At 43.8% G+C, this 66,440-nt stretch overlaps 4 protein-coding genes across 4 annotated transcripts; all 4 read left to right on the top strand.

Annotated features, from left to right (window-relative positions):
* The first annotated feature begins 8,983 nt into the window (after positions 1-8,983).
* Positions 8,984-11,649, top strand: LOC311008729 (uncharacterized protein). Its single transcript, XM_084002572.1, has 6 exons — positions 8,984-9,179; positions 9,304-9,495; positions 9,615-9,710; positions 10,023-10,155; positions 10,256-10,426; positions 10,531-11,649. The coding sequence occupies exons 1-6, from the start codon at positions 8,988-8,990 to the stop codon at positions 10,572-10,574; spliced, it is 828 nt and encodes a 275-aa protein (XP_083858698.1). The 5' UTR covers positions 8,984-8,987; the 3' UTR covers positions 10,575-11,649.
* Positions 11,650-13,262: 1,613 nt separating this feature from the next.
* Positions 13,263-32,356, top strand: LOC311008706 (uncharacterized protein). The gene is made up of 11 exons (XM_084002531.1): positions 13,263-13,305; positions 13,917-13,952; positions 27,682-27,973; positions 28,149-28,294; positions 28,735-29,029; positions 29,244-29,395; positions 29,476-29,776; positions 30,261-30,391; positions 30,658-30,907; positions 31,768-31,946; positions 32,028-32,356. The coding sequence occupies exons 1-11, from the start codon at positions 13,272-13,274 to the stop codon at positions 32,084-32,086; spliced, it is 1,875 nt and encodes a 624-aa protein (XP_083858657.1). The 5' UTR covers positions 13,263-13,271; the 3' UTR covers positions 32,087-32,356.
* On the top strand, positions 18,916-25,132 carry LOC311008708 (uncharacterized protein). Its single transcript, XM_084002534.1, has 10 exons — positions 18,916-19,436; positions 19,559-19,747; positions 19,867-19,962; positions 20,395-20,527; positions 22,900-23,090; positions 23,216-23,407; positions 23,527-23,622; positions 23,935-24,067; positions 24,160-24,330; positions 24,435-25,132. Exons 1-10 carry the CDS (start codon positions 18,933-18,935, stop codon positions 24,476-24,478), a joined length of 1,749 nt encoding a protein of 582 aa, XP_083858660.1. The 5' UTR covers positions 18,916-18,932; the 3' UTR covers positions 24,479-25,132.
* A 2,291-nt stretch (positions 32,357-34,647) lies between the features above and the next one.
* Positions 34,648-63,815, top strand: arhgef40 (Rho guanine nucleotide exchange factor (GEF) 40). The gene is made up of 26 exons (XM_084002502.1): positions 34,648-34,788; positions 41,052-41,141; positions 41,973-42,080; positions 44,679-44,964; positions 45,070-46,222; positions 46,421-46,653; positions 46,739-46,927; positions 47,274-47,388; positions 47,868-48,048; positions 48,459-48,575; positions 49,070-49,168; positions 49,239-49,390; positions 50,164-50,302; positions 50,746-50,865; positions 51,241-51,432; positions 51,513-52,028; positions 52,108-52,478; positions 52,806-53,055; positions 53,686-53,775; positions 54,582-54,788; positions 58,044-58,223; positions 58,310-58,490; positions 59,036-59,146; positions 60,678-60,787; positions 62,841-62,884; positions 62,968-63,815. The coding sequence occupies exons 1-25, from the start codon at positions 34,786-34,788 to the stop codon at positions 62,865-62,867; spliced, it is 5,220 nt and encodes a 1,739-aa protein (XP_083858628.1). The 5' UTR covers positions 34,648-34,785; the 3' UTR covers positions 62,868-62,884; positions 62,968-63,815.
* Positions 63,816-66,440: the final 2,625 nt, after the last annotated feature.

Here is a 66,440-nt window from a genome sequence, read left to right as displayed (position 1 = left end):
CTCTGGTGGGGGGGCAGGCAGGGTGGCCAATCATATTCCAGGGGTAGCCGGTGCCACCCCCAGCCACCCCGGTGGCCACGCCACTGCTGGACAGTCACCTGTTTTCCACCAGCCCTCTTGTCTCCATGAACACCTGGCCTTAAATAGGCCCTGCACTGATTACCCTAATTGGTAGAAACCAAGCTGCCCGTTTGACAGGGGTGCTTCAGCACAACTACACGAGGCAGTGAAATTACCCCTCTGTATATTTATATATATTAATCTGTAAAGACTTGTAATCAGTCTAAAACTCATGGACAAATCAGATTTGATTTAATGCTAATCAATGACAGAGTCAAATCAACCCCAGCAGCCTAAACAATATTTACTTTTACTTTATTTCAAACGTTCGGATCCCTATAAAAATAACAATACATGCGAAATGAAAACAAAGTGTAGCGTGGTTATTTGCTACATATGAAATAGCAAATGGAATGAAAAATACAGCAACATAAGCATAAACACAGAGTCTTTTAATGAAGGTAGCGCATTGCTGCCGTGACGGGCTGCTCGTCCCGTCACAGACTCCATGTTCCAAATGCATTTCCTAACAAAAGTCAAACTGGTTCCTATTCAATTGCATCACTGTCCTAGGGTTCATAGTCAGTAAATACTTGCAGGGCAGAACAGCATTTGCAAATTGCAATTCTCTGGACATTACTCGACGATATCCATACAAAACAAATAGTTACTACTATATTAACACTCTTTCAGTGTTTCCCCTACCATTGTACAGGCCTGGCGGGCCGCCAGGCCAAGGAGACCTGCCGCCAGGCCAAAAAAAAAATCAATACGCCAAAAATAAGCCACCTATCAATTCATTCATAAATCAATAATCATTTACATTAGGAGCGCCTCCGCGCAGCACAGTAGACTTGCTCCGCAAGACGCGCGGCCGCAACAATCCTCGCCGCGCGCTCCCGCTACGTTCTTCTTCGCGTACTTTATGCGCTTGATGTTGTTCTGATGCCGCGCTGCCTCGTTAAACCACCACGATGCCGCTTTCTACTTTGAAAACACGGAAAGTTGACACTGTATTTTGATAAGCTGTTGCACTCTTCAGACTCGTGGTGTGAGCGGAACCGGACCGGTACCGGAACCGGACCGGTGCATTTATAAGAAAAATGCCGCTGTGTCTCCGTCCAAAATCCGCTCTCCTCGCGCTGCCTGCTCGCACAGATCCGCTCGTGCGCACATTCGCTGATGCAGGTCGAGCGTTGTCGAGAAATATATGCAGAGACGGCGCTCCTTAAAAACAACATCAAGCCATAGGCAGCCTAATAAAATAAGGATTGTTTTTTGATAAGCTGTGGAACTCTGAGTTAACCTATTTCTACCTGAATTTCTATGAACTATTAGGCCGTGAGTAAACCTATAACTTATATTTTACTTGATAAAATAAGACAATATATGCACTCATATGTCGTTATAATGTTTTATAACGTATAAAAGTATCTGTAGCTATTAATGTGATGCTCCTCATTTTCCAGCCATATTTTTCCAGCCCCTAATTTTGGATCATTTCCATCAACCGGCACCTTAATAAGTCACTCTCTCCTTTAATCCTTGAAAACCTTGAATACTCTCTGGTTGAACAAAAATGTTGAATGCAAATATAATAATTGCAGAATTGCAGACTGCTTGCTGTGCCACCTGACTAAATCCAACTGCACCAATACACCATCCCACGCGTCTTGTCTGTTTAGGGTTTTTTCGGTGGGTACCACCGGGCCTGAAAAAAATTCTAGGGGAAACACTGCTCTTTATTTCAAATTTGGCTCTTTTTTAAATGATGGGAGGGTAATAATTAAACAGTATCTTGTAACATATCAATGTTCAGAAGGCAACACTCAAGAAATATGTTGGGACCTAACCGTTAGGACTACACAATGTGGCCTACAAAGCCTACACAATGCGGCCAGACAATGGGACAAAGGAGATAAAAAAACTACAACCACCATTTTAGTGTCACCTCCACCTGGTCGCGAGATCTGACGTCACACAACTGGTGCCCTATTGGCTGACAACTGCATGGGACTCCAGGGGGTCCCCCGGACCAGCCGTGAGCTATAAATCCCGCGGCCACCAGAAAAACTTTCTCTCTCCAAAGTAACTTGCGTTACACCAGGAGGTGAAGATTACGTCTGCAGCGTTTCCCTTTGTCCTAGGCCGCAGTCTTTCCCCCAAACTCGCTGGACGAGCAACAGACTGTTTTACCCCTCTTTTTCTCTACTCGTTTTATTTTTCTTTTGTTTATCATTTTGGATCCCGAGGAGAACACCGCAACAGCGCGACTCTCCCGTTCCCCGCGGTAAGAAGAAAAACTTTCTTCGTCCCAGCTGCCAGCAGAACGGATAACTCGACCCGTCTTTGTCTGAAATCAGCTGACTAAATCGCCGAGCCCCGCGATTCATCGTTCCCTGCAGAAGGAAGAATTACTAACGGTTTTCTTCAACCAAGTGGATCCGGCGCTGAACGAGCGCCCATGAACTACCGTCCGTTGCCGGCGTCAAGGAACGCCATCCCCGCACGGGACGAAACCCTCACATCGACGCATCTCACATCGACAAAAGTAAGAGGCTATTTGTCTGGGCAGAAGCAGAGATTCGATAGTGTAGGACATGCTTGTAATTCTTGTTAATGTGTTTTAAGTTCTGATCGCGGATCGCCGAGTCCGTTTGTTCATGTGCTGCTGTATGTGAATGCTGATCGTGTACACGTAGCTGAGTTGACTTCTGTAACAGTGTTTTCAACTAACCTCCGCCATATTCGCGAGCTCAGAAAGCCTCTACTATCAGTTAAAAGACCGGTCTCTGGAATAAACGCCAGTTCATTCACGCGCGCCCGGGTGATAGCGGAACGTTTTCTGTGCCTCAGAATATCGCTCGCGCATTCTCTCTCTCGTTGTTTGTGACCCGCTAACACACACACACACATACACGCCGCACACACGTGTCCTAGGCCAGCTGTTCCCGGCGGTCGCTAGGGACATAGCTACATCTGGTGGCTACATACGGCTATCTCTCTCTCTCTCTCTCTCTCGCTACTCCATCGGACGTCAGTGGCTCCGCCCCTGAACGCTGTGAGGAATAGCTCCATCTGGTGGCCGCACATAGCCATCTCTCCCTCTCTCTCTCTCGCTCTCTCTCTCTCTCGACACGCACGCACACACACACTCCACGTGTGTCTCTCCCTTTGTTTAAGCTTAGTTTTGTGTGTTAGGTAGTTAGGTAATAAGGCTTTGTTAATTGCAGTGTTATTGATTGTGATCATTATTACTGATTTTAATAAATCTTATTATATTATAACTAGCGGTCTCTTGTGCTTGTTGTGTATATGTCACTGGATAACAGCAGGTTGTGAAGGCTAGTGCTTGAATTTCACGCCTTTTTAATTGTTCGATTGGTTTTATGCTTCCATGCCAATGATCACGATGATTGGCATGTGAGTATAAAACCTTTATATTGAGACTGAATACAGTTGTAGGTTATCTTTTCCCTGATCCCAGGGTGGTGCCCCGTTTATTCATGATTATATCATGATAATATATTAAATATAATTATTAATACCGATAATCATATTGATATTGATAGTTAACTGTTGATAACCAAATCTGCTCCTGCTACAACCCCAACAAATATAATATAAATATAATTTTGTTAGAATTATGCAAATATCAGGAAAAGTAAGTATTATAGGCTGAGGCTATATATGGTTTAAATAAGGTATTGTCAGGCAGTAAAAAAAACGATATAAATATATATTTATATTAAAATGGGACAAAAAAGGTTATGAACAGAGAGGAGAGAGTTGTTTGCACTGAGCAGATTTCTATCTCGCTTTGCCGTCCTTCATGCAAACATCACTGTCTGCAAATTTACATGTTCTCGTGGAGCAGAACAAAATCCTTCAGCAGGCTGCAGTGCGATTGTTAACGATCAGAGGAAAAACTCAAAAGAAGCTGAAGTAAGTCTCCATACTGGTTTGATTGTTGTAACCTTGATTCTGGGATTCCCTCCAAAGACATGAATGTGAGTCAGTGCATCCGGATCCTCAATGGTAAGTCACAGCATCTTATACATACATTTGCATTATTATTATTTGCATTTCTTGATCAATTTATAATGATAGTTTGCTTTTTGCAGATTAATTAAAGCCTTTTACATTATTATTACCAATAGGGGGCAAGCAAAAATCCCAAAACATCTAAACAAGGTGACAGATCCAGAGCCACCTCCAAATTCCCAGCTCTTAAAATTGCAGCAGATGCGAAGTGCATAGCCATTTACATGTATGTAAAGATATTCAGGGTTTTATTCTAAAAAGAGGCTAAAAAGCTCAGCAGAGCTGCAAGGCAATAATTGGAATTTGCGTTAACTATATATATATATTTAGCACCATTTTGAATTCCAGCAGGTTTTAGGGCAAACCAGCTGATTTTAGACCCAACTCAGCCATGTTTCCCTTTGTTATAATTTACTTACGCCTCATTTACATATCAGTATTTCACCGACATGCCAGCAGTGATGTTGGGCCTCACCAAAGACAAAATTAAGATGCCTCTTCTGTCATTTAAATTGTGTTTGAACTGATTAGTTCAAGATATAACTAGCATGTACTGTATGTGAAAAAATGCACACATCTAACCTTGTTGTCATATCACTTAAAAGGCATTTCTCTCCTGCTGACATCTGGAGCACTGGCAGGTAAACTTGTTTTATAGAGAAGGAATTGCGTTATGAAACTCAGTCTTGTGATTTGTCTCAGCACATAGCCATGCGGTGAATCAAGCGCAAGTTTGATGAAGCGCAGAAATCGACGGGTAAAACCAAAAGGCGTGGTGTGTTGTAACTGCTACGTCATTGGAAAGTGTGTGTAGCTTCTAAAAATATACTTTCTTTGCCCACTATACTTTGTCACTTCACCGGAAAGATGATTTGATGATTTCAAACAATGACAAAGGCATTTCTTTTAATATGCTTTTAATTTTACTTCTAAAGCCATTCAATGTAGAGGTGAGGCGAGGTAGAGATCTAAGGTATCAACAGGCCAACGAAACCATAGGCCTACATATTTCCCTCTGTAATGTAGTGGATTAGAAAGTCGCATTTAAGTTGTACTTGAGTACAGCATTTGAGTAATTAGACTTAGTTTCTTTCCGTGGGACCAATGCGTTACCAAAAAACGCATTAACGGCCTTGCGCCCTCTTATTTAGCTGACCTGCCAACCAAACAGGTTTGACACTTCAAGGATATGACCGCGGCTTGCGTGGCACAACGTGACTCACAGTCCATACCATTGTCTGTTCCTTTATCTTGTTTGTGCTTAATTATCTGTGAAGCATTCACAATCTTGAATGTAATTTCACTATAATCATAAACAAAACAATGTTAAATCGTCAACCAATGATAAGTATTTTGACAATATTGTTGCCCTCAGTTACAAAGTTGGCAAGGCTCGTCACTTCAGGGAGAACAGCTGGTCTATAGATGTTTCTAACATCCGGGCAAACCCCCTTCACTTGAATTAGCACTTCACAGAAACGTGGTTAAGGTCTTCAGTAGGGATGGGACAACATAGGATTTTATTGCAGATTTAAAAAAAAACAACAACAAAAACACTCACAATGAATTGTGGTGAATTTTCATTATCGGGATTATTGTAAAAGAAAAAATAGAAAAATAGAGCCTGATTTAAAAAAGGGGGATAAAAAATATTTATATTTCCTGATTTATTAAAATCTTATCAAAGAAGGACGTCCACATTAATAAAGTATGTTAGCAAGTCAAGGTATACGGTATGTATACAAATGCTGCTTTTGCTTTTTAATGATTCGAACAGTGAATATAGAGGCCTTGCAGGAACAGTGTTTTCATGCAGTTCATCTTTACGCTGTCTGTAAACTTTAGCTTCTATCTAAAATAAATTGTTTTAGTATGATATCAGTTTGATATCCTGGATATATCCTTCAAATGCATTAGATGCGTCTGCTAGCATAATGTTTATTCAAGGAATGTATCTAGTGACAGTGTGGGCTCCATGGCAGATCAGGCAGCTTTACGGAGAAGAGATAAGATAAGATTTCTTTTAATTAAAGTTAGAAATCACAGTATTCCCACATCTGGATTACAGCCTAAACTCACTGAAATTTCTGAAGACATATTAAGTATGTCTCAAGCTTAAAATGTAACATTTCATATTACACATTATTTACAAATATTTTATCACCACAATTAAGATGTTGTTTTCCATGACCCAAATTGTGCTATTTAATAATGGACCCAGCCATGAAGCTACGGTAAACAGCTAAAATAGCGTTTGTTTCCCTGTCGTCATCATGTCAGTCATGTAGGTTAAGAGCATTGTGAGTCCTCAAGGAAGTAATGCGTTTAGAAGCTGAACCCGAGCAGAGACAAAGAGGGTTAAATATGCAATGACATGGCAAAATCCATGTGTGGTTTCCAACACACACACCCTTAAACCCATATTCCCAGCCCCACCCTCTAGAAGCATCATCCATGATGTCAGAAGTTCTGACTCTTCCCAACCCCTTCATATAAATAGTGACAATGTTTGAATAGGTGTCACAACTCTACCTGGGAACCTGCAAAGAACAAACGGACATCAAGCAGTCCACCTGAAAGCCGCATCTGACACTAAAACTACACCAGCTCTTCATTTCAACAAACTGCACAGCTTTTTGCTTCTGAATCCAACTCCAAGCATCTTTGGAACAGGTGACAATCATCCACAGGTAGGCTTAAACACCATTTTTGATATCTTTTGGTATTGATATCTATGACTTGTGGAGGAATACACGGTGTTTCATGAATAGCTTTCACTTCAAATTTAGGTTTCATTTGCAAATTCAGTTATTTAAATTATCGGAAATAATTATTAACTAATTACCTTCACCTATGATATATTAATAGTTCCAAATTGGATAAAATTGGATTTTGTTTTTCATTATTAAGGGTGCCATCATTAACGATCTTCTTTAGTAACATCTATGAGACTAACTTTTCGAAATTTCTGAGGTTGGCGGACCAGCACCCCTTTTTTTGGTAACGCATTGGTCCCACGGAAAGAAACTAAGTCTAATTACTCAAATGCTGTACTCAAGTACAACTTAAATGCGACTTTCTAATCCACTACATTACAGAGGGAAATATGTACTATTGGAGCCAGCTACAACATTTAAATGCACCAGACGTGTTACTTTTGATTTACTTCTTTATTTATTTATTTATGGATCAAAAACACATAAAACGGAAATCCAAAAGGATAACATGCAAAAGTATAACACTTATTTCCAGCATGGTCCTTGATTTCCAGCATGGTCCTTGATTTCCAGCATGGTCTGCATCAATAATAATTTAATATTACAATATATAATAATATAACAACTAAAGAACACATTTGCATAGTTTGCTGCATACTTTTAAACAATATAAATATACTTCTAGATTATATAGACGTACACTTTTACAAGAATAATATTCTGAACTTTAACTTGTAACAGTGTTTTTTTTAATTGTGCTACCTTCATCCACCTGTGGTATTAATCAATGACACTTGCTCCTCGTCCTCCTCGCTCGCCTTATAATCAGCATAACCAAGTGCAAACATGTGATATGAGCCCACAGAGTGAAAGAGCATTTCTGCTTTGCGTACAAAAATGAGAGCCCTCGAGCGCAGGGCTGTGAAGAGCGTGAGCTCAACCCTCCCTGTACGCGTTCTACTCTGTCAACACTCGCTGGCTTGTCTGGTTGACTTGGAGGCGGGGATGGAATAAACAGTGGCTGATGTCTTCGCTCCATAATGATTATCGTGCACTCGCAATGAATCTTATGACCACGTGAAATAGGCCATCTTCACAGCAGCCATGTTGACATATAATTGCATGATAAAGACAGACAGATGAAATAAATGATGGTGCTGTTCTATTTAGTGCAATTCCATTGAGCACAATGCCAGGGCCCCGGCTCACCTAAATGGAACAGGGCCATAATTATTGGTATGAATTACACTTGTGTTTACCCTGCATTGACATGTCAAAATGGCAGATCATAACTCGCACCATCGCAACAAGTCTCAAGTCCTGTCCAAAGAGCATCAAAATACCACTGTATGTTTGTAAAAGTATTGCAAATTACTTATTACTTAATCACTTATATATTGTGTTTGTTGGGTGTTTAACCGTTATTGATCTGTCTGAACTCACCCGATACAATCCCTGACTGACACAACTACCCGAATGATGAAATTTCCATTTACATTATTTAACGGAATAATCTTACCCACTCCAGGCATGGACAATAAACTGGTCCTCACCGTCCTATTTGTGACGCTGTCCTGGATATCTGTGGGCACCTACGCCCAGACAAACACCACCAACACAACAACAACAACAACAGGAAGCAACATGACAACTACAATGTCCACACCAGGAAACATGACAACTACAATGTCCTCACCAGGAAACATGACAACTACAATGTCCACACCTGGAAACATGACAACTACAATGTCCACAACTGGAAACATGACAACTACAATGTCCACACCAGGAAACATGACAACTACAATTTCCACACCTGGAAACATGACAACTACAATGTCCACACCAGGAAACATGACAACTACAATGTCCACACCTGGAAACATGACAACTACAATGTCCACACCTGGAAACATGACAACTACAATGTCCACACCAGGAAACATGACAACTACAATGTCCACACCTGGAAACATGACAACTACAATGTCCACACCTGGAAACATGACAACTACAATGTCCACACCAGGAAACATGACAACTACAATGTCCACACCTGGAAACATGACAACTACAATGTCCACACCTGGAAACATGACAACTACAATGTCCACACCAGGAAACATGACAACTACAATGTCCACACCTGGAAACATGACAACTACAATGTCCACACCAGGAAACATGACAACTACAATGTCCACACCTGGAAACATGACAACTACAATGTCCACACCAGGAAACATGACAACTACAATGTCCACACCTGGAAACATGACAACTACAACTCCAACAACAACAACCACGACAACTACAGCTCCCCCACTGATTGCTAACACCACAGTGGAAGCCCTTCAGGTGAGTGATGCCAAAAACTAGCGCATAGTGAAATAGAATAGAACAAAATCCACATGTATTGATGGTGAACAATATCAGAGGGCACAATTCCTACCTGCTTAAAAGTTTCCAATCTCCCTTGCAGACAACCGTTTCTAGGACACAATGTGGGACCCAAAAGCTCTGTGGAGCCGAGCCCGCTGGCTGTGACCCCGCATCCCCAGGCTCATGTTTCTTTATTTCTACCGAGCAAATAAACGGCAACAACTTCATGTTTGAGCTCTCAGGAGATTCAGACGGCTACATTGCTGCCACCGTGTCAACTGACATCACACTGGTATGTCAAGTTCTGTCACTCACAAAGTACCATTAAGACTTACCCAGGGCCATTCACATAGTGTGTTTGAAGTTGTCTGTGTAAACAGGGTATTAACCATTTCTGGTTTTGCACCACAGGGAGGTAATGACCCAACCTACGTCTGTGCAAATGACAATGGTGTGGTCCGATTCTTTAGCACTCGCCTCAACAACGGCGTGCTGACTGTGACTGAGGTGAGTTCAACTCAGGGTTATGGTGGTACTTAAAAAAAGAATAAAAACTCAATGAGTATCAAATAGTCTTAGATAGCTGGCTGTTGTGTATGATGCAGCTGCTACTAACACTGTACTACACAAATGTGTGTAAAGAATATTGATATGAACAGCACTAGACAAAGCTGTGGTCTGATTATGAAGCTAATTTGCATGTCTATAGTTTACTTATGTTTTAAATTGTGTTTGTTCTACATGTCAAATAGTATTTTCATATAAATAGACTACTGAAATAAATACCATCTTCATGGTCATGTGGGTTTTGCTCTGCAGCTGAACGTGAACTCTGTGAGGGGCCGTGTTATTGGAAGGAGAATCCAGTGTACATTTGCCGCCACTGTACCAGACCCAAGTACCCGGGCATCAGCTGCCTCGCTCTCAATCACCACTGGAACTTTCAACAGTAGTAAGTCAACAGATTGGACACACAAACACAAACACACAGTCAATCTTCCGATGTGCTTAAGAATATCAATTAACGTTATGTCTTCTGCTTGCACTCTCAGCTTCTGGCTCTCTGGGAAGCCCCACCGCCCAATTACAGGGCAGTGTTGTAGACCTTGGAAATACTAACGCCACCATCGCCAACCAGATTTCCACCACCACCACCACCCCCACCACCACTGTCCCTTCTACCACTGACCACGCCATTAGACTACAGCAATCTCTGACACAAGGTAAGCCAGGGTTTTTATCCTAAGAGAGCAACGTTTTCCAAAAAGTGTGTTGGAACAATACTTAATAAATCTTTTTTTTTTTGTTCTCCTATCGTCCCCTATAGCTCTGCTGATCACTGTCGTTCTGCTGGGTCTGTCTATTCTGTGAGGAAACTGAAACCCCCATGAGCCAAAACAAGAAAACTCTAATTACCTGTTTGTATATGTGTTCTACTGAATAGAAACATCTCACAATAAGTTTACTATAAACAGTGCAACCAATATTAATAGGATCATGCAAGATTTAGCATCAACTTACTGCAGGTGAAAGTAGGAGTGGTGGAGGGTGATCACTCTTCTACAGCATTTGTGAAGGCTCTGAAAGAAACAAGTTAAAATTTAGTTTAGTTAGTTTTTACATTTAATGTGGAATGCAGCTTTGTTTGTTTTGTACCCATAGGACGGCTGGATTTCTGTCCTTTAATGACTCTTTCCTTGGTGAAAAGCAATCTTTGAATGAGCGAGAACGTGATGCAAATTAGAAGCACTATAAGAATTAGAACCACTAAGAGCAATCAAACATTAAATACAAATCAATTGAATCACTACCTTGCTTTCACCAGTAGATATCATGATCTACACAAATTTGGGGTTTGGGGGGTCTGGTTATCTTTTAAACTGACATTTCTTCTGTCATGTAAACACCTCATGACTTTATAATTCCACAATAACCACTGGACTCATTAAATTATTTTTTATTGTTGAACTGTGATGTCAGGAATAGATATCTTGCTAAATTTCAACAATGCATATATAACAAATCCAGATGAGATGTAATGCTTTTGTTAACCTGGTATTATTATTTCATGTGCCCTCATGAAGGACCTTAAATATTTTGGTGTGTATGTCACTACACAAGACAAGCAGAGAAACTTTCTCCTCTTCTGTCACTCAAAATGATCCTAGAAAATGGCAGAAATGTGTTTGTCTTGTGTTTTTATTATTATTATGACTTTATTCTCTCTGCGTGAATGTACATATGGATAATTCAACTATACTTTTACAATGACGCCTTCATCGGCTGACATGTTTATGTGCAAGCACACATGAAAATGAGCAGTTGCTGCTCATAAAGAATGTTATATGATACCAAATAATTGGTGAAACTGTTTTTTGCACATTGCATTATGTAAATCATACTTCATTACATATTTTTTTTAAATAAATATTTTATGCAAAATGTCTGACTGTCTCAATGCAATTAGATATTGTCGACAGGTGCAAAACCTGAACTGTACACGACATGAAATAGTATAATAAATACATCAATCTCACTGGCTAATCAAAACTACGTAGCTAGCTTACTTATTGTTAATTTACTTCAGCTAGCTCAGTTGCCCAGGCAACTAGCTAGCTATCTAGCTAGCAGGTCGAGTTTAGGTCCGTCGTCTAGAGTAAAGCTGCGCTAAATATGCTCTAAAAATAATTTTAAACGAGTGTTTACACGTTGAAGGTTACACATCACACACGGCTAGCTAACCCGTTGCTATGCTAGCCAGGACGTTGCTAGTTAGTTATTTCACGTTACTTTACTTATGTTTAGATGTGCGACTTCTGCGTACTTGACAGCTATTGTTTTATTACAAACCAAACAAATATAATCCGATAACACTTACCCGCTGTTTCAGATATTTCCCTAAATGTCTACCGACTGAAGAATACGTTATATTCCGTGGAGCGGATGACGTTTCCGGTTTCGCTACTTTTTCCGGCAACAACAAAGATGGTCGCCGGAAGTGACGCGGCGTCTTGCTCATCTTGGTGAGTCAAATCACAAAAAACAATTCTCATCAACAGGTTTGTCTTCGTATCGATTATTTTTTCTATTAGTTTTCTATTTGTGTATATAAAAATGTAGCAGCAAAAGGCATTCGGCCTACTAGTGAATAAGTCTGTGAGCAACTCTTCTATTTGTTTTTATTAGTTATTTTAGGAATTTTTTATTTTTTTTTAAGAAGGTTTGGTGGTTATTAATTATCAAAAATGTACGTGTCTTTCAAATTACTCTTGGCCCAAAACACTGTGACGTAAATCAAACCAATCAGTGTACCTTTTTAATAAGACTCCATGTTACTAATGCATTTCCTAACACAAGTCAAACTGGTTCCTATTCAATTGCATCACTGTCCTTAAAACAAACTATAGGGTTCATAGTCAGTTAATACTTGCAGGGCAGAACAGCATTTGCAAAAGGTATATTTAAACAATAAAGATTTGTAAAGAGATGTTGGAATCATTATACTTTTAAAGCATATTTTTATACTCTGGACATTACTCGACGATATCCATACAAAACAAATAGTTACTACTATATTAACACTCTTTATTTTAAATTTGGCTCTTTTTTAAATGATGGGAGGGTAATAATCAAACAGTATCTTGTAACATATCAATGTTCAGAAGGCAACACTCAAGAAATATAATATAAATATAATTTTGTTAGAATTATGCAAATATCAGGAAAAGTAGGTATTATAGGCTGAGGCTATATATGGTTTAAATAAGGTATTGTCAGGCAGTAAAAAAAAACAATATAAATATATATTTATACTAAAATGGGACAAAAAAGGTTATGAACAGAGAGGAGAGAGTTGTTTGCACTGAGCAGATTTCTATCTCGCTTTGCCGTCCTTCATGCAAACATCACTGTCTGCAAATTTACATGTTCTCGTGGAGCAGAACAAAATCCTTCAGCAGGCTGCAGTGTGATTGTTAACGATCAGAGGAAAAACTCAAAAGAAGCTGAAGTAAGTCTCCATACTGGTTTGATTGTTGTAACCTTGATTCTGGGATTTCCTCCAAAGACATGAATGTGAGTCAGTGCATCCGGATCCTCAATGGTAAGTCACAGCATCTTATACATACTTTTGCATTATTATTATTTGCATTTCTTGATCAATTTATAATGATAGTTTGCTTTTTGCAGATTAATTAAAGCCTTTTACATTATTATTACCAATAGGGGGCAAACAAAAACCCCAAAACATCTAAACAAGGTGACAGATCCAGAGCCACCTCCAAATTCCCAGCTCTTAAAATTGCAGCAGATGCGAAGTGCATAGCCATTTACATGTATGTAAAGATATTCAGGGTTTTATTCTAAAAAGAGGCTTGAAAGCTCAGCAGAGCTGCAAGGCAATAATTGGAATTTGCGTTAACTATATATATATATTTAGCACCATTTTGAATTCCAGCAGGTTTTAGGGCAAACCAGCTGATTTTACACCCAACTCAGCCATGTTTCCCTTTGTTATAATTTACTTACGCCTCATTTACATATCAGTATTTCACCGACATGCCAGCAGTGATGTTGGGCCTCACCAAAGACAAAATTAAGATGCCTCTTCTGTCATTTAAATTGTGTTTGAACTGATTAGTTCAAGATATAACTAGCATGTACTGTATGTGAAAAAATGCACACATCTAACCTTGTTGTCATATCACTTAAAAGGCATTTCTCTCCTGCTGACATCTGGAGCACTGGCAGGTAAACTTGTTTTATAGAGAAGGAATTGCGTTATGAAACTCAGTCTTGTGATTTGTCTCAGCACATAGCCATGCGGTGAATCAAGCGCAAGTTTGATGAAGCGCAGAAATCGACGGGTAAAACCAAAAGGCGTGGTGTGTTGTAACTGCTACGTCATTGGAAAGTGTGTGTAGCTTCTAAAAATATACTTTCTTTGCCCACTATACTTTGTCACTTCACCGGAAAGATGATTTGATGATTTCAAACAATGACAAAGGCATTTCTTTTAATATGCTTTTAATTTTACTTCTAAAGCCATTCAATGTAGAGGTGAGGCGAGGTAGAGATCTAAGCTATCAACAGGCCAACGAAACCATAGGCCTACATATTTCCCTCTGTAATGTAGTGGATTAGAAAGTCGCATTTAAGTTGTACTTGAGTACAGCATTTGAGTAATTAGACTTAGTTTCTTTCCGTGGGACCAATGCGTTACCAAAAAACGCATTAACGGCCTTGCGCCCTCTTATTTAGCTGACCTGCCAACCAAACAGGTTTGACACTTCAAGGATATGACCGCGGCTTGCGTGGCACAACGTGACTCACAGTCCATACCATTGTCTGTTCCTTTATCTTGTTTGTGCTTAACTATCTGTGAAGCATTCACAATCTTGAATGTAATTTCACTATAATCATAAACAAAACAATGTTAAATCGTCAACCAATGATAAGTATTTTGACAATATTGTTGCCCTCAGTTACAAAGTTGGCAAGGCTCGTCACTTCAGGGAGAACAGCTGGTCTATAGATGTTTCTAACATCCGGGCAAACCCCCTTCACTTGAATTAGCACTTCACAGAAACGTGGTTAAGGTCTTCAGTAGGGATGGGACAACATAGGATTTTATTGCAGATTTAAAAAAAAACAACAACAAAAACACTCACAATGAATTGTGGTGAATTTTCATTATCGGGATTATTGTAAAAGAAAAAATAGAAAAATAGAGCCTGATTTAAAAAAGGGGGATAAAAAATATTTATATTTCCTGATTTATTAAAATCTTATCAAAGAAGGACGTCCACATTAATAAAGTATGTTAGCAAGTCAAGGTATACGGTATGTATACAAATGCTGCTTTTGCTTTTTAATGATTCGAACAGTGAATATAGAGGCCTTGCAGGAACAGTGTTTTCATGCAGTTCATCTTTACGCTGTCTGTAAACTTTAGCTTCTATCTAAAATATATATATTTTTTTTTAGTATGATATCAGTTTGATATCCTGGATATATCCTTCAAATGCATTAGATGCGTCTGCTAGCATAATGTTTATTCAAGGAATGTATCTAGTGACAGTGTGGGCTCCATGGCAGATCAGGCAGCTTTACGGAGAAGAGATAAGATAAGATTTCTTTTAATTAAAGTTAGAAATCACAGTATTCCCACAACTGGATTACAGCCTAAACTCACTGAAATTTCTGAAGACATATTAAGTATGTCTCAAGCTTAAAATGTAACATTTCATATTACACATTATTTACAAATATTTTATCACCACAATTAAGATGTTGTTTTCCATGACCCAAATTGTGCTACTTAATAATGGACCCAGCCATGAAGCTACGGTAAACAGCTAAAATAGCGTTTGTTTCCCTGTCGTCATCATGTCAGTCATGTAGGTTACGAGCATTGTGAGTCCTCAAGGAAGTAATGCGTTTAGAAGCTGAACCCGAGCAGAGACAAAGAGGGTTAAATATGCAATGACATGGCAAAATCCATGTGTGGTTTCCAACACACACACCCTTAAACCCATATTCCCAGCCCCACCCTCTAGAAGCATCATCCATGATGTCAGAAGTTCTGACTCTTCCCAACCCCTTCATATAAATAGTGACAATGTTTGAATAGGTGTCAGAACTCTACCTGGGAACCTGCAAAGAACAAACGGACATCAAGCAGTCCACCTGAAAGCCGCATCGGACACTAAAACTACACCAGCTCTTCATTTCAACAAACTGCACACCTTTTTGCTTCTGAATCCAACTCCAAGCATCTTTGGAACAGGTGACAATCATCCACAGGTAGGCTTAAACATCATTTTTGATATCTTTTGGTATTGATATCTATGACTTGTGGAGGAATACACGGTGTTTCATGAATAACTTTCGCTTCAAATTTAGGTTTCATTTGCAAATTCAGTTATTTAAATTATCGGAAATAATTATTAACTAATTACCTTCACCTATGATATATTAATAGTTCCAAATTGGATAAAATTGGATTTTGTTTTTCATTATTAAGGGTGCCATCATTAACGATCTTCTTTAGTAACATCTATGAGACTAACTTTTCGAAATTTCTGAGGTTGGCGGACCAGCACCCCTTTTTTTGGGAACGCATTGGTCCCACGGAAAGAAACTAAGTCTAATTACTCAAATGCTGTACTCAAGTACAACTTAAATGCGACTTTCTAATCCACTACATTACAGAGGGAAATATGTACTATTGGAGCCAGCTACAACATTTAAATGCACCAGACGTGTTACTTTTGATTTACTTCTTTATTTATTTATTTATGGATCAAAAACACATAAAACGGAAATCCAAAAGGATAACATGCAAAAGTATAACACTTATTTCCAGCATGGTCCTTGATTTCCAGCATGGTCCTTGATTTCCAGCATGGTCTGCATCAATAATAATTTAATATTACAATATATAATAATATAACAACTAAAGAACACATTTGCATAGTTTGCTGCATACTTTTAAACAATATAAATATACTTCTAGATTATATAGACGTACACTTTTACAAGAATAATATTATGAACTTTAACTTGTAACAGTGTTTTTTTTAATTGTGCTACCTTCATCCACCTGTGGTATTAATCAATGACACTTGCTCCTCGTCCTCCTCGCTCGCCTTATAATCAGCATAACCAAGTGCAAACATGTGATATGAGCCCACAGAGTGAAAGAGCATTTCTGCTTTGCGTACAAAAATGAGAGCCCTCGAGCGCAGGGCTGTGAAGAGCGTGAGCTCAACCCTCCCTGTACGCGTTCTACTCTGTCAACACTCGCTGGCTTGTCTGGTTGACTTGGAGGCGGGGATGGAATAAACAGTGGCTGATGTCTTCGCTCCATAATGATTATCGTGCACTCGCAATGAATCTTATGACCACGTGAAATAGGCCATCTTCACAGCAGCCATGTTGACATATAATTGCATGATAAAGACAGACAGATGAAATAAATGATGGTGCTGTTCTATTTAGCGCAATTCCATTGAGCACAATGACAAGGCCATGGCTCACCTAAATGGAACAGGGCCATAATTATTGGTATGAATTACACTTGTGTTTACTTGACATGTCAAAATGGCAGATCATAACTCGCACCATCACAACAAGTCTCAAGTCCTGTCCAAAGAGCATCAAAATACCACTGTATGTTTGTAAAAGTATTGCAAATTACTTATTACTTAATCACTTATATATTGTGTTTGTTGGGTGTTTAACCGTTATTGATCTGTCTGAACTCACCCGATACAATCCCTGACTGACACAACTACCCGAATGATGAAATTTCCATTTACATTATTTAACGGAATAATCTTACCCACTCCAGGCATGGACAATAAACTGGTCCTCACCGTCCTATTTGTGACGCTGTCCTGGATATCTGTGGGCACCTACGCCCAGACAAACACCACCAACACAACAACAACAACAACAGGAAGCAACATGACAACTACAATGTCCACACCAGGAAACATGACAACTACAATGTCCACACCAGGAAACATGACAACTACAATGTCCACACCTGGAAACATGACAACTACAATGTCCACAACTGGAAACATGACAACTACAATGTCCACACCAGGAAACATGACAACTACAATTTCCACACCTGGAAACATGACAACTACAATGTCCACACCAGGAAACATGACAACTACAATGTCCACACCTGGAAACATGACAACTACAATGTCCACACCTGGAAACATGACAACTACAATGTCCACACCAGGAAACATGACAACTACAATGTCCACACCTGGAAACACGACAACTACAATGTCCACACCTGGAAACATGACAACTACAATGTCCACACCTGGAAACATGACAACTACAATGTCCACACCAGGAAACATGACAACTACAATGTCCACACCTGGAAACATGACAACTACAATGTCCACACCTGGAAACATGACAACTACAATGTCCACACCAGGAAACATGACAACTACAATGTCCACACCAGGAAACATGACAACTACAATGTCCACACCTGGAAACATGACAACTACAATGTCCACACCAGGAAACATGACAACTACAATGTCCACACCTGGAAACATGACAACTACAATGTCCACATCTGGAAACATGACAACTACAATGTCCACACCTGGAAACATGACAACTACAATGTCCACACCTGGAAACATGACAACTACAATGTCCACACCAGGAAACATGACAACTACAATGTCCACACCTGGAAACATGACAACTACAATGTCCACACCTGGAAACATGACAACTACAATGTCCACACCTGGAAACATGACAACTACAATGTCCACACCAGGAAACATGACAACTACAATGTCCACACCTGGAAACATGACAACTACAATGTCCACACCTGGAAACATGACAACTACAATGTCCACACCAGGAAACATGACAACTACAATGTCCACACCAGGAAACATGACAACTACAATGTCCACACCTGGAAACATGACAACTACAATGTCCACACCAGGAAACATGACAACTACAATGTCCACACCTGGAAACATGACAACTACAATGTCCACACCTGGAAACATGACAACTACAATGTCCACATCTGGAAACATGACAACTACAATGTCCACACCTGGAAACATGACAACTACAATGTCCACACCTGGAAACATGACAACTACAATGTCCACATCTGGAAACATGACAACTACAATGTCCACACCTGGAAACATGACAACTACAATGTCCACACCTGGAAACATGACAACTACAATGTCCACACCTGGAAACATGACAACTACAATGTCCACACCTGGAAACATGACAACTACAATGTCCACATCTGGAAACATGACAACTACAATGTCCACACCTGGAAACATGACAACTACAATGTCCACACCAGGAAACATGACAGCTACAGTGTCCACACTAGGAAACATGACAACTACAATGTCCACACCAGGAAACATGACAACTACAATGTCCACACCGGGAAACATGACAACTACTATGTCCACACCGGGAAACATGACAACTACAATGTCCACACCCGGAAACATGACAACTACAATGTCCACACCTGGAAACATGACAACTACAATGTCCACACCTGGAAACATGACAACTACAATGTCCACACCTGGAAACATGACAGCTACAACTCCAACAACAACAACCACGACAACTACAGCTCCCCCACTGATTGCTAACACCACAGTGGAACCACTTCAGGTGAGTGATGTCAAAAACTAGCGCATAGTGAAATAGAATAGAACAAAATCCACATGTATTGATGATGAACAATCAGAGGGCACAATTCTGACCTGCTTAAAAGTTTCCAATCTCCCTTGCAGACAACCGTTTCTAGGACACAATGTGGTACCCAACAGCTCTGTGGAGCCGAGCCAGCTGACTGCGACCCCGAATCCTCAGGCTCATGTTTCTTTATTGCTGCCGAGCGAATAAACGGCAACAACTTCATGTTTGAGGTCTCAGGAGATTCAGACGGCTACCTTGCTGCCACCGTGTCATCTGGTACAATGGTATGTCAAGTTCTGTCACTCACAAAGTACCATTAAGACTTACCCAGGGCCATTCACATAGTGTGTTTGAAGTTGTCTGTGTAAACAGGGTATTAACCATTTCTGGTTTTGCACCACAGGGAGGTAATGACCCAACCTACGTCTGTGCAAATGACAATGGTGTGGTCCGATTCTTTAGCACTCGCCTCAACAACGGCGTGCTGACTGTGACTGAGGTGAGTTCAACTCAGGGTTATGGTGGTACTTAAAAAAAGAACAAAAACTCAATGAGTATCAAATAGTCTTAGATAGCTGGCTGTTGTGTATGATGCAGCTGCTACTAACACTGTACTACACAAATGTGTGTAAAGAATATTGATATGAACAGCACTAGACAAAGCTGTGGTCTGATTATGAAGCTAATTTGCATGTCTATAGTTTACTTATGTTTTAAATTGTTTTTGTTTTTGTTCTACATGTCAAATACTGAACAGATGCAATTTGAATGGTTCAATCTTTAAGTACAAATAGCTAAACGTGCAGCACGAGCAACGTCAAGGCAAACATTGATTTAAACCATCACCATCTGCGTGGGATAAAACTATTTTCATAATAATAGACTACTGAAAATGAACTATCTTCACGGTCATGTGGGTTTTGCTCTGCAGCTGAACGTGAACTCTGTGAAGGGCAGAGTTAATGGCAGGAGAATCCAGTGTACATTTGCCGCCACTGTACCAGACCAAACTACCAGGGCATCAGGTGTTTCGCTGTCAGTCTCTACTGGAAATTTCAACAGTAGTAAGTCCACAGATTGGAAACACACACACACACACACACACACACACATTTTAAATATTTATTTATGCCCACATATAAAGAAGTACAAGGGTTCTTGCACAAGGGACATAAACACTGCCAGTGCAGTTGACAATGGAAGACGGTCAGACACAAAACGCCTGGGCAGCTGAACGCAGTTACATACAAAATGACCTACAGGTCAGATAGAAAACAGACATTTAAGGATACAAAAAACAACGTCTCCTCCAGATTGAACGGCTACCAATAATAACTGAGACTGAGCAGTACCTGGCCAACTGTTTAGCTCTTCTTTAAGGGAGGCCGGCCATCTGAAGGCCCCTCACAACCAACTTATGCGCATGCCCCAGACTACCAAATATAAAGACTAGAAGTTTACACCTGTAGCCTAGCTGAGAGATGGTCTGCTTCAGCTGCTGATATTTCAGCACTTTGGTCAGAAAGGCCTCCTCTAGGCTGTAATCAAAGGTACAGCCGACCTCCAGAATGAGCACCTCTCTATGATTTTCATTAACAACAACAACATCAGGAGTATTAGCTGTTACATGAGAGAACATTGAGACATCATTACACAGGCTGAACATACTCGGCTTCACAGTAGAATGTTTATACAGCATGATGGAAGACCTGAAGATAGAAGAGATATCTGCTGATATCAAATCTACAATCTAAAAATGTATCCCCACTGCCACTCATCATGAAGCTGGAGGCAGTTAGAGTAATTGCATTGTCCAAGGTACAACATCTTCTTTCTAATGTACATGTTCCACGAAAATCACTATGTGATTTGACGGATAAAACTGTATATTTTGTAAGACAATGGACTGGCCTAAATACACATACAACACGCAATATCATATTTCATAGTAAGAGTGAGGGTGGTCTGGGTGTTCCTAATTTTGAATGGACATATATTGCTACGAGACTTTCCCATCTGTTGAATATGTTGAACAATGATGATAAATATGTCAGAGAGCTTGCCCGAGCTTCTCTGTTCCTGGACCTAAGAAGACGCAAGGTCCCTCTGGCTCGTGGGTCGGAGCCTAACTTCCTGGGATTCAAGAGGAAATCCAGTGGAAAGCTGGACAGCCGCTCTCCTGGCTTCGGTGTGTGGTCAGACTGGCCTGACCTGAACGATCTGTGTTGCTGGGCTGATGTTACCCTGGAGTGGACGGGGTCTGACTCTGAGACCGTGGAGGTCTCAGAGGAGGTTATATCCGACCCCAACATCTCTGTAAAAGCAACTGTGAATGTATGTGGGACAAAACATCTACTCCCACTGAGAAATGCTCGAGGTCACCTCTTGGGGGCGCAACAACGGAGGCAGCGGCAGCAATGGACTGAGCTGAGACTTCAAGGGAAGATTGCATGTCTCCCAGCTGCAGACCACTCTGTCTCACACGCTGTGTTCAGAAATGCTGCCCTGGATGAGAACATTGTTACATTTGCTATAAAAGCGAGACTGCAGGTTTTACCAACTAAACTGAACCTGTCCATCTGGTTTCCAGGAAGTCATGCTCCTTACTGTATACACCATGGCAGTGAACAAATAGCTGAAACCATGTCTCACATCTTAAATGGTTGCCATGTTTACAGAGGGCTCTACATATGTAGGCATGACAGAATTGTAGATTTGATATCAGCAGATATCTCTTCTATCTTCAGGTCTTCCATCATGCTGTATAAACATTCTACTGTGAAGCCGAGTATGTTCAGCCTGTGTAATGATGTCTCAATGTTCTCTCATGTAACAGCTAATACTCCTGATGTTGTTGTTGTTAATGAAAATCATAGAGAGGTGCTCATTCTGGAGGTCGGCTGTACCTTTGATTACAGCCTAGAGGAGGCCTTTCTGACCAAAGTGCTGAAATATCAGCAGCTGAAGCAGACCATCTCTCAGCTAGGCTACAGGTGTAAACTTCTAGTCTTTATATTTGGTAGTCTGGGGCATGCGCATAAGTTGGTTGTGAGGGGCCTTCAGATGGCCGGCCTCCCTAAAAGAAGAGCTAAACAGTTGGCCAGGTACTGCTCAGTCTCAGTTATTATTGGTAGCCGTTCAATCTGGAGGAGACGTTGTTTTTTGTATCCTTAAATGTCTGTTTTCTATCTGACCTGTAGGTCATTTTGTATGTAACTGCGTTCAGCTGCCCAGGCGTTTTGTGTCTGACCGTCTTCCATTGTCAACTGCACTGGCAGTGTTTATGTCCCTTGTGCAAGAACCCTTGTACTTCTTTATATGTGGGCATAAATAACACACACACACACACACATACACACACACACACACACAGAGTCAATCTTCCGATGTGCAAAAGAATATCGATAAACGTTATGTCTTCTGCTTGCACTCTCAGCTTCTGGCTCTCTGGGAAGCCCCACCGCCCAATTACAGAGCACTGTTGCAGACCTGGGAAATCCTAACGCCACCGTCGTCAACCAGATTTCAAACACCACCACCAACATGACAACTACAACTCCAACAACAACAACCACGACAACTACAGCTCCCCCACTGATTGCTAACACCACAGTGGAAGCCCTTCAGGTGAGTGATGCCAAAAAACTAGCACATAGTGGAATAGAATAGAACAAAATCCACATGTATTGATGGTGAACAATATCAGAGGGCACAATTCCAACCTGCTTAAAAGTTTCCAATCTCCCTTGCAGACAACCGTTTCTAGGACACAATGTGGGACCCAAAAGCTCTGTGGAGCCGAGCCAACTGACTGCGACCCCGCATCCACAGACTCATGTTTCTTTATTTCTACCGAGCAAATAAACGGCAACAACTTCATGTTTGAGCTCTCAGGAGATTCAGACGGCTACATTGCTGCCACCGTGTCAACTGACAACACACTGGTATGTCAAGTTCTGTCACTCACAAAGTACCATTAAGACTTACCCAGGGCCATTCACATAGTGTGTTTGAAGTTGTCTGTGTAAACAGGGTATTTACCATTTCTGGTTTTGCACCACAGGGAGGTAATGACCCAACCTACGTCTGTGCAAATGACAATGGTGTGGTCCGATTCTTTAGCACTCGCCTCAACAACGGCATGCTGACTGTGACTGACGTGAGTTCAACTCAGGGTTATGGTGGTACTTAAAAAAAGAACAAAAACTCAATGAGTATCAAATAGTCTTAGATAGCTGGCTGTTGTGTATGATGCAGCTGCTACTAACACTGTACTACACAAATGTGTGTAAAGAATATTGATATGAACAGCACTAGACAAAGCTGTGGTCTGATTATGAAGCTAATTTGCATGTCTATAGTTTACTTATGTTTTAAATTGTGTTTGTTCTACATGTCAAATAGTATTTTCATATAAATAGACTACTGAAATGAATACCATCTTCATGGTCATGTGGGTTTTGCTCTGCAGCTGAACGTGAACTCTGTGAAGGGCAGTGTTAATGGAAGGAGAATCCAGTGTACATTTGCCGCCACTGTACCAAACCCAAGTACCCGGGCATCAGCTGCCTCGCTCTCAATCACCACTGGAACTTTCAACAGTAGTAAGTCAACAGATTGGAGACACACACACAGTCAATCTTCCGATGTGCTTAAGAATATCAATTAATGTTATGTCTTCTGCTTGCACTCTCAGCTTCTAGCTCTCTGGGAAGCCCCACCGCCCAATTCCAGAGCCGTGTTGTAGACCTTGGAAATACTAACGCCGCCATCGCCAACCAGATTTCCACCACCACCACCACCCCCACCACCACTGTCCCTTCTACCACTGACCACGCCATTAGACTACAGCAATCTCTGACACAAGGTAAGCCAGGGTTTTTATCGTAAGAGAGCAACGTTTTCCAAAAAGTGTGTTGGAACAATACTTAATAAATCTTTTTTTTTTTGTTCTCCTATCGTCCCCTATAGCTCTGCTGATCACTGTCGTTCTGCTGGGTCTGTCTATTCTGTGAGGAAACTGAAACCCCCATGAGCCAAAACAAGAAAACCCTAATTACCTGTTTGTATATGTGTTCTACTGAATAGAAACATCTCACAATAAGTTTACTATAAACAGTGCAACCAATATTAATAGGATCATGCAAGATTTAGCATCAACTTACTGCAGGTGAAAGTAGGAGTGGTGGAGGGTGATCACTCTTCTACAGCATTTGTGAAGGCTCTGAAAGAAACAAGTTAAAATTTAGTTTAGTTAGTTTTTACATGTAATGTGGAATGCAGCTTTGTTTGTTTTGTACCCATCGGACGGCTGGATTTCTGTCCTTTAATGACTCTATTTCCTTGGTGAAAAGCAATCTTTGCATGAGTGAGAATGTGGTGCAAATTAGAAGCACTATAAGAATTAGAACCACTAAGAGCAATCAAACATCAAATACAAATCAATTGAATCACTACCTTGCTTTCACCAGTAGATATCATGATCTACACAAATTTGGGGTTTGGGGGGTCTGGTTACCTTTTAAACCTACATTTCTTCTGTCATGTAAACACCTCATGACTTTATAATTCCACAATAGCCACTGGACTCATTAAATTATTTTTTATTGTTAAACTTTGATGTCAGGAATAGATATCTTGCTAAATTTCAACAATGCATATATAACAAATCCAGATGAGATGTAATGCTTTTGTTAACCTGGTATTATTATTTCATGTGCCCTCATGAAGGACCTTAAATATTTTGGTGTGTATGTCACTACACAAGACAAGCAGAGAAACTTTCCCTTCTTCTGTCACTCAAAATGATCCTAGAAAATGGCAGAAATGTGTTTGTCTTGTGTTTTTATTATTATTATGACTTTATTCTCTCTGCGTGAATGTACATATGGATAATTCAACTATACTTTTACAATGACGCCTTCATCGGCTGACATGTTTATGTGCAAGCACACATGAAAATGAGCAGTTGCTGCTCATAAAGAATGTTATATGATACCAAATAATTGGTGAAACTGTTTTTTGCACATTGCATTATGTAAATCATACTTCATTACATATTTTTTTTAAATAAATATTTTATGCAAAATGTCTGACTGTCTCAATGCAATTAGATATTGTCGACAGGTGCAAAACCTGAACTGTACACGACATGAAATAGTATAATAAATACATCAATGTCACTGGCTAATCAAAACTACGTAGCTAGCTTACTTATTGTTAATTTACTTCAGCTAGCTCAGTTGCCCAGGCAACTAGCTAGCTATCTAGCTAGCAGGTCGAGTTTAGGTCCGTCGTCTAGAGTAAAGCTGCGCTAAATATGCTTTAAAAATAATTTTAAACGAGTGTTTACACATTGAAGGTTACACATCACACACGGCTAGCTAACCCGTTGCTATGCTAGCCAGGACGTTGCGTAGTTAGTTATTTCACGTTACTTTACTTATGTTTAGATGTGCGACTTCTGCGTACTTTACAGCTATTGTTTTATTACAAACCAAACAAATATAATCCGATAACACTTACCCGCTGTTTCAGATATTTCCCTAAATGTCTACCGACTGAAGAATACGTTATATTACGTGGAGCGGATGACGTTTCCGGTTTCGCTACTTTTTCCGGCAACAACAAAGATGGTCGCCGGAAGTGACACGGCGTCTTGCTCATCCTTGTGAGTCAAATCACAAAAAACAATTCTCATCAACAGGTTTGTCTTCGTATCGATTATTTTTTCTATTAGTTTTCTATATGTGGATATAAAAATGTTGAAATTACTTGAAAGTGAAATTGACATTAGGCTGTCTTCATAATGAGCAGCAAAAGGCATTCGGCCTACTAGTGAATAAGTCTGTGAGCAACTCTTCTATTTGTTTTTATTAGTTATTTTAGGATTATCTTTTTTTTTTTTTTTTAAGAAGGCTTGGTGGTTATTAATTATCAAAAATGTACGTGTCTTTCAAATTACTCTTGGCCCAAAACACTGTGACGTAAATCAAACCAATCAGTGTATCTTTTTAATAAGACTCCATGTTCCAAATGCATTTCCTAACACAAGTCAAACTGGTTCCTATTCAATTGCATCACTGTCCTAGGGTTCATAGTCAGTAAATACTTGCAGGGCAGAACAGCATTTGCAAATTGCAATTCTCTGGACATTACTCGACGATATCCATACAAAACAAATAGTTACTACTATATTAACACTCTTTATTTCAAATTTGGCTCTTTTTTAAATGATGGGAGGGTAATAATCAAACAGTATCTTGTAACATATCAATGTTCAGAAGGCAACACTCAAGAAATATAATATAAATATAATTTTGTTAGAATTATGCAAATATCAGGAAAAGTAGGTATTATAGGCTGAGGCTATATATGGTTTAAATAAGGTATTGTCAGGCAGTAAAAAAAAACAATATAAATATATATTTATATTAAAATGGGACAAAAAAAGGTTATGAACAGAGAGGAGAGAGTTGTTTGCACTGAGCAGATTTCTATCTCGCTTTGCCGTCCTTCATGCAAACATCACTGTCTGCAAATTTACATGTTCTCGTGGACCAGAACAAAATCCTTCAGCAGGCTGCAGTGTGATTGTTAACGATCAGAGGAAACACTCAAAAGAAGCTGAAGTAAGTCTCCATACTGGTTTGATTGTTGTAACCTTGATTCTGGGATTTCCTCCAAAGACATGAATGTGAGTCAGTGCATCTGGATCCTCAATGGTAAGTCACAGCATCTTATACATACTTTTGCATTATTATTATTTGCATTTCTTAATCAATTTATAATGGTAGTTTGCTTTTTGCAGTTGAATTAAAGCCTTGTACATTATTATTACCAATAGGGGGCAAGCAAAAACCCCAAAACATCTAAACAAGGTGACAGATCCAGAGCCACCTCCAAATTCCCAGCTCTTAAAATTGCAGCAGATGCGAAGTGCATAGCCATTTACATGTATGTAAAGATATTCTGGGTTTTATTCTAAAAAGAGGCTAAAAAGCTCAGCAGAGCTGCAAGACAAAAATTAAATATAACTAGCATGTACTGTATGTGAAAAAATGCACACATCTAACCTTGTTGTCATATCACTTAAAAGGCATTTCTCTCCTGCTGACATCTGGAGCACTGGCAGGTAAACTTGTTTTTCCTTCCTCAAACACATTCTGTGGTACTTTTTCCTGTCTGTTCTGTAATGATTGCGTTTGCCAATAAAAAGGTATCCGTCTCCAAAATGTGGCACTGAATCAAAAAGCCACCCAATCTTCACGAGGAAACCCCTTAGGTGGTGCCGGCGGGGCAGTGGATGGGAACAAAGATCTGAGATATGACAGGGGATCCTGTACCTCCACCAAAGAGCAGTCCGACCCCTGGTGGAGGGTGGACTTGCAGGAAGTGTACAAGATTTTCGCGGTGACGGTAACCAACAGAGACATGTACGTAAACAGGCTGAACGGTGCCGAGATCTGGATCGGGAACTCAAAAGAGGCCAATGATACCAAAAAGATCAGGTTGGAACAGCTTGATGCAGACCATAATAATACACCTCCTGTTTGGTCTTCTAACTTTCTTATTTTCTTCTCAACACACACACACACACACACACACACACACACACACACACACACACACACACACACACACACACACACACACACACACACACACACACACACACACACACAGGTGTGCGGTCATCTCTCACATCCCGAGCGGACAAACCTTCTACTTTCCCTGCGGCGCTGCAGAGGGACGCTACGTCACTGTGCTTCTCCCAGGAAGCCAGAAGATTCTGAGTCTCTGCGAGGTGGAGGTGTTCCCCGTAACCCACGGTAACGATGCATGGAAATATAATGCGGATCATTGAGTATGTATCTTTATGCCTATTTTCCTGATGCTGTTATTTATGAATGCAACTGGGTTTTTTCTATTTTGAGTCCCCTGAATTATTAGTATCCTCTCTCCCTATTGGCTGACCTGAATTTCAGTGTACTTGATGCATCGTGTAATGATGACATAACAGACAGATTATTATTATTATTATTATTATTATTATTAATAATAATAATACATTTGTGTTGCTTTTTCTGTATACACAACATCTGTTGTACTTTGGCCCATCCTGGGAGAGGGATTCCTCCCCGGTGTGCTTCCTTTTTTAGGGAGTTTTTCCAGAGTTGATGGAGGGTCCCGGGATAGAGGATGCTGTAAAGCCCTCTGAGGACAATTTTTGATTTTGGGCTATATAAATAATATCTATTTTTGGTTTAAGCATATCCTTTATCCAACGTGGCGCTGGAAGGAGACACCAGGCAGTCGTCGACGCTCTCTTTCGCCACGGCCTCCAAAGCCGTCGACGGGAGACGGAACTCGTACTACAGCGATGGATTCTGCAGCCACACCGGCGAGAACGAGACGGACCCCTGGTGGAGGGTGGACCTGCGACGGGCGTTCATCATCTCGTCCGTCAAGGTCACCAACCGAGGAGACTGCTGCGCGGAGAGGCTGGACGGAGCCGAGATCCGGATCGGGAACTCGCTGGGGAACAACGGAAACAACAACACCAGGTGCTGACGAGACTTTAGGGCATGCAGCGTTCAAGAATTCTCTTTATTTCACATTTATTAGCAGATTTAAAAATCATCGCACATATTATTTTGGCATTTTTGCGGCATTTATTGGAAAAACCTAAATCGAATGAAAGAAGGCTTAAAAATGTGGGCTCACGTCCAAATTTCAAGACTTTAACCATGGTAACCGCACCCCCCTGACTCCCTCCAGGTGTGCCACCATCTCCCACATCAGAGCGGGTAAAACCAACACATACCACTGTGACGGAGGCAGCATGGAGGGTCGCTTTGTGAACGTGGTGCTCCCCGGGGAGAGGAAGACCCTCACCCTGTGTGAGGTGGAGGTGTATGGCACCCCAGCAGGTATATGGTTGGTTTTATCAGAACACAACAGATCTGATATTGATGCATTTGTTGTTGTTGTTTTTTTCCCCCAACTCTAGTGGAACCTCTCCTAAACGTTGCCTTCAAGAAACCAACAGCACAGTCGCCGTCGTCTAAGTATTGGTTGTCTAACTATTGGTCATCTAACGCCGTCAGCCAGTGTAGAAGTGGATTCTCTCGTGAAGGTTGCTGTAGCTCTACGTATTATCACGTTAGAAATCCCTGGTGGAGAGTGGACCTGTTAGCTGTGCACAAGGTCAGCGTTGTCACCGTCAACAGCAAACGAGACTGTTGCACTGACCAGATTAAGGGGGCCCAGATCCGGATTGGGAACTCAACATCATACTCCAACAACCAAAGGTGAGGCACGATATCCACAACTGGAATAGTTGTCATCAAATATGACAAAAAATATGTTTCCAATATGTTGCCTTTGACTTTTTCCTATTTTTTTTTAGTAAGATTGTCTCAAATGTGCTAAAAAAAAAACAAAGTTCAGAGCATAGCTATGATTGCGGGTTTTGCCTCCACGTGGCTCTCAACATGGCAACAGCTGAGCCGACGGCTAGCAGCTAAAGGTGCTAATAAGGGCAACAGTGCTGACAGAGCAAATAGAGTTAACCTTGATCTGGAGAGCGATTCCCGGGTTAGGACGGTGTCAGCAGTGGCAACAACCGTCGTTTATTCACGGACCGGCCACGTAAACAAAACACATCGAAGCTCGGATTACAACACACACAGAGGGACTATTTTCTGCTATGCTCTGAATTTCAAGTGTAGCACCTTTGATGTGTGGATGTGATGAGTTGCACCACCGGTCATGTGTTATCTCTTTGTCCATCAGATGTGGTTTTATGTCATCAGCGGCGCACACCTTCAACATTGGGGGCATGAAAGGTCGCTACGTCACAGTGGACATTCCCAGATATGCCGTTTTGAGCCTGTGTGATGTGGAGGTGTTCGCCTCTCTGGCAGGTACGGTCCTTGAGCAGAAGATGAAAACTAACTGATATTCATACCCACATAAAGTCCCGGTTGCCGTCACCATTGTTGCTACAACATCAGCAGACAAAAGGACAATATATAATAGCTGGTTTTCTATGAGGCCAGGTGCAGACTTTCAATGTTCACTCTTTGTTTGGAACCACAACTCCTCTGGCAACGTACATTTCCAGACAAGCCTGTTTAAAAAAAGAAACTTAATTTGGCCACCTGAAACCTAATGACATTCTTTCTCCCAGTGCCAAAAGTTATCGCTCCTACTCCTCCACCTCCTCCCCCCGAGGTGAGGGTGCTGCACGGCGGCAGGTACATGACGCTAGTGGGAGAGAGGCTCTGCTGGTCCGACGCTCTCTTCTTCTGCCGACGTCACCATGGCGACCTGCTCAGCATTCGCAGCCAGGAAGAGCAAAGCGCCGTCGAGCTCCTACTGAGCGGAGGCGGCGGCGGACCATTCCCCCTCACGGACTACGTCTGGGTGGGGTTGCGCAGGTACGCCACACCGATATCGACACTTTGGAGAGCTAGTTGATGCTCTGGTTCAGGGTTAAGCTGGTGGGCTCTAAGTGTCTCACAAAATATACGACAATCTGAGCCGTCATTTAGCAGCAAGCATATAGTGGAGTCACTCTCCCTCTGTGTGTGTTGTTATTGGAGCTTCTCCTCGTTTTGTTGACAAGCTTTTAGTGCAGGTTAGCAACATTCTTGGATCTTTCACCTCTAGCTGTAGCATCCTTAGCGCTGTCGAGAGGCAATAGAAATGCTCCCAATCTCGTATATAAACAACTTTAAAGTTGCACAATTCGAAAGCTCAGACTTAACTTCCCATAAAATGCCCGAGGTTTCCAGGTCTCACTGAGATTCAGATATTTTCTTCCAACAGTGACGAGGTGACCTCGTGATCAAGGTCAGAGCTGCTGGAATAGACTGAAGATGCCTGATTTTGATTCCCCTCCAGTCCAAACGTCTTCAAGGATTTGAATTATTGCAAATGCGTACATATTGAACGGACACAGGTCTCCAAGTCAAATGTGCTGTTGTTATATTTGCATTGCCGACATTCCAAAAACAGATGTGCATGGCTGCTTCGCAAACAGCTCTGACAGACACCATACCCTGCGACACACCGAGCGTAACAACACAAGCAGTCAAGATTCATCTCCTTGATTAACAGGAACTTAATCTGATGATCAAGTGTTTCGGTTTATATAGAAATTTTTTTTCTCGTTTTTTAAAATCATTTGAAGTTGAATATATTTGAGTTTTTCTAGATGTCACCTTTAGGGAACTTGTGAAGGGTTTTGTGTTGATTTTAAATCATTATAATGTGTGGATTTTTGTCTATTTTGTAGATTCATAATGGGCGACGGGTGGTTCTGGATGTCCGGCGATCCCATGAAATTCACCCAATGGCGGCAAGACTTGACCCCACACCGTTCCTCCAGCCCCTGCGGAGGCCTGGCGAGAGGAGAGCACCTCCTGTGGGAGGACCAGCCGTGTGAGGAGCTCCTCAACTTCATCTGCCAGTCAGGTAGATGGGGGGGGTCAGGGGGGTCAGGGGGCCGAGTCCTGCAAGTATTGTTCTTAACCACAATGACTTTCTGTCCTTTAGGTGGCGATGACGGAGCACATAGAGTGTATTTCCACACCACCATGAAAGCCACACCATAATACGGGTTCAACTAGCATTCATAACAAGTGTTTGATTAGATTTCTGCATGAACAAAATCAGAATCCAGAGTCACTATAATCTCATATACCCAGTTATTGCATTTCTGTTAGTATTTTATTATCCATATTCTGGATGGACTCAGTGAAAATCACATAATCCGCCAATTTATGCCTAATCATTCATATTATAATGTATTGGCTGAATTATATATTCACTTTCAGCAGGTTTTATAGTGTGTGAAAGGACCTTGACTGAACTGTAAATATCAATGTTGGCCACATAAAAAATAAAGTAGTGAGATTTGCATTCTAACAACAGAAACTGTGCTTGTTTTACCTTGTTTTAAACTGTGACTGTTTTACCTCGGAGCTGGGATTTATGTAGAGCAGATAAAGCTCGGAGATCTGTCAGCTCTGACATCAGGAATGTTGAACCATCTCTGGTTTCGGATCTAACTGCTCAGGTCAGACACTTACGCTCTAATGGTTCGACCCACCCAGTTATTCCTGTAACAGCACTTACATTCAGCATCACATCGGGTGTGACACAACTGTTTTTGGATAGCTTGAACAGCATTAGGGAGCTATGTAAACTGAGTTTGAGCTGAGTGACAGGCGGACACACCCAGACGGGGAAATTACCCGGTTCTTCTTGTCCCTTTGTGGCCGCGTGTGCACGTCATTGCTACGGCAACCAGCGGATGATGCAACAATCAGAAGACTCCCATTGTCCTTCTATGTTTCTGATCAGCCACAAACAGGCAGGTAAGAAGAAAAGGTTGGAGCTGTGAGCTGCAAGTTTTTAGAATCTTAATGCCCCCTACAGGTGAAAGTGCATCAAAGGCTGCAGACTTGTTCAGCATCAGGTTATTACATCAAAGACGTTTGGTGTTTAACTAACAGCCACAGGGGGGGCGATAGATTGGTAATGTGGCAGAAAGGTTGTAGTATAATAATAATAATAATAATAATAATAATAACAATAATAATAATAATTAACTTTATTTGTATAGCACCTTTTAAAAACAAGTTAGGCACAGCACTCATAGACTGCCATTATACATTTCAAATACTTAAAAAAATATTTAAAAATCACTGGAACGCTTTAGTATATTTTAATATTACAAAAATAGATGCCCCCCCCCCCCCAAAAAGGGCAAAAGTATTGAGAAATAAGTAGCACAGCTCTCGCACTAGTCATAACATTTGATTTCAGCTACAGAGGCCTTTTTCCTCCTCTACTTTTCCATTATTGCAATATCACTTAATAACCACAAGGTGGTGCTGTTGTAGCGGATGTTAAAAAACAAACTGACTCCCTCTCTTCACTCATTAAAAGCACCAAAGAGGTTAAATTTAGCTTTTTAACAAATACTGGAACAAGTAAGTCTCTGACACCAACGCGTCTCCAATGCAGCTCTGGTTGGCATGGTAACGGTGTAAATTTCAAACAGTCTGATGTGACTTCCTTTAATGACAGAATGACAGCTGTGATGCATTAAAATGTGGTGGATAGATAGTAACGCCTAGTGAGTGATTACACGGTAGAAAAACACAGACACAGGCATTTATAAAGTATTTGCTCAAGTAGCCGAGTACAATCTTGATGTACTTGTATTGTTTCGAGTATTTACATTTCATGTTATGCTTCTTACATTTGGTACTTTTCAAACATACAGCACAATAGGGACGGGTGGCGACCTCCAGTTCTGAAAAGTGAAGCCAATGCAGAACTGCCTTAAACTTGCATTCTCTCTGCTGGCCATCAGGGGGCGACTCCTCCGGTTTCCCCCAAAAAAAGAAGTCAGATTTACTCATTAAACATGAGTTTATGGTCTCAAGTACTAGTTTCAATTTTCCTTTTTAATTGTGAAGAAGCCGAATCGATGCAGATTGATGATTGGAGGCCTAAACGTCACGATATCTGGTCATCTGCTGCATTATTTTGACCATTTAAAAAAAAAAACATCGTGGAAGTGCAGCACTATATAGCTGGAGTTGCCCTTTAACCCTTCTTCAGTGTCAGATTGGTAGCAAAAGGGGCCATTTCAGCGACACAGGAAAGGAATGTTCTTTACAACCGTCCCTGCAGTGCTGGAGTAAAAATGCACCCGTAAATGCAATTTGTCGTGCAATTATGGGACATTTTTTTCCACATAATGCATGAAAACTGCAGAAAGTGTCTCATTGTATCTGCTATCTTTTCAGTGGAATCAACCATTTTTTTTTCATCAAATTAAACTACTAAATTACAAAGCGACTTAATTATCTCGCAGTGGGAATAAAAAAAAAACTTGAACAATAAAAAAACAACATCTGAGGGGTTTTTTGGTTGCAGTCCTGCCTGGGTGGGGCTTTTCATTGTCTATTCATTTAAGTGACTCTGGGGGGATAGATGGAAAGTTTGAGTGCAGAGAGGGACTGTAGTGCTCTTGTTAGGGGAGGGAGGGGGGAGTGTGCGTGGGACTGCCGGGGCAGACGGGGAGGGGAGGAGGAGGAGGAGGAGGAGGAGGGGGGGAGAAAAAAACTTGGACATTCCCAGGCTGGTAAACATAGCGGAGAGTGAGAGGAAGAGAGGAGGACTGTTGGAGTCGCGAATGGAGGTTTGATAACGAGGAGGAGGAAAGTGCGGAGAATGCGGAGAGGAAGCAAATGTAGGGAAGCAGCCGAGGACTATGTAGGAACTCCCGACTGAAGTCATGGTAAGAGACCCCCCTCTTTTTTATTATTATGTTGATTATGTTCTAGAGAGCTCCGCTCGGTCTGCATGATGTATGAAGTCATCGAGAAAAGATTTACAAAACTCCTTCAGGGACTCAACTTCATCTTAAACCCCATAAAATGCTGATATTAGTGTTTTTTTATTTTTTTATTTTATTTTATACATGGCAACGTGGATTTTTTTTCCATCACGGAAATAATATAATAATTATTATAATAATAAATCATCCATCTAGTACTAATTTCTCGAAAATGTGCTTCAAATCAGCATTTTTCTACTTGAATCACTCATGAGAACAAGCAGTGATTTTCAGCTTTTATAACTCCCAAAGTTCCCCAAATGGCGTGCAAATTACAAATGACGTGTTTTATAAGTAGTGTGACGTCGGTGTGATGGGGGGGGGGGATCAAGGGCTCTCTGTTGTGTCTCCAGGGAGTTTGTTTACCATCCTCACCCCTGTGGTGGTCTGATGGGTGACATTCAGGGAGGCAGAGGGATGAGTTGTGCATCCAGGAGGATTTTTTTAGGGGATCTTATTCCCGCTTCTGTGAGTCGTTGCAGGGTGGAGCAGTTTGGCATCAGGGAGATCAGGAAAAAAAAAAGAGTTGGAGCGAGAAAGAGCGGAATAAAAGAGAGCGAGGGTAGGGTTTCTTTTTATTTTAGGAGGCTTGGACGGCAGCTACAGTGGTTTCGGTGATGCCACATTTTCCACATTGGACCTGAGAGAAAAGGGGGAGAGCGAAAAAAAAAAGAGAAAGAAAAGGGGGAACAAGGGATGGCATGGACTTCAGGGGGGGAAGAACATGTGCTGCACAGTTTCATCTTCCACCAGTTGGGAAAGTTCACGGTGGAAAACAGGAACAGATGTAAACACAATAATATATATATATAAATATATAAAGTAGAGAAATGGAATGTGTCCCAGAACACCAGGCTCAAAAACACCTTATGACACATAAAGGAAACCACTTTCATGCCGGCTCAGGGGCCAAGATGGCCGCCAACACATACACATAAGTGTTAATATGCATCATGCAGTGTGACACACACACTGCGACCTTTGCCACGACCATGTGGCGGAGGGTGTTTCCATCCCCCCGATTCTGAAGCTCTGATGCGACAGCCCCAGTGAAAGTCTTTGCGAGCGGCTGTTTGTTTTAACCCGCCTGGGTCGCACAGGCGGGAGGAGATAACGGCTGGCAGAACAATCCAGACGGGGGTCGGATTGCGGCGTTGTCAATCGCAGGAATCTCCGCTTCGCCGAGTTTCCTGCGATTGTCAAGACTCGCCGGCACGAGCGGCGTCGCCCGCAGGACAAAGTCTCCCTGGCATCTTTTATTGGGCATCCGAGCCGTTTTAAGGGTTCTCATTCGGCCCTGCAGGTTTCCGATTCCCCACATTTTGAACCCGATCGGGAAGAAGCGGAGGAACCGGTTCCCAAACACATTCAAATATTTACTTTGAACACACTTTGCAAGTGAAATCAGAGTTAAAACAGCAAAAAAAAAAGGGGCCTTGAGCCAGAGTTTGTGTATCTGCAGCAGTGAGTGCATTAAAGTAAGAATCTGAGATCTCCAGTTCCAGGTCTCTTAAACCCCAAACTAAGAGTTGATTGGCCGAGAGGGAAACGCCCCAAGCTGCTCTCAGTTCCTAATTAGGAGCCTCCTCACCTCACAGGTGATCTGATTGATCCAATCAACTCAGCAGGGTTGAGACGTTCAGCTGAAACAAAGTGGGGAAAAAGGGAAACTATAGAAAGTACAGAAGACTGCTACATATTTCCATATTAACAAAGAATCAAATGCCGATAGGAGTGACAAACATTTTACCGTCTTTAATGCTGCGTTTCAGTTAGGTTCAGATTAAATTAAAAGTGATTTCAATGTGTTATTTTACATCATACATCAACAAGTACTTGAGCAACATTTCAATAGGGCAATGTAGCCGGCCACTTTGTTGCTTTTGTCACTTGTAGTGTGCGTTGTTTTTAGTCGCTAAAACCAACGCTACGCTACCAAAGTTAGCGACTAGCTGGTGGAGAAAAAAAAAGAAACATTTATCTGCTTTAGAGATATTTATCCTTTGTAGTCGGCGGTCCAAAATGAATGCTAACGTTTGTACGTGTCAGCGCCCGTAAACAAGTATGCTAGCATGTTCCGACAAAAGCTGTCGTAAAGAAAATTCTCAGGGCAAAAAACAACACTAATCATACAGGTTGTAAACATATTCAAGCTTTCCTAGACTACAGTTATCCTTTTATGTTTTCCTTGCTACATCTTGACTTTACGCGATAGCTATGCTAGCGAGCTAACATTCTGCGTAGCCTAGCAACGCATTAGCTGGCTGGTCTCCGGGAACGTAACGCCAGGAAATGTGACAGAAGCAGCTAATTCGAGACGGACGATGATTAAAAATAAGTCAAGTAAAAAAATGAAGTAGTCTATGAATCTGTAGGGAAGCCGTCTGACCTCCTCTAGGTCGGCTTGGATTACACAGAGGAAATCACTTTAGGCCTCTTCCTCCTCTGTCTGCCTCCTCTTTTCTTTCCCAATCATGTCCGTCCTCCTCGTCTGCCCTTCCTCCGTCCTCGCCGTCACTGTATGGCGTCCACATCTGGTTTCCATCATGGTCGCCGCTGCTCTCGTTTCCCATCGATCTCTCCCACCGGTCAGCCTCCCCCTCCTCCCTCCCCCTCGTTTCTTTTCCTTTCTCTGTCTGATCCCTCGCTCTCTACAAGGCTGTCTGCTTCTCTCAATGTCTCCTTATTTCAATCTGAAGGACGGTTCACACGCTATGATCCAAAAATCAGACTACCATTACGCATATTCACTCCCTCGCATTCTTCCCCCTCCGGTGTTGTTATTTTTTTTTAATGAAGACAGGACTTGTGGTGAGCCTGATTAGTTAATTAATAGGCAATGACGAGTTGGGAAAATGTTCCCATTATGAGCCATAGACGAGCCTGGGAACATAGTAATACTGAATGCAAGGTGATGTATTGTCATTTTTAAAAATCTGATTTTAGGCATAGTGATATTGTTTACTTTTTGAAAAAAAAATGCATACATTTGCATAAATCCCAATCCCGGCAAAATCCGACATCACCGCACTACTTTTGTGCAATCTGAGCCTTTTGAGATTTTGGCTTAGTTGTAATAATCATATATACAGTAAATTAAAGGCAAGTTCCACTTTCTTGCTTTTTTCCCCCACAGAGGTTTTAACCGCATGTTCCCCAGTGGATGGAGTTTGTTTTGGTTGTCATGGAGACTGCTCACATGATCTTTGTGTGGAAGTTCCTTAAATTTAAATACTTCTATAAATATCATTAAAAATGCATCTCCAAAAAAAAACTTGTCATGAGCTTAGAAAAGAGACCTGAAAAAAATGATTTTCTTCCCCGTGTGCAAAAAAACCCCCTTTATTCTCTCATCTAATCACAAACATCCGCATGAACGCGTCATGTTTCTCGTTAAACTGTTGTTGTTTCATGTGGTGATGATGTGCATGCAGCTTGTTCTCCACGAGGAAAAACAAAATCCTCCATTACAGAACGTCATATCACAGATAGTAAGACACCCGAGTGAATTAGCGTTATTATATAACATTATAGAGTTATATATGTTCCCTTAAAGGAGCCAAGTCGGCGCGGGGGGAATCTAATTTACAAATGTCATCAGGGGGCTGCTTTGGTTCATGTCCACGTATATATAGGAGTCTGTGATTGCATTAGAGGCACGGATCCTGGAAGCTTCAGGTTAGATGAAGAAACGTGACCTTTTAAAAACACAGCTGTGTTAAAAATAAGAACATTCTACCATGCGGTTTGGTGAGAAGCAGCATTCCTCCCTCTGTTCGACATGGTTCCTCGTGTATTTGAGCGAGTGTTTCCAGTGTTTTCAGGCGTATCCTGTTGTAAACACAAAAAGCTGGTGGCGCTTACATCACATCCAAACCAAATATTGTTTTTTTAGCAAACTAGATTGCCATCTGTGTCTCAAAACGAGCAAAACTGTCGAATAACGTGACGCTAAAATGACTAAAAGTGTTTTTTTTCTAGGTTGCTCCCCAAAACAGGAGTTTGCCTATTTGTACCGACACTTAAAAGTAATGAATGGTGCATTGAGCCGCCGCGTATCGGACCCTGAGGGACTCCAGCTGAGCCAGTCGGGGCCCCACGTTTGCAAAGAGACGTTTGAGTGTCTACTGTCATTTCTTTAATTTCATTTCTTTAACGGCGTTTGTCGAATTAACATGTTGTTGGATGCTTTTTTTTAAGGGGCTTTAGTCTGAGAGGAAGTTCCCGCTGGCTTTGCCATGCAATCCCCCGACCCCCCCTGCTGTGCCTTTACTAGACTCAATATGTTCCGTCAGTGAGCCAGGAGGCCGTTTAAACCCCTTTTTTACAACCGCTACACCTTCAACACACTGTTCGTTACCATGGAGACGTCTTCCTCCTGTACACATGTATATGTATATATATGTGTATATAAAAAGAATAACTGAGTTTTTTTTTCCTGCCTGTTTTTAATTTATTTCTGGGAAATTGGAAAATTCTCACTCGTTGTAAGATAACTTTAACCGACGTCACGGTGGTGGGAAAAAGAGCGGGAATCTTTTGGAAACAAAACATGTCTCGTTGTGCCGTCAGAATAGGAATGCAACAAAAAAGATATTTTTTTATATAATACCTCGTCTCTCATCAATTATTCTTGTTTTTCCACAAGTTGTAGAATATGTCCATTTTTGGTACGGGTCAGTAAACTGTTGCTAATTGTTAGCTCATTAATATACGATTTTCTGCTGGAAAACCAATAAAAAGATTTGTGATTTTAGAGCTCAATATAAAAAAGACAAAATTCGTAATCACTGTTAACGAACACACAAAAAAAACAAGAATCATCCCTTTAATGAGAGCTTTTTAAGCGCGGCCCTCCAGAGGACTAACATGACCTTCCAGCTGGAAAACTGAGCTGCATCCAGCAACATTTATGGACGTTTTTGCCTCATGTTTCGTTTGTTTTTCCCTCCAAGGAGCCGTACAGAAATTCTCTGTTACTATGGAAACATAAAGCTTTGTGGGTTCGAGACCCCGGTTGAAAAGAGAGTGGAGAAGAAACCTAACGGAACATCTTCTGCGACCGTGAACGACCTCAACGAACGCTGGTCTCCAACCAGTTACACGAGAAACTTTGTATATTTCCATCTCTCTTTTCATGACTCGGATCATAACAGAATTTCTCCGGTGTTTGTTTCAACCTTGAATATCCGATGGGCAATTTTTTCGTTGCATTAATTGGAAACAGTGCTTTCTTGTTTGCAATACTCATTCTGTCCTCCTCTGCGGCTAACCCCAAACCCTCTGTGTATACAAAAACAACCCCCCAAAATTATGTTCAGTACGGTTTAACCTTCTTCCATCATAAAACCAGCTCATTCCCTCCTGGCTCCCCTTCTCTCTTCTCTTTTTCCGTCTACTCTGTTCTCCCACTCTGGGGTTTTTTCTCCCACGGCTTTCCATCCGTCCCCCTCGCTCGCTGCCGCATTCGAGACAATATGCCGTCTGTTGAAGAGAATCCCGACGTAATTGTTGTCAGATGACATTCGGAGAGTCAGACGGAGGTGAAACAAAGAAAGTTGGGTGGAAAAAAAGAAAAAGAGGGAGCAGGGACCAAATTGAGGAAGAGAAGCAGATGGGAGTTTTTTGAGAGGAAATGCGAAGGGAGGGAGAGAGAGGAGCTGGAAAAGAGAGAGAGAGAGAGAAAAAGTTGCAGGTTGCCATGCCAACAGTAGAAAAAATAAACACTGTATGTGTTGCATGCTTTGCTCTGTCACCCTCCACCTCACAGGACCAGTGTTGTAATGTTGTGTGTGTGTGCATGCATGCATGTGTGTTTGTGTGTGTGTGTTTGTGTGCATGCATGTGTGTGTGTGTGTGTGTGTTGGACTCTTTTGTTCTGGAGGCTCCTTACATTTACTCGGCCCTCGGAGGAAATGTGTGACGCTCCCCAGGCCGTACAACAGGAAGTCGAAAGTCGAAAGTGTGTATATTTGTCTGTGTGTGTGTGTGTGTGTGTGTGTGTGTGTGTGTGTGTGTGTGTGTGTGTGTGTGTGTGTGTGTGTGTGTCAGCAAAAAGCGAGACACGCCGGCTGTTAAACACAAACACAGACATTTAGAGTTGATTCAGCATCCGGTTATGGATTAACCCTTTCTAACCACGTCTCTCTCTCTCTCTCTCTCAGGGTTCCGAGGCAATGGAGGACTGCGTGCAGGGGGCGCTCTCGTCCCTTTATCCTCCCTTTGAGAGCACGGCACCGCCCCTCCTCTCCCAGGTACATCACACACACACACACACACACACACACACACACACACACACACACACACACACACACAAACACACACACGCACACACAAACACACACACACACACACACACAAACACACACACGCACAGCATAAATAATGCAGATTCAATTAGGTGATAAGGCGACGTCGGAGTGCCGATGTTTCCCCGAGATAGAAAACAAAACACCAACGATCCAGCTGGTCAATTAGAGCCGAACCCGTTTCCTCCAATCAGCAGCTTCACATGACTTGTTTCACCAAAACAGCTGCACACTCATTCCGCTTAACTGATTTAACTGGCAAAACTGGTGCTATCTATGACAGGTGCATTATGGGAAGTCGTTGTCGTCTCTATTATGGGAGGTCGCCTCCCATAATAGAGACGAATAGAAGAAAATAATAGATAAATAAAAAAACAAGTCAAGGATCAGCCAGCGTCAGTAGGACTTTCCTCATTGGGAACAATTCAAACACATTGAAAATAAAAATAAAAAGATTTCCGGCTGTTTTTAGACCAAAACGGTGGCTCGTGCTGTTTTTAATCACCGAAGTCACATTTGTTGGTTTGTTCCAAGTTGCCATGTTTGATTCCAAACAAATGTCTTTCTTACTATGAAAGTAGCTGCTTTGGTGACTTGATGAAACAACGTGGCTAAAAAAGCACAGCGGTATTTCTGATTACATCCTGTCTGGTTTGGAGGAAATTCCTCTTTTCAAAATCCTTTTGACACACAAAAAACATGTAGCATGAAACGTTTCCCACCAGACTTGCATTTCACAAATGTTCTTTTCTCCCTTCAAACATTCCCGTCCAGGTCTTCTCGGTCCTGGAGTCGACCTATCAACACGACAGTCTCCGCTACCTCCTGGATTACTTCGTTCCCGCCAAGCACCTCCTGCACAAACTGCAGCAGCACGCCTGCGTGAGTCCCACATCCAGAACACACATATAATTAGAAACAGAATCAGCTGTCAAATGCAAAAAAAAAGAAAAAGTTTAGAGTGAGAAATCTGTCATCTGTTAGCTTTGTTCTGCTTCTTTATGTGTGTTAGCAGATCTGCTTTTTTTTTTAAGTCTTGAGGGCAAACGAGTCGAGTCAAGTCTCGACTCGGTTGAGTCATTACGAGGCCTCGCTGGTATTTTGTGGCAATTCAAAGTCAGATCACAAGTGCTTTTATAGTGCCTACAAGCAACTTGTAAGTGGTTATGAAACAGTCTGAATGTAATACCGATGCCTCTACGTGACCGATAAGTAAACAAGAACGTCAACGAGAAGATCGGCTTTTTCTATAAAGGTATTCTTGGTGCACCGGGTCGGATTCTGTACAAAATCAAACCGTGCAGTTTCACCAGCAACCCAGATCTGGCTTCGCAAGTCCCCACTGGGAGCCGAAACCGACGCCACGCTGCCCAAGGTCCAGGCCGTATGCGCGGGCCCGCTGGAGGGATGGGAGGGCCAGAACCAGGACTGTGGGGGCAAGTCTATCAGACCCTGTAGCGGTAAAAGGAAGGGAATCTGGTGCTCGGGAAACACTACCGCTTTCATCCACAGGGACCGCCACCAAAAAAACACCACAAAGTGACATTTCTCATAGTAACTTTAAAGCTGTTCTGGTTTTTTTATCCAAATCCAGTCTCAAGTCATTCTAAAGTATTCTTCAGTCAAGTTTAATACACTTGTTTTAAAAGCTCCCCAAGGCAATCCAAGGCAAGTCCCATACCATTCCTATTAGGATCATTTCTGGGACTTTCTGGGGCAGGTGAAAACTCGCCTTGAATCATTTTGCGTCAAATTAAGTTTCAAATTATTCAAGACCTGCAGCAGTCGACTCCGTGTCAAACTCAGATCCTTGAATCTAAGTGTCAAGTCTTCGGCCTTGCAACCAACGGAAAGTTCAAGGCTTTTTTGAAATCTGACATTCGTGTGACCCCACAGCAGTTCCTCAGCGCTCAGGAGGGTCGATGCTCTAAAACTTCAGCCAGTAAAAAATTAGCGAAAGCTGGTTCTGGTGAAATCCGAGAGTTACAAGCCCGCCGTGACCCCGCAGACAAAAAGGAGGTCGGTTTCCTGCCTCGGAAGCTCTGGCGGATCGACGGGAGATTTATGCAATGTGGAGAAATCAAGCGTGAGCGAAAAGACGTTCTGGTTGCAATCTTCAGACTAAAAAAAAAAAAAAAAGCAAATGCCTGGAAAAAGCTTGATATCGGATACGGTATGCAAACATGCAACGCCTGAAACAACGAATTCCTTGTATTATACTTTCCAAAAACACATCAGGTAAACACACTGTTTAGCACAAGCTCAGAGGCTGAGAAGCGTCTCATATTTCCCTTTAGCGTTTTCCTAGACTCACACACACACACACACTCACACACACACACACATGGGCATTGTGAGCCCAGTATGTTTTCATTGTCGCTGGTGGGAGTTAGACTGTGAGTCATAACAATAATTCCTTCCATATGTGAGCGTGTTACCGCTGTGAGAGAAAGAGAGAGTGAAGGGAAAGGAAGGAGAGAAGGAACGTGGCTTTTCATTCACGCTCGCGAGCAATGTGGCGTCTGCAAAAAAAAAAAAAAAAAAAAAAGAGAAGATGCCGGAGGTCGCGGACTATAGTAGAGTTGATTGAGGAATGTTTTTTCGGGTGGGGAGGTGCGGGAGAAGGAGCAAACACTGGGTTACTTTGAGGGAGGAGGAGGGGTTACAGAATGTGGCCTGACTCAAAACAGACAAACTCTTTTTGTTTTTTAAGAGAGGAAAAGTCACACATGCTTTTTAAATGCTCACACCCACCTTTGACCTGAAACGTTGCCACAGCAACAGGACAGGCAAGAAATAAGTTAAAGTAAGTTAGAAGAAGGAATAAGGGACGAGAGGTAGGAAAAAGGGAATATGGAGGAGAGTTAGGAATATAATTTGATCATATGTCGCTTAATACCTGCGAGAGAGAGGATATAGACCTGACAAAGGATTGATTAAGGTGGGAATAAGTTGTTTTTTTATCTAAACAGATCAGCTGCTAGATCCCTCTCAGAGCCACGTCTCTCCTTCACCTAAATAAGTTTGCTTTTCTATATTTAGACCCGTGTTGTGTAGCGTACTTTATCCAGCTTGGATTTCTCAGTCTGATGAAACAGTGGACTGTTTTCACAGTAGCTCGGCTGTTGTGGTCATCTGCCCCTTTTATTTTTGTTTCTGTCTGACTCACGCTCTGACTCGCTGCAGCCATCCAGAGTCTTCTCACTGTGTCATGCCAGCTAAGCACTTTTGCACTTTGGAAAACACTGTGTGAGTCACATGACTGACATTTGTATGCGGCGCTGGCTTTCGGCCAGTTTGAGCCGGCGAAATTGTGCCGAGTCGGTTCTATAAATTCATCTCGAACATTGCCCGTGTGTGAGTGGGAGCAAGATAGGACTCTAAAGGTGATATTTGTAAAAGGGCACTATATCTAAAAAAGGTATAGAGAATGTATAATTTTCTATTCATGCATTCACTTCTTTCTCCTTGTCATCACAGTCTCAGTACCTGGGCTGCTTGTTCCTTCACTCCGGTTGGCCTCTGTGTTTGGGCGAGAAGGTGGTCGTGCAGCTCTCCACGCTGGACTGGAGGATCCTGCGCAGTAACGACTTCTACCTGCAGGTGGTGCCCTTCTCCACTCGCTGCCCACGACTGGCCCTGAAGTGTCTGGCCCCCGGGGGGCGCACCGTTCAGGAAATCCTGGTACCCGAGTCGCAGCACCCGCTGGTCTTCACCACCGAGTGGCTGCACAGCGTCAACAAGGAACGGGGCCACAAGAGGGAAGGTAAGGAACCTCCTTGGACCTTTTTGTTGGGGCGTTTGGTATTAGCCAAGTCACCAGGATAAAACTGGCATTTCTAATAAATGTTTCTACCCTCTCTTTGCACAGTTGGAGGAGGACTTGACACCTGCCTGGTCAGCACATGTGATGGTGTGGTTCGACTTCCGTGGAAGGAGGTTGTCTACCCCAAATTCATCCACGACCCGTCTGAGGAGCTGGGCCTGATGTCCAACCACGAGGGCACCACATCCGGTCGGCTGCCCAGCGAGGGGGGCAGCAGCCTGGGGGGCTGGGGTGGCTCATCCTCCGGAGAACCAGACTCCTGGTCCTGGGATGAGGAGGAAGACGACGGTTTACCCCCAGACAGCTTGGACACTGAGCTCAGGCTACCCAGGCGAAGGCGCAGCGAGGATGGGCTCGGGCGCACGACAAGGCACCCTCAGCTCGACGGGGACTATGTGGAGCTACTGGAGCCCAGACTGGGTCCCGATGGAGGGGTTGACACAAGGCAGAGGTACTTGGAGATGCACGGGATTTGTAAGACCAAGACTTTGCCTCTGTGCAGGAGAAGCAAAGCTATCAAACTCCGGAAGGGGAGAGCTTGGGGATACGGGCGACTGGAAGGGTCGGGAAGCTTTCGAGCTGCCAAAAGAGACGTGGTTACCTCAAAAGGGGACATTTTGCCACCTCGGCCTCCACCAGTACCCCCTGAACCTGGCAGAGGTAGGCGGTCTTACTCCTCTTCTGTCCATGACTCTGATGAAGGAGATAAACTAAGCAGAGACTCAGACGGGCTGGAAAGCCACCGGCTTTATTTTGACGGCAGGTTCAAAGAGAGGAGGCCCGGTGTGGGCAAGGAGAGAGACAGCAACGGCCTCACGCCAGCATGCAGAGACAACCACAGGGGTGTAGACTCGGAGAGCGGCAGCAGCTCGGCCGCAAATGAAACGCTCGACTTGACGCAGCGCAAAGTGGGACATGTTATAGAGGGCCACTCGGATCACGGGTCTCATTCAGACTCGGTTTTTGAGGATACGGATAAACCACTGAGCGGAGACAGTGACACTACGACCCCGACGTCAGACGCACCGGAGCGACCCTTCGCCGCAGTTCTAGAAAGTGGAGAAATCACTAACGGTGGATCTAAAATGCAGAGTTCATCCGATGCGAAGGTGACGGAGGAAAGGGACGACAGGAAGATGGAGGACAGAATTTGTCCCAGAGGAAAGGAAGTTAAAACCGCAGGATTCAGAGCACCGAGGTACAGATTTATTTCTGATTTGTTTCGGTATCACATTGGTGCAAACTCTACGTGCAGGTTGTCCAAACTTGAAACCAATGGCACAAAAGACACCATCTAAACCATTCTGCAGGTGTCCAAACAAAATCAATTTCTAGAGTGATGCACATTATTAACTCTGTTGTACCTCATTAGTACCTTCCTGTGCTTTGTCTTCAGGAGGAAAAGGAAGGGAAAGGGGGCCAAAGGGAGGGCTAGGTCCGGTGGCCGTGCACACCAGAAGGGATCGAAACAGCAAGGTAAAGCTGCTCAACCGAGTCCCGCCACCTGCTCCGCTTTGACTAAGCCGCCAATCACAGAGGAGAACCAATCGGAGCAAAGGAAACCGGCAGACAAACCTGATGGAGCGCCGCCGCCCACTAATGAGGAGGCAACGAGGAAAAGCAGTGCAGGTCTGAAGGGAATTTGATGTTAATGCAGAGCATTAGGCTAAACTCCCTACAAACACCCCAAAGAATATTTTCTATCCTTCAACAGAGAACGAAGCAGAATCATTGCCCGTCTGCAACGGCCAATCAGGCACATCCTTACTTAACCACTCTAACGAGGAGGCGGGGTCAGGAGAGACAAATCCCGACCAACTGAACGGCGTTACGTCCAAAGAGCCTCCCCTGCTGAGGGAACTGGACACGGAGCTGCTCCAGTCGGGGAAGCTAAAGTTGACAGGCAGGTTACTTGTCACATGTGCATTTTTTTTCATTACGCTAGTTAGCATTTAGCTCCAAACTTAGGCTGGTAGATGTGTGACTTCGTCGTCTTTTAGTGTTGCTTCAAAAAACATTAACATACATGATGTACAACTGAAACTGCTACATTAGCATTAGCTACATAGCATTTCACTTTCTGCTTGCACCCCCCCAAAGTATTTTGGGAGGTGTTTAAACACGATTATGCCAAATAGATGTGGATGACACTGAAAAGCTAATAACACATGAACCACTGTAGCAGGAAGATTGTAGCATGTTAGCTCTCCTCTCGCGGTGCTTAACTGGATGCTTGCACCCGACCTCAGGTACGGTGGACAGGTTGGGTCGTGCTCTGGTTGTCACGGAGACAGATGCTTCGGAGGAGAACTGCTCTGAGGAGGAGATAGCCCGGGTCCTGGCCTGCTACCACAGGATCACGCGGTAAAGCTGCTTTCTGTTCAGTTGACTTTTGATTTTCTTTCTAGTTATCACCAGAGAATTAAGTTGTTAAATCCTTTAATTAAATCCCCTTAAATACTGTCAAATGTTTTCCTGTCGTCTCAGAGTCAACCTCTGCTTGTATACCCTCCAGGAAAATACAATCTTAAAAATGAATGCTGGTTTTCTGAGCCAAATGGTGTTTGACTTGACTTGCTTTTCGCTGACTTTGCCAACAACAAAAAAGGGGTGGGGTCAGAAAAGCATAAAGAAAACGTAATCAAAACCTGAACACCTGTGAGTTTGCTGCCAGTTTGCCTGCCAAAATATGTTGCTCAGGGCAAGTCTGAACAAAAGCTCCACAGCAGGTTTGGGAAGAAAATGATACTGAGACGACTAACTGGCCTAACTGTTTACCTTCCAGGTGCCATTCAAGAATAAAACTCTTCTTTTCTAACCCACCCTCCATCCGTCCTCATCAGGCCTGCAGCCAAAGAAAAAGGTCTCACGGTGTTAATGGACGGCAGGCGCTCTCCACCCTCGGCCCTCTGCCTCACAGCCCTCAAATTGTTCCAGGTCTTGGTTCCTGGCGGTCTCGGATCCGTTCTGGTTTTGGTGGAAGAGCAGCAGGAGCCCCTTTCTCACAACATCGAAGGAGCCGAGGTGACCGCATGCAGTTGTTCGTTCCCCCTCGGCTCAGTTTGTTGCGTGTCTTTTTTTATTATTTGTGTTAAAACGCAGGTAGAACGCCCACGACGGACTTATAAAAACATGAAACCCCGTTGGCCGTCGTATTTGAAATCCTAAATGTTGCATTTTGCATTCTCCTTGAATCCTAATGAACCTCATTTCCACACATCTGGAGTTTGCAAATCACCCTTCATTTCGCCGGCGTTGCAGCTCGTTGCATTGATCTATCCTTTAATTTTCCTTTCTCTTAGCGAACACCAAAGCTCTTAGAACGCTTCAAGGTAGCAGCGTGAGCTTCGTGTCTTCTCCCCCTTAAGTTATTTAGTTAACATTCGCTTTCTTTAACCATCTGTTGCTGTTATTCTTTTTCCCGGTCCGTCCAGATCCACGTGGTCCGAGGAACCGGGGTCCTTCAGCAGCATGTTGACAAGCAGCAGCTGCCCGAGGAGATGGACGGAGACTTCAGCCACGCTCACGCAGACTGGCTGGCCTTCAGACTGGTGAGAATCTGCTGCAGAAGCATTTCCTCTTCATTTCCTCCCGTTTATTTCTTCTTTCCCGCCATCGTGTTGTTTTCTATTTTCCCATGACGGATCCACTCGGACTGATTTACTCACTTCGTTACGTTGCATTGATGGACTTTTTTGTTGTATTTCTAGTCATTCCTGTTGCAGAATCACAAAGTCTTACATGCATACTTTCATTATCACAGCTGGAGACGCTACACAGTCTGAAAATCTGCCATTTGTGTCATCTGGGTTTGACTTCTGGGTTTGTGTTTAAAATATGACGAGGAAAAGTGAGAGGAGAGGCTGGGTGTTCAGGATAAATCAAGGAAAGGAGGACAGAAGAATCTTAATGGCTCTTTTTTGGTTGAGGTTGCTTAATGACCTCTGACCTCTCTCACGAACTTCAAAACAACAAAGAATGTCTGTTAACAGTGTCTGCTTTACTTCCTGTTTGTGTTTGATGGACCTTATTTCCTCTCTTTCAGAGCCTGGAGAGTCTGACGGAGCGCTGCGAGAGCGCCCTCGCCCTCCTCGGAGAGGCACTGCAGTCGATGGAAAGTGAGCCGATGCCGGACAACATCAAGGTACCGACCCGCGTCCAGATATCGCCGTGTGTGTAGTTGTAGAAATATGAATGACGTTGTTCTCCCGCAGGCCGTCCCTCTGAGCATCGACAAACACAGGCAGCTCATGGCGAGCGTCCTGGTGGACGAGCGCCTGACCGAACCACAACAAAGGGGCGGGGCTTGGCTGGCCGGGCTCACCAACAGCGCGACCGGACTGGCGCAGAAGTCGCCGGACTGCAGGTGCCAGGATGAGAAATGTGGTGCTTTTGTTGTCGTATCTTCTGCAGCTTGTTAAGTAACTTAATATTTAGTTAATCCAACACTGACAATTACCACAGTCAGTGAATGTATCTCCGTGATATCGTATAATAATATTCAGTGTGTGGACTTTATTAAGACTCACAGCAGCAACGTGGGCATCTGCATAAAGCTTCTGATTGTTATGATGCTAATGAGGCTACATATACATATACTATTAGACATGGGCTTATTGTTGAGACTATTTTTAATACAAATAAAAAAGAGAGTCCTGACAAACACAACTCTCCTAATTGGGCACTCAGACTCACAGAAACCACATCACACCAGCAGCTCTGGTCCCGAGGGGGGGCAGGATCTGGATCGGCGTGTCCTTTGCCTTCCCAGTTGTTGTGTTTGATTGTCTTTTTTTATGATTCGTTATGAGTTATGGGTTAAAAATACTCAAAGTTGTTTTGTTTTCAGCCCATCCCAAAACAGCAAAAAGCAGAAAAAAAAGAAGAAAAGGAATGTGAAATTAACATCAAACTGCAGCTTAAAGACGATCTGAAGACGGCCGTGTGTGTAGCTGGTTTTTCTTAGTAATGAGTTTTGGCTCAGTGTAGAAAAGAATGAGGCCAAAAACAAATATATAGGCTGATTGCTGATTTGATTGCCTTTACTTTCTTTTTCCTGCCTGACATCTGGTCTGCAACGCTCCTTTTGGGTTGTTTTTCACCTTTTTTTGTTGCGTTCTCACTTTTTTGTCCCGTCAGAGCCGCCCTCGCCGCGACCTCCAAACTCTACGACAGCGTGGACGACGCCCTCCACCGGCTCGTCCGGCTGTCCAACCAGAGAGGTCGCGACCTGGAGGCTCTGGGACGGCTGGCGGGGCTGGTGGACAAACTGGAAAAGGTGCGTTTTCTTTTTCCTCTCCTGAATGTCATGAACTAAACTACTGTATAAACTATGAAATAAAGCCAACGTGGGATAAAAGATGGAAGATTAAAATCTGAGCTCTGCCTCGTCTCCTTGGATAATATATATATATATATATATATATATATATATATATATATATATATATATATATATATACTGTATATATATATCACATTTTTGGGAAACTAAAAGCACATCGCTGCTAAAGGGAAAAAGGCTTTAAAGTCAACTGTCTTTGTTGTTTTTATGATCGTTAGAAGCCGATTTGTAAAAACATAACGTGATTTATGAAGCAGCATGACAGAAATGCGAGTGATCGCCATCCATCTCTTCTCCTCATACATTCCTCCTCTTTGTCCCCCGTTTACACTAAAAAGCTGGTGTCCTCCTCTCACCCCTCTCTCTTTTAACCCCAGTGCGATAAGGAGATTGAGCAAGTCCAGGCCAAGCTGGAGGACTACAAGGACCCCCCTCTGTCTCTCAGCAGACTCTCACTCAAACAGCAGAAGTTCAAGACGTTCAGAGAAGCAGCCAACGTGAGTGTTGCTCTTCATTTCCTTTTCTGCTTTTATTTCTAGATGTTCAAATATACTTTTTTCCACAGCGTCTTCAAATTGAAGCCACCATGTGTGGGGTTTTTAAAATCCCTTACTTTGGCACCACCCTGTGGTAGCATCAAGACTCTGAATCCTGTTAGACCCCTAAGACACATGTTGCTCAGACTTACTTACTAAAGGACTGGAGAACTCGCTGTTCAATGGCACACTTGTGGCTACGGGCTAATGTTCCCAGCCGAAAGCCATTATTCCGTTCGTGATTTCCCGACTGGTCTCGTCAAACCTCCACGGTAAACACTCCAGGGTTTGTTCCCAGACTCAGACCCTCACTGTGGATCTCCCTGAATGCTTTAGGAGCTGCACAGCGAGACCTTGTCGGTGCTCAGCGCCTTGGAGGGCTGGTGCGAGCTGGACTGGGCGGGCCTGAGCAACGTCCAGATCCGGCTGCCTCCGGTCCGGGAGAAGCTGAGAGACATGTCCCACTGTCTGTCCGACTGCTGGACCACCCTGGACAACACGCAGAGGCTGCTGTCCACGCTGACCGAGGTGATGCTGCGCAGGAAGCCTCGCCGCCGCGCATTTAGGGTGTTTAAGATCCCACGCTAATGCTCTCAAATGTTCCACAGGCTACCCAGTGGTGCGAGGTGGTCTTCTCCACCTCCTCCTCCCCTTCCTCGTCGTCTTCCGCCTGCCCCCTCGCCTCCCTCCCGCCGATCCCGCCGTCCCGCTTCCAGGACGCCCGCTCCTTGGCCATCGAGTTGGGGGGCGGGCCTCTCCTGGACCTCTGGACCCAGACGGTGGAGCGCTACCAGCGCACCGTGGCGCAGGTCAAACCCCGCTTCCTCCAGACGGACAGGGCCCAGAACCAGGCCCAGGGGAGGCCGAAGACGCCGTCCGCCACCAGCCTGTGGGACCTGATGGGTCCCGAAGGGGAGGGCGACTGGGGATTGGGGGCCGGAGGGGGCGACGGTGGGATGCAGACCTGGGGTTCCCTGGCGTCGCTGTTCAGACCGCAGACCTGCTCCACGCTGAAGATAGGCGAGGAGAAAGTGAATAAGAAGGAGGGAGCAGGCGGGGGAGGAGCTGGCGGAGCTGGGGGAGGGAACTTCCTGCAGAACCTCCTGAATCCTGCAAAGAAGAGCGTGAGTTTCAGCTTCTTTTTGTCTCATCATTGAAATTTAAACTAAATCTAAGTTCTGTATCAAATATATCGACATTCAGCCCCCAGAGACGCCGCTGCCTTCCAAGCCGCCCAGGAAGCGCCACCCGAGCTTCGACCTCCAGGCTCTCCTGGCCCCCCGCCGAGGCACGCCGACCCCCAAACCCGAGTCCCCCGTGGGCGGACCGAGCCGCAGCTCCCCCATGTCCTGGCTGGGGAGGCGGGCGGTGGCGGACCCCGTGGTGACCACGAGCATGGCCGCGGCCATCCCCGGGTGGGGCGGCGGGGGAGGGGCCGGAGGCGTGTTGATCCGAGGGGTGGAGGTCAGCAGCAAGGAGGTGGTGGACCACACGGGGTCGCCGCGGCAACACGTGCTGCTGGGGCGGACCGAGAGGGAGACGGGGACGGACCGAGCCGGATCGACCGCCCAGAGGTTCGTCTGCGTCGTCTTTTCTACACTTTGGTGTTCGTTTTTATTTTTCTGGAAACTCAAACGGCCCGGCGGGCGGTCTGCGTTGGCTGGGAGGCGCTGAAACGAGACCAGAACTATAAATTGCATTAAGAGAAGGCCGAGATGAAAGGGAAGAATTGATTCATCGCTTTTGACATCAGTTGAAAGTCTGTTTCACAACAGTTTTATCAGCCGCCGTGCAATCTCCGATAATTTGATCTGAAGCGTTTCATCTCTGCTGTTGCTCACTGCTATCTGCACTTCCTCTCTCTCCAAAGTGTTTTTACTCATTTCATCATCTCCCCCCAGTAAGCTGTACCTGCTCTGGTGCCGGATGCTGAGTTCGGAGAGGCAGTACGTTGCCATCCTGAAGGGGGTGGAGGAGACCTACCTCCCCTTGCTGGAGCTGTCAGACGCCCCGTCCTCCCTCCGGGGGAAGGCCGACGCCGTCTTCCCCGGCTGGGCCGGCCTCAGCGCCTTCCACTCGCAGAACCTGCTCCCGGCCATGGAGGGCGCTCTCGTGCAGAGTTTGTTGCAACAGGACTGCTTCAGCAAATACGTGAGTTCAGGAACGCAAAAGTCAAAAATAAGAAAAGTTCACTCTGTTTTATGAGGTGGTTTTCTGTCAAACTGAATAAAACATTTTTAAGGACCTCATCGTACGTTGAAGATGTCTTTGATGCAGAAATCAAGTTAAAAGTCAAGTCAAACCTGTCGCATCATTTTAAGGATGGATTTTGTACAGGAATCAATTTCTTTTTTAGAATTTTTTAGTAATCTTAATTTTTAATCATATTTACTCAAACGTTGACTTAAAAACGGGTAATTTTAGAGAAATCATAGTCAAAGAAAACTGTAACTGTTACTAGTTCATAAAAACATTTATTTAGTCATCAAATTGAATCAAACATTTTCAGTCAATTTAGTTTCACCAAAATATCCCCTTCTCTGTCTCCCAAGCCCTGTTCTTGTCATAGCTATAATCATATATAATATAATACAAAATCTACAATATTACATGTTGATAAAGTCACAGTTAGTATTTAATAATCAACCTGTATTAAGTTGTAGTTGAACAGAGATTGTTATATTTATTACACACTTTAAATAATAATAATTTGCCTCACTGACTCATCAGATCAGATTAAAAAGATGATAAAAAAAGTTCTCCCTTCTCTACTTTTTACAGCGGGAGCAGTTCCTGCAGTACTCCCACTACATCAGGAAGAAACCAGACCTGGACTCTCCGCTGGTCTCGCAGGCCACCGACTTCTTCAAGGTGAGAGTCATGAAAACGTTCTCACACTCATCCCAGTAAAAGGCTTCCACCAAAGAAAATAGTCCCTTTTCCACAATCTGTTCAAACACAATGCGACTCATATTTTGGAGCACATCACAAGCACAAAGCAATTAAAGTTGCTTTATTCCACGGCGGCTGCAATTAAAAAAGAACGAGCTGTGTACAGTAAAGCTAATTACATGTTTAATGTACACTAGAATAAAGCCAATTAAAGGCGGATTATAGGGAAAGTAATTTGAGCTTGCGAGCCACAATTAGCTAAAACTGATCCGTCGGCGTCGTGCGATTGCTGAGAGGACTTTTACAAGCAGAGATCACAGCGCTTAAGATCTCATTCAAGTTGTCAAGTGTCTCTTAAAAGGGAGCACTACTAAGGGGCCGCCACCAGGGGGCGGCGCCAGTTCACGGCTCCCACACGGCAGCTGTTAAGAAGAGGGTTTATGGGTATGGTGATGATGGCGAGGATCGTTATGGCGATGAGGATGACATGAGCAGTTGGAAGACAGAGGGATAGATTGTGATGTCATCAGGTTTTGTGTTTTTTTTTTTTTCAACCAGCATCCAAAACAATTTTGCTTAATGGATTTTCTGTCATTTTTCCATGGATGTTGTGATGTTTTTGCTTGTTTTGTCCCTTTTTGTTTGATTTAGTTGCTTTTTTTTAAAATTCCACAGCTTTTTAGTTGCATTACACATACTAGCCTAAGTAGACCACCACTACTTTTTAAATTCTGTATAAGCTATTTTAAGCCTGAATGTGCCTCCCCCCCTCCTCTCCCCCACAGTCCAAAGTCCCCCCAGCCTCCCCCCTCTCCCCCCTGTCCTTCCCTCACTGTCTCCAGGCTCCCACCCAGAGACTGGAGCAGTACTGCGAGGCCCTGGAGGAGCTGGGAGGGATAAACCCCGCCTCCGACTCGGCCCTCTCCATCCTCAGACACGCCCAGCGGCACGGCGAGGACCTCAGGGCCAGTGACCTCATCGTCGGATGCCCGGTGAGAACGCCTGTCCCAGTTTATGAATCAAAGTCCCACTTTCTTTTTTCCCTCCGAGGGGAAGAAACTAACTCATCCTGATGAGGTCAGGCTGAGACGGGACTGTGTTCATTAGTATTTATATCTGGGATTTAGTCGCTTTTATTTGGAATATAAAGAAAATACAAATGCTCTTTTCAGTTTGAACAAATTTACTGCTGGACGATGTTACGAGGAAGTTTATTGCAAAGTTCAATGAGTCAGAAAACACCACATTCACTTGCCCCATATTGTGCTCCTCTGACACAGCAGTATCATTCAGAGCTAGTCGTCACACACACAAACACACACACACACACACACACACACACATTGTCCTCCCCCTTTCCGTAGGGGAGAGATTACGGCAGCACAAACACTCCCATTGAGCTACTTCAAAAAGCTCTCCAGAGCGAAAAGAGCGTAAGTGCAGGTGTGTGCACGTGGGCGGGCGTGTGCACGTGGGCGTTCGTCGAGTGCAGCGAGCATCGCTCGCATCATGACCCGCATCTCTCGAGGTTTTAAAAATAAACGTGTTCTGCGTAACCGGTCGCTTATAAACGATCGGCCCTTTTTTACTTTTATTGGCTGAGTTGAGAGAAAATGTTCACCCGGTCCTCATGTTGTGTTGCCCTGTCTCCTTGTGTGTTGTGTCGCCCTGGCTCCTTGTGTTGTCGCCCTGTCCCTTTGTGTTGTGTTGCCCTGTCTCCTTGTGTGTTGTGTCGCCCTGGCTCCTTGTGTTGTCGCCCTGTCCCCTTGTGTTGTGTCGCCCTGTCTCCTTATGTGTTGTGTCGCCCTGTCTCCTTGTGTCGCCCTGTCCCCTTGTGTTGTGTCGCCCTGTCCCCTTGTGTTGTGTCGCCCTGTCCCTTTGTGTTGTGTCGCCCTGTCCCCTTGTGTTGTGTCGCCCTGTCTCCTTGTGTCGCCCTGTCCCTTTGTCGTGTCGCCCTGTCCCTTTGTGTTGTGTCGCCCTGTCCCCTTGTGTTGTGTCGCCCTGTCTCCTTGTGTCGCCCTGTCCCCTTGTGTTGTGTCGCCCTGTCTCCTTGTGTCGCCCTGTCCCCTTGTGTCGCCCTGTCTCCTTGTGTCGCCCTGTCCCCTTGTGTTGTGTCGCCCTGTCACCTTGTGTCGCCCTGTCTCCTTGTGTGTCGTGTCGCCCTGTCTCCTTATGTCGCCCTGTCCCTTTGTGTCGTGTCGCCCTGTCCCTTTGTGTTGTGTTGCCCTGTCTCCTTGTGTTGTCGCCCTGTCCCCTTGTGTTGTGTCGCCCTGTCTCCTTATGTGTTGTGTCGCCCTGTCTCCTTGTATCGCCCTGTCTCCTTGTGTGTCGTGTCGCCCTGTCTCCTTGTGTCGCCCTGTCCCTTTGTGTTGTGTCGCCCTGTCTCCTTATGTGTTGTGTCACCCTGTCTCCTTATGTGTTGTGTCGCCCTGTCTTCTTATGTGTTGTGTTGCCCTGTCTCCTTGTGTCGCCCTGTCCCTTTGTGTCGTGTCGCCCTGTCTCCTTGTGTCGCCCTGTCTCCTTATGTCGCCCTGTCCCTTTGTGTCGTGTCGCCCTGTCTCCTTGTGTCGCCCTGTCTCCTTATGTCGCCCTGTCCCTTTGTGTCGTGTCGCCCTGTCCCTTTGTGTTGTGTTGCCCTGTCTCCTTGTGTTGTCGCCCTGTCTCCTTGTGTCGCCCTGTCTCCTTGTGTGTCGTTTAGCCCTGTCTCCTTGTGTCGCCCTGTCTCCTTATGTCGCCCTGTCCCTTTGTGTCGTGTCGCCCTGTCCCTTTGTGTTGTGTTGCCCTGTCTCCTTGTGTTGTCGCCCTGTCCCCTTGTGTTGTGTCGCCCTGTCCCTTTGTGTTGTGTCGCCCTGTCTCCTTGTGTGTCGTTTAGCCCTGTCTCCTTGTGTCGCCCTGTCTCCTTATGTCGCCCTGTCCCTTTGTGTCGTGTCGCCCTGTCCCTTTGTGTTGTGTTGCCCTGTCTCCTTGTGTTGTCGCCCTGTCCCCTTGTGTTGTGTCGCCCTGTCTCCTCATGTGTTGTGTCGCCGTGTCTCCTTGTGTGTCGTGTCGCCCTATTTCCTTGTGTCGCCCTGTCTCCTTGTGTGTCATGTCGCCCTGTCTCCTTGTGTCGCCCTGTCTCCTTGTGTCGCCCTGTCCCTTTGTGTTGTGTCGCCCTGTCTCCTTATGTGTTGTGTTGCCCTGTCTCCTTGTGTTGCCCTGTCTCCTTGTGTCGCCCTGTCCCTTTGTGTTGTGTCGCCCTGTCTCCTTATGTGTTGTGTCGCCCTGTCTCCTTGTGTCGCCCTGTCTCCTTGTGTCGCCCTGCCCCTTTGTGTTGTGTCGCCCTGTCTCCTTATGTGTTGTGTCGCCCTGTCTCCTTGTGTCGCCCTGTCTCCTTGTGTGTCGTGTCGCCCTGTCTCCTTGTGTCGCCCTGTCTCCTTGTGTGTCGTGTCCCTTTGTGTTGTGTCGCCCTGTCTCCTTATGTGTTGTGTCGCCCTGTCTCCTTGTGTCGCCCTGTCTCCTTGTGTCGCGTCGCCCTGTCCCTTTGTGTCGCCCTGTCTCCTTGTGTTGTGTCGCCCCGTCCACTCGTGTCTCCGCTCGTCGAGCATCGAGTCCCTCGGCAGCGTTACATAAGACTTGGCGTTCGTCAGCCTCCGAGTCGCAGCAGCACAAAGTCCTTTTTAACCCTGTAATCGTCGCGAACAATGAAGTCACATTCTGCACAAAAGACACGAGTCAGCCGGCCAATTAGAGCGAAGATCCAACAGACAGAAGAATCTGCGTGGAGGGGGGGATTCAATGTGTCAGCGTGCACGGCCCCGTAATTATAATAGCACTTTGGCCTTGTCTTTATTGACTCTTTGAGAAGAGTGTGTTTCAGTCTTTCGCAGCTGAAATTTCTCCCAACGAGAATAAAGTGAGACTGTAAAGAAGAGATTTTTGTCCCGGAAACCGAGCCACAAAGAGAGCGTTTGGCCAAAAATGAGCATCTGTCAGGAAGTAAACGGAGTCCATAACCCCCATGAAGACTTTCTGTTCCTTGTTTCAAGAACACTAAAATTAAACTAGATTGGAAAATGAGTGAAATATTTCAACCCACTGGCAAAAAAAAAGAAAAAAGACATGATTTAGTGCTCAATTCGAGACTAAATGGCCTCTTAAGATATAAATTAAGATGGTATCTTTTGCAGATTAAAGCCGTGGGGCCCGGGCCTCGGGCCAAGATAAATGCATCCTAAAAGGTGTGTGTGTGTGTGTGTGTGTGTGTGCAGATCCCGGCGGCGGAGCGCGGCGAGCTGGTGCGGCAGGGCGAGCTGACGGTGTGCGGCGGCGCTCGCAGGAAGCGGGCGGGCGTGAGGAGCGTCTTCCTCTACCAGCACGTCGTCGTCTTCGCCAAGCAGAAGAGCGCCGGGCCGGGACGCTCCACCTACAGCTACAAACACAGCATCAAGGTCTCTCTCCCTCCCTCTCTCTCTCTCCAGCCTCTCTCTCTCTCTCTCTCTCTCGTTTGACCACGGTCTCCGGTTTGTGCCTGCAGACGGGGGAGATGGGTCTGACCCAGAGCGTTGGCGGGGAGGGGGTCCGGTTCGAGATCTGGGTCCGGCAGGCCCCCCGGACCAGAGACTGCATCACGCTGCAGGCGAAGGACCGGGAGGACAAAGCGACCTGGACGCGTGACATCGCCCAGCTGCTGTGGACGCACGCCATCAACAACACAGGTACGGTTCTGACCTTTGACCTCGGAGGCCTTAAGAGACCTAAAACCCTTTCACAATGTCGGATTGCAAAAAGGGGGAAAGTAGCAGCACACGTAGGAGCGTTGAATTAACCAGCAACTTAACTGTGCGTTTGAGTTGCATTGTGGGTAACGTAGGATTCAAATAAAGACATTACAGTAAAAGGCCGAAATGTTGTCATGGCTAATAAAATGCACCGCAAAGACAACAGCCAATGACGTCGTCTTAATCTTGTAGTTCATTGGCTCCCAGATCCCAGCATGCACTGGGTGTAAAGCTTTGTTATGTGGGCATTTGTAGTCCATCTCAGAGGTTTTATGTGTTTAAATGGAAGATAAATCCGTGTAACTTTATCTGGTTTTCTACGTCTGACATCATATCCATGAAACCTTGTGTCTCAGGGTCGCTTCCTGTAGTCGGCTCAGATTACAGCATCACACAGGATGAGGCGCTCTGCAGCTGGCAGAATACAAAAAACATAGCTGTGTGATTTCTGTATGAAATGACATTCATGTTTCTTCCCCCAGAGTTGTGTCTGAAGGAGTCCCTCTGCATGGGGATCTCCAGTAAACTGCTGCTGGACGCGGCAGGGACTCAAGGATCAGAACTGGACTCCATCTACAGCCTCAACGACAGAGGTGGGGTTCCACAGGGATCTATGCAAGTTGAAACTGTGGCTCCAGGAAGTCCGTCGGTTTTACGTGACCAGATCAGATTACAGGATTGTTCAAATATGCTGCTGTAATCTCAGAAAACCAAATGGGTCCTGGGTGCTTCTCCCCCTTGTGACAAGGTAAAAAAAAAAAAGTTTTCTGGCGCCCCGGGGCTATTCTATGAATGTCTGATATTTGACTCACACGGAGACATTTTGAAGAGCTGTGACATGCCTGCAGAGAATATGTAGCTCAGTGTTTTACTTCTGCTGTGATCAAACCCCATCACACCCTTCAGTCCCGCGTCTCCCAGAAAACTACTGCAGATCACAGTACTACGTGGGATCATATTAGTGGTGGTTCTGTTGGAGTACTTCAAGTGACTGTGAGGTTATGAAACCAGTTTATACAGATTACTCCATATGACCTATATACTAAATCAGACCATCAGTGGGAAGACGGGCTATTTCTGTTTAGAGATTCTTAATCATCGGAGCCACTGAGTCAAAAATCATGCATCAGGCACAGGAGAACCAGAACCAGGACCTGCTCAAAGGCCACAACAATGGGAGACCAGATGAGTTACAAGTAAAACCAAACCAAAAAGAACCAAACAAATGTGACAAAGCAACAGCCGCGTAACAGAGGAGGCAAGAAGTGAGAAGGATCCACTGATGAGCTTTTATACCCGGAGCCTCAATCAGGCTCAGGTGTGGCTCCTCAGCCGTTAACGGCCTCCAAGACCAGGACCAGGAACACAGAACCCTCAATCCTTAAATCAAGTAACATACAAGTAACTCAGTCTAATCCAATGGGATTTAAGTGTTTATCAAAGTGCTCCTTTAATGTTAATGTAATAAGGATCCCTTTTCCTGTACATGACAAATATTTAACATAAATTATACATATTTTATCAAATCTAAAACTTAATTGTGAGTCTGTCAGTGTTCAGACAGCGATCTGATTTAAGAGAAATCTAAAAAAAATGAGTAAAAGATACTGGAAAAAAATCATCATCTTGCTTCTGAAATACAATAAAAAAAACACACAAACGCAGCTATAATTCCTCAGATTCCAGACCCACCATCCAGCCTCTGAAGCCCCCCCCCCCTTCCAGAGCCAAAGTGATTTCCCATTCACACACTCGGTGTAATACGCATACTGCTCACCAGGTGTCTCATTGAGTGTGGCGGCTCAGGATTTCAATGCATGAATTGTCCTTCGGGACAGAACGGAGTGTTAGAAATTCATTGAACGGGGTGAAAAAAATGCCTTCTCTCGCTCTCTCTCTCTCTCCCTTTGTCTCTCCCACACTCGGTCTGTCCCCGCTTCAACAAAACATTATGATGCAGTGATTTCTTTGCACTCTAAAAGTATAATCACAACGCTGAATGGAAAAGGCAAAGATTTTTCTCCCAGATATTTGATGCCTGGAGCCACAGACACAGATTTGAAAGTGTCCTGATGTATGTTGATGCTTTCTGTTGACCTCCATCCGCCTCTTCGTCCATGTCAGTCCACAGTAGCTGCTCAGACTCCTCCTCGGTGGGCAGCCAGAAGGAGGGGGGATCCCCGGCGTCAGGGAGGGACCCCAGGAGGAGCTCCGGATCAACAGGTTACTCCCAGGTGGGGTTCACAGTGACAACACACCTCCAAATATCAAGGTTTTTTTTTCCAGGAACAGATCACTTATGTCAGGTCGAGTTGGCCAACAGAATGGATTATTACATTGATATCGAGGCTGACGAGATAGAGAGGAACAAATCTGGTTCTGAAGAGTGAAGCCGATGCCGCAGTGCCTCAAACTTGCATTCTCTCCACTGGCCATTTGGGGGCAACTCCTCTGGTTGCAAACAAACAAAAACAACAGACAAAACACCATCATGTTCATGAAGTTAATTAGAAAGCAGGGGATGCTTTAGGGGCGGGGCTACCTTGTGATTGACAATGGCCTCGTTCCCGTCGCTACCAATGCAGTTAGCTACTAAATTTAGCATTTCGCTGTAAAGTTGACCTCAAATTATGAGGCTGACTTTGTCAACAGCTTCAAAACAGGAGCCAGATGTTCGTCAGATCCACCCGTCACTCCTCCGCAGTCCAAATATGGTCACATGGATCCAAATACCAAACTTGAAGCTCTTGATACCTTCAATGATGCCTTCAATGATGCCTTCAATGATGCCTTCAATGATACCTTCAATGATACTTTCAATGATACTTTCAATTAACCTTCAATTAACCTTCAATGATACTTTCAATGATACCTTCAATGATACTTTCAATGATACCTTCAATTAACCTTCAATGATACCTTCAATGATACCTTTAATGATACCTTCAATTAACCTTCAATGATACTTTCAATGTTACCTTCAATGATACTTTCAATGATACCTTCAATGATCCCTTCAATTAACCTTCAATGATACCTTCAATGATACTTTCAATGATACCTTCAGTGATACCTTCAATGATACTTTCAATTATACCTTCAGTGATACCTTCAATGATACTTTCAATGATACTTTCAATGATACCTTCAATTAACCTTCAATGATATCTTCAATTAACCTTCAATGATATCTTCAATTAACCTTCAATGATACCTTCAATGATACCTTCAATGATACCTTCAATTAACCTTCAATGATACCTTCAATTAACCTTCAATGATACCTTCAATGATACTTTCAATGATACCTTCAGTGATACCTTCAATGATACTTTCAACGATACCTTCAATGATACCTTCAATGATACCTTCAATGATCCCCTCATTGATACCTTCACCTCGGCTGGATAGCGGACGCCACAGTGAATGAGGGGAGAGAAAGTCGGGTTGGTGTTCTGCAAATGTTTCCGGCTGCTCTCCAACCGGAGGCTTTGCAATCAGAAATCGCTGAAATGTGTCATTTCCTAATCAGTAATTTGCCTGATCTTCATGCATGGCTCTTTTTTTTGCACGCATTTGAAAGCTCATTTGTAGGGAACGTTCTCCCACAACTATCTCCTGTTTTCTTCCTGTATCACACATTGCATATATATATAATTATTATTATTTATTTATTTTTGTACAGAATAGAAAAACTCAAAATGTCCCCCCGGCTGCTGTGGAATTGCAGCCATTTGAATGTCTGAGATTAGTGGAGTCGTTGTGCAACAACTGCTGCAATTTCAAAGAGTCGATTTATGTAAAAAAAAAAAAGAAGAAGAAGAAAAAAGGTCCTTCAAACAGCAAAAGTATTTCTATATTAGTACAGTGAAGACAATGAGTATGCATCTTCTAAAGAAAACAGCAATACCTGCCTGCCGTCACCATGGCAGAGTTTAAATGAATTTGCTCTGCACACACACACACACACACACACACACACACACACACACACACACACACACACACACACACACACACACACACACTCAATCTCCTTATCTAGCAAACAGAATATGACAGATTGGCAAACAGACCGCGCTGGGAACAGATTGACAGACAGACGGACACACGCAGCCCAAACAGATAGGGCAAACACACAGACAGCGATACGCACATATTCAACAACAGAGGGAGGATTGCTCTGGCACGCACACACACACACACACACACACACACACACACACACACACACTTACAGAATAGAAGAAAATGTGACTGTTTCTGTTTTCCTTTCTCCCCCCTCAGAGCCAGTCTCCCTCCACAGCTGTGTAACTGTCATCTCATGGAGAGTAAGTTACTACCTTTTATTTCTCTTCGTGTTAACATTCTGACATTTCATCATCTTCATTTCTTTTCTTTTCTTTACAATCAGAAACTGGACCCAGGACTTTTTTTTTTTTTTTTTTTTTTACAAAAGCATCTCTATCGGACTTCCGGGGTGAAAAAGCTGAACTGGACTTTCGAGGAGCAAGAAGACATAAAGAGACTATTTGAACTTGCCCCCCACCTCCCCTCCTCCTTTGCCCACTTCACCTCCTTAAAACACATAAATGCCAGCAGATTAGCCGGAGCAGCGCTGACCCCTCCCAGCTCTGATATGACCCCCCCCCCCTCCCTCATGAAGAAAGGCTCCCATAAAAAGCATCAAAAGTGCCTGTTTACACCATGACAAGCACCAGCAGGGCTCTCTCTCTCCCTCTGCGCTCCCTCTCCGCCATTTTGGATCTGCCAGTCTCAGTTGCTGGCAGAGTCATTGACACCAAAGGCACTTCAGCCACACAGTGTGGCCATTGTCTGCCCCGCGGCTTCCCCACTAGGCCAAACCACTTGGTCTGAACCACTGACTGCCCCCGGTGGGGGAGAGGGGAGGGGAGGGGAGGGGGGGCATCACATCACATGCTCCGGCATCTGATAATAAACAGGAAGTAATATGCAGGGGCGTAAATCCATTGCAGATTTGGAATGTATTATGTACTTTGTCATTTTCATAACTGCTGAATGGAGTACTGTAGGCTTTTTCCCTCTACCCCCCCACATACCCCCCCCCCCCCCCCCCTTTTTGCCTGTGTAGAAATGTTTGGCATTATAGGTGTGATTGCATCTATGTAAATGAGGCATGGGTGGTGTGACACACACACACACACACACATGCAGTCATTCTTATTGTTATAAGACAGTGGAGCTCTATTCACACACACACACGCACACACACACACACACACACACACACACACACACACACACTCAGAGCCTGGTACAGTGGCTGAACCAACACAAGGTCACGTCTAGATCTTCGCACAGCAACGAAACCTTTTTTCTTTTTTTCTTTTTTTTTACAGTCTCACATCCGGCCGTTTGTTTAAGATAAAGACGTAAAGAACGTTATGTCGTCTATAGAAAGTGTAACTTATGTGGGTTTCTTCCCGTGCCTTATACGTATATATTTTAACGCCTTTTTTCCAACATACGTTCCATATTCTACAAGCCAAAAAAAAAGGTATAAAATGGGTGTCTGTGCAATGTTAATTTTTGTCTACAAAGTGGGTATTGTTGTTACATTTAGCTTTTTTTTTCTCTTTCCATAAAATGGAACAAAGGTGGTTTTACTGGTTTTGTTTTTACGCTTGAAGACATGAAGCTACATCCGAGGTAAATTGACTTAAATCTGACTTTGAGGTTTCCTGGCTCTTTTTTTAAGCTTCTGGGTGGATTGAAGTGTGAAGAAGTCTTATTAATAATAATAATAATAATAATAATAATAATAATAATAATAATAATAATAATGACTTACAAATCCCAGTGTGATTGTTACATGTGTGTTTTCCTCTGTTTTGCCAGGTGCTAGATGAGATCATAGATACCACTCTCAGCTAGACGGCTAGCTTAGCTTAGCTTAGCATAATGATTGGAAACAGCTGGCCCGTCTCCGTCTAAAAAGGTGACAAAAACGACCGTCTTAGATCCCTAATTATCACGTTACGTCCTGTTGTTTTATCGGGCAGAAGGAAAGCAGCTTGTGGTTTATAGGGAGCTTGTAGCGGACTTTTTCTTGGCCCGGGCACGGCTACTTCCTGGAGTGTTATCGTCGAGTCATGTTTCCCCTCCTGAAAAACAACATTTTGGTTTTCCCAGCAAATGAAATGAGGTGATTTTTAATGAGCTTTATTGCTCTCAGCTAGGCTAGCTGTTCCCCCCTGCTTCCAGTCTTTGTGCTAAGCTAAGCTAACAGTCAATCCTTTCATCCAAACTCTTCTCTTCTCCTTTAAAACATCATATCTCAGAACTAAAGGATCTTGCTGAATGATGATGACCTCTGTAGAACGATGCAGCCCGAACAGAAAGGTAGAAATATTTCACACGGCGATGCGGTTCATATTTCAAAGCGGCGGACTCGAGGTACGTTACGAAAAATGAAAAACGCCAGCAGGGAAGTTCGGCCTCCCATCGGACGTTATCAGATTTAAACATGTTTCACATCTACATTCAAATTCTGAAAAAAATAGCAAATCAAGCCGTTTTTTTTTTTTTTTTCCTGAATCAATATGTAATTTGCCAGCGTGGAGGACACACACACACACACACACACGCACACACACACACACACACACACACACACACTCACACACACACACAGCCTTTAGCTGTTTGCTACAATGCGTTGTATTGGAAAGCAAATGTAATGAACGCCATCTTTCATCCTCACTGCAGTATAGATTGTCATATGCAGAATCCCAGTATTAATGTATAGAAACTCTCTCTCTCTCTCTCTCTCTCTCTACCACACACTCTGCCTGATGTTTACATTTTTTATCCAGAAGGAATGTTGGAATGTTGATGCATGTTATGCTTACTTGATGATTTTTTTGATTATTATTATTATTTGAATTAAAACATGGTTTCCAAAAAAAAAAGCTTTCAGAGGAGGATTTTAAGAGGTAGGGGGTCGCGACCTCTAAAGGGCCCGTAACCTCGTAGCCGTAACGAGCGGTGGGTCTCGTCCGTGAAAAGCCAGCTGTGCTGTTTGCTTGCTTGCACCGGGGCCTCACACACACACACACACACACACACACACACACACACACACACACACACACACACAATGATTAGATAACTACAGTGCAGCGCCATATCAAATAGTTCCAGGGATCAGATTCTCTAAAAGGAGGGAGGGCAGTTTGAGAGAGAGAGTCCATCTGTGCATGTGAGGGACATAGAGAGAGGAATGAGAGATAAAGGGTGGGTAAAGAGGGGAGGATGGGGGGGAGGAGGGGGACAGGAAGGGGCAGAACTGAGGGAGCGAGAGAAAGGGAGCGACAGAGGAGAAGGACAGGAGACAGTAGGTGGGAATGATGGGAAATGAGCGAGGGCGAAGGGGCAGACAGACAGAGAGGCACAGTCAAGGGGGGAGAGAAGGAGCACGAGGGGGGAGGGAGGGGGGGGAGAAAAAAAGAGAGGAAGAATAGAGACGGGGGCTTATAGAAAGAGGGAGACACAAAGTGGAGTTAGAACTTTTTTTTTTTCTCCCCTTCTCGAACGGAGAGAACTAAAGAGAGAGAGAGAGAGAGGGCGAGAGAGCTGCAGAATGGGTGAAGGAGAGAGAGAGAGAGGGCGAGCGAGCAGGGGTAAAAAGGGGGGATGTTGACAAAGCAGCGAGACTGTGGCGAACAAAGAGAACGTGAAGAGAATGAGTCGGGGGAAACATCAAAGGGATTTTTCAGGCCCGGTTACCGGGACAACAGACATTTGCATGCGATTAGCTTTTTACATCATATTAAGAAGGGTTAGGGTGAGGGAGGGGGAGGGAGGGAGGGAGGGAGGGAGGGTGGTGATGCAGGGAGGGAGGGG

The sequence above is a fragment of the Eutrigla gurnardus genome (assembly GCF_963514095.1).
Source record: "Eutrigla gurnardus genome assembly, chromosome: 23".
Taxonomy (NCBI): Eukaryota; Metazoa; Chordata; class Actinopteri; order Perciformes; family Triglidae; genus Eutrigla; species Eutrigla gurnardus.
The sequence above is the reverse complement of the archived record's forward strand: the minus strand, read 5'-3'. Positions and strand labels throughout refer to the sequence as shown.

Excerpts from the sequence above, each read along its gene's own strand:
- LOC311008706 (XM_084002531.1), top strand. The coding sequence starts at position 13,272 with ATGAATGTGAGTCAGTGCATCCGGATCCTCAATG. Across the intron at positions 13,306-13,916 it reads GTGCATCCGGATCCTCAATG|GCATTTCTCTCCTGCTGACA; the intron begins GTAAGTCACAGC and ends ATCACTTAAAAG. Across the intron at positions 27,974-28,148 it reads AATGATACCAAAAAGATCAG|GTGTGCGGTCATCTCTCACA; the intron begins GTTGGAACAGCT and ends ACACACACACAG.
- LOC311008729 (XM_084002572.1), top strand. The coding sequence starts at position 8,988 with ATGTCCACACCAGGAAACATGACAACTACAATGTCCACACCTGGAAAC. Across the intron at positions 9,711-10,022 it reads GCGTGCTGACTGTGACTGAG|CTGAACGTGAACTCTGTGAG; the intron begins GTGAGTTCAACT and ends TTTGCTCTGCAG. Across the intron at positions 10,427-10,530 it reads ACAGCAATCTCTGACACAAG|CTCTGCTGATCACTGTCGTT; the intron begins GTAAGCCAGGGT and ends CGTCCCCTATAG.
- arhgef40 (XM_084002502.1), top strand. Across the intron at positions 52,479-52,805 it reads GCCGGATCGACCGCCCAGAG|TAAGCTGTACCTGCTCTGGT; the intron begins GTTCGTCTGCGT and ends ATCTCCCCCCAG. Across the intron at positions 59,147-60,677 it reads CTACAGCCTCAACGACAGAG|TCCACAGTAGCTGCTCAGAC; the intron begins GTGGGGTTCCAC and ends CGTCCATGTCAG.
- LOC311008708 (XM_084002534.1), top strand. The coding sequence starts at position 18,933 with ATGACAACTACAATGTCCACACCTGGAAACATGACAACTACAATGTCC. Across the intron at positions 19,748-19,866 it reads CCGTGTCATCTGGTACAATG|GGAGGTAATGACCCAACCTA; the intron begins GTATGTCAAGTT and ends TTTGCACCACAG. Across the intron at positions 24,068-24,159 it reads CACTGGAACTTTCAACAGTA|CTTCTAGCTCTCTGGGAAGC; the intron begins GTAAGTCAACAG and ends TTGCACTCTCAG.